This window comes from Tripterygium wilfordii, chromosome 17 (assembly GCF_013401445.1).
Source record: "Tripterygium wilfordii isolate XIE 37 chromosome 17, ASM1340144v1, whole genome shotgun sequence".
In the NCBI taxonomy this organism is placed as follows: Eukaryota; Viridiplantae; Streptophyta; class Magnoliopsida; order Celastrales; family Celastraceae; genus Tripterygium; species Tripterygium wilfordii.
In genome coordinates, this window is record NC_052248.1 from 5,317,848 (window position 1) to 5,389,142 (window position 71,295).

General features: G+C 37.3%; 6 protein-coding genes across 8 annotated transcripts; 3 read left to right on the forward strand and 3 right to left on the reverse strand.

Moving 5' to 3' along the window:
* Positions 1-5,557: 5,557 nt before the first annotated feature.
* Positions 5,558-8,871, forward strand: LOC119982638 (serine/arginine-rich splicing factor RS31-like). 2 transcript variants are annotated; one of them, XM_038826117.1, is made up of 6 exons: positions 5,558-5,697; positions 5,960-6,091; positions 7,602-7,714; positions 7,802-8,031; positions 8,148-8,399; positions 8,500-8,871. In XM_038826117.1, exons 2-6 carry the CDS (start codon positions 5,986-5,988, stop codon positions 8,528-8,530), a joined length of 732 nt encoding a protein of 243 aa, XP_038682045.1. In that variant the 5' UTR covers positions 5,558-5,697; positions 5,960-5,985; the 3' UTR covers positions 8,531-8,871. The 2 variants fall into 2 exon arrangements, with proteins under 2 accessions (XP_038682045.1, XP_038682046.1); XM_038826118.1 differs by lacking the exon at positions 5,558-5,697 and adding an exon at positions 7,031-7,473 and having other exon boundaries at positions 5,954-6,091.
* A 724-nt stretch (positions 8,872-9,595) lies between these two features.
* Positions 9,596-10,318, reverse strand: LOC119982640 (calcium-binding protein KIC). Its single transcript, XM_038826119.1, has one exon. The coding sequence runs from the start codon at positions 10,091-10,093 to the stop codon at positions 9,689-9,691; it is 405 nt and encodes a 134-aa protein (XP_038682047.1). The 5' UTR covers positions 10,094-10,318; the 3' UTR covers positions 9,596-9,688.
* Positions 10,319-21,619: 11,301 nt separating this feature from the next.
* LOC119982566 (endoglucanase 25-like) lies at positions 21,620-25,169 on the forward strand. Its single transcript, XM_038826022.1, has 6 exons — positions 21,620-22,129; positions 22,591-22,901; positions 22,982-23,443; positions 23,949-24,084; positions 24,181-24,353; positions 24,430-25,169. Exons 1-6 carry the CDS (start codon positions 21,754-21,756, stop codon positions 24,829-24,831), a joined length of 1,860 nt encoding a protein of 619 aa, XP_038681950.1. The 5' UTR covers positions 21,620-21,753; the 3' UTR covers positions 24,832-25,169.
* Positions 25,170-33,811: 8,642 nt separating this feature from the next.
* LOC119981694 (transmembrane protein 64-like) lies at positions 33,812-36,969 on the forward strand. 2 transcript variants are annotated; one of them, XM_038824784.1, is made up of 5 exons: positions 33,812-34,088; positions 34,788-35,059; positions 35,672-35,908; positions 36,001-36,218; positions 36,436-36,969. In XM_038824784.1, the coding sequence occupies exons 2-5, from the start codon at positions 34,811-34,813 to the stop codon at positions 36,662-36,664; spliced, it is 933 nt and encodes a 310-aa protein (XP_038680712.1). In that variant the 5' UTR covers positions 33,812-34,088; positions 34,788-34,810; the 3' UTR covers positions 36,665-36,969. The 2 variants fall into 2 exon arrangements, with proteins under 2 accessions (XP_038680712.1, XP_038680711.1); XM_038824783.1 differs by having other exon boundaries at positions 33,813-34,088; positions 34,791-35,059.
* Positions 36,970-47,532: 10,563 nt separating this feature from the next.
* Positions 47,533-49,184, reverse strand: LOC119981854. The gene is made up of 4 exons (XM_038824996.1): positions 49,010-49,184; positions 48,448-48,863; positions 47,764-48,267; positions 47,533-47,625 (listed from the first exon to the last, which is right to left on the reverse strand). The coding sequence occupies exons 1-4, from the start codon at positions 49,182-49,184 to the stop codon at positions 47,533-47,535; spliced, it is 1,188 nt and encodes a 395-aa protein (XP_038680924.1).
* A 4,820-nt stretch (positions 49,185-54,004) lies between these two features.
* On the reverse strand, positions 54,005-59,138 carry LOC119982031 (ferric reduction oxidase 7, chloroplastic-like). Its single transcript, XM_038825188.1, has 9 exons — positions 58,516-59,138; positions 58,343-58,436; positions 58,052-58,249; positions 56,960-57,194; positions 56,014-56,341; positions 55,654-55,930; positions 55,264-55,519; positions 54,746-55,181; positions 54,005-54,427 (listed from the first exon to the last, which is right to left on the reverse strand). The coding sequence occupies exons 1-9, from the start codon at positions 58,730-58,732 to the stop codon at positions 54,258-54,260; spliced, it is 2,211 nt and encodes a 736-aa protein (XP_038681116.1). The 5' UTR covers positions 58,733-59,138; the 3' UTR covers positions 54,005-54,257.
* Positions 59,139-71,295: the final 12,157 nt, after the last annotated feature.

Consider the following 71,295-nt stretch of genomic DNA (forward strand, 5'->3'; position numbering starts at 1 on the left):
TTTTCAGATTTGGAACATCCTTTGAAGCACAAAAATGAAGGTACACATGGAGTACAATTGCTAGAAGAAGATGAAGATGATGTCCATTTGGTGGAGAACTTAAGGGAGATGAATATCTCAAATGAAGAAACACCACCAAATGAAGAAAGTGAAGGTGAACCCGAGGGAAATGAAGAACAAAATGAAGCTGAAAATGCTATGAAACAACCGGGTGTTCACAAATACAAGGTGATGAAGTCTCATCCAAAAGAATTAATTATTGGAGACTTGCATCAAGGAAGGCAACTAAGAGCCAAAAGGGACTCTACGGTCAATTCTAATCCTTTAAACTCTTTTGTCATGCTTTCTTTAGTAGAGCCTAAAAATGTACGTGATGCTTTGCATGATGATGATTGGGTGTATGTCATGCAAGAGGAGTTAGAACAATTTGAGAGAAGTAAGGTTTGGACTCTTTGTCCTAAACCTAAAGACCACACCATTATAGGAACAAAATGGGTCTATAGGAATAAGATGGATGAAAATGGTAATGTAACTAGGAACAAAGCTAGATTGTGGCCCAAGGATATTGCCAAGAAGAGGGCATTGACTTTGATGAAACCTTTGCACCGGTTGCAAGGTTAGAGGCTATTAGATTATTGCTTGCATTTGCATGTTACAAAAATATCAAACTTTTTCAAATGGATGTGAAAAGTGCATTTTTAAATGGTGTGATAAATGAGGAAGTTTATGTTAAACAACCTCCCGGATTTGAAAGTAAGAAATTTCCAAACCATGTTTACAAACTAGACAAGGCTTTATATGGTTTAAAACAAGCTCCTAGAGCTTGATATGAAAGATTGTCTAAGTTCTTGCTTGAAAATGGTTTTCAATGTGGTAGTATTGATGATACTTTGTTTATTAAATACAAAGGTGTTGATATGCTAATTGTGCAAATATATGTTGATGATATTGTGTTTGGTGCTACATTAGAATCTATGTGTGAAGATTTTGTATTATGCATGAAGAATGAATTTGAAATGAGTATGATGGGTGAGTTGACTTACTTTCTAGGTTTACAAATTAAACAAACCTCACTTGGCACTCACATTAGTCAAACTAAGTATACAAATGAGATATTAAAAAGGTTTGGCATGGATATTTCTAAAGGTTCATCCATACCTATGGGAGTGGGAACCAAATTAGAACCCGACCTAGATGGTAATGATGTTGATCAAAATAGATATAGGTCAATGATTGGTAGTTTACTTTACTTGACCGCATCTAGGCCCGATATTATGTTTAGTGTTTGCATGTGTGCAAGATTTCAATCTAATCCTAAGCAAACACATCTCATGGCCATAAAGAAGATTCTTAGGTACTTAAAGGACACACCTTCCCTAGGGTTGTGGTATGATAAGAAATCTTCATTTGACTTGCATTCATTTGTAGATGCCGACTTTGCGGGTTGCAAAATAAATAGGAAAAGTACTAGTGGTACTTGTCAATACCTAGGAAATATGCTCATATCTTGGTTCTCTAAGAAGCAAACATGTGTTGCTTTGAGCACTACCGAAGCCGAATATATGGCTATTGGTAGTTGTACTTGCCAATTGCTTTGGATTAAACAACAAATGCTTGATTTTAATATGGAATTTTCAAACATTCCAATTCTTTGTGATAACATAAGTGCCATACATTTGTCTAAGAATCCTAGATATCATGGTAAAGCTAAGCATGTAGACATTAGACATCATTTCATTAGAGATCATGTTGCTAAAAAGAACATTGTGCTTGAACATGTAGAAGGGGAACATAATATTGCCGATTTGTTCACTAAGCCTTTAGCTAAGGATAGATTCATAAAACTAAGAAATGCATTGGGTTTGTGTGAAGCACCTTGAGTGCATATTACTTGAATGCATATCCTTGTTTGATTGATATCCCAAGTTTGAACTTGAATGCTTATTATATTTTCTTGGTGATATGTGCTTATAAGCTAAATATATAAATTGGTATGCATGATTGAAGGGGGAGTAACCTAGTGTCATTAGGAGGCCATGGGTCACTTAGTGTGATAGGCTCCAAATTGGGTCACTTAGGTTCTATTAGTTCAATTGGTGTGTTGCCATGACTATTTGTTGATGAGAACTAGTTTTGATATTATTTGAAGCATGTTTATGGTCTTAAATCACTTTTGTGATAAAATCTAAAAAATGCTTATAAATTTTTTTACAAAACTTGCATCAACCCCTTAGTTCTCCACTTTTTGAATTATTACAAAAAGGGGGAGAGACATGATGATAAATTGCATTAAAATCATTTGCCAAAATACATATATAGGCATAACTTAAGGGGGAGTGTATATGCCATGATTGGGAGAGAATAGATGTTAAAGTAAGGGGGAGCTAAGCTTACTTAACTAAAGTTGTATATGAGTTTCAAAATTGTTTTAAATTGATATCATTAAACTTTTTAATGCACTTTGAATTGATATTAAATTCAATTACAATCAAATAGACATTTATATCATGCATGTTTTGTAATCATCAAAAAGGGGGAGATTGTTGGACCTATGGTCCTATATGTCAAATTTTGATGATATTAAATCATTTATAAATGATAATGAAACATTAAAGCAATATTTGATTTATATGAATTGAATTTAAATGACTATATATTTTTGAGATAGTGCTGGAAATTAAGTTTTGAAAACAAACATATATGGACTAAGTTAGAGCATCAATTTTCCAATTATCATATCCTAACCAACTTAGGTCCAAATGACTTGAAATTTGAACCACATGCACATGAAGGTTTAATATATGTTCTAGGACTATAATCATGAGAAATTAAGTGCATCACATATATATTTGGTCATATGCTTAAATTCCGCCAAAACTAGGTTTTATCGTGTCCCATTCACACTTCACAGACTACCTCCAGATGGAGTTCTCAATCTATTGAGACCATGACATCAAATCGAATACCAATTACAAAGAGAGAATGAAATTGAATAGATCAAGAGAGAGTGAAGTGAAGTAGTGAATAGATCAATTCATACTCAAAAAATCAAGAAAGTAAGAAACCTACCTGTTGGTCTTGTTCGATGTAGAGGGCGAGGCCGAAAGGGGCTGTGGACTCAAGACTTAGAGGTAGTCGATGCTCGAGAGATGTGACAAGCGTTGCTGGGCCGACGGAGATGGTGGAACTCCGTGGAAAAGACGAATACCATAGACGGCTACGTCCAACGGCGCTGACTCTGTAGGATGAAGATGAACGACGAAGTAGTGAAGTGGTAAAAAGCTAGGGCTTCGAAAGGAAAGTTTTAATTGTTAAGACTTAAGTGATTCATTTTACTTTTTAGTTTTCATTATTCTAATTTGTAATAAGACTTAAGTTTTGTTTGTAATTTAACAGTAGATAATGCTATGCAATAAAATATATTACATAACAATGGTTTATATTTAGGGCTCACCATTTGGCCCGTGGGCCTAGGCCCGGCCCAACCCCTTGGGCGGGCCTGGGCTCCATTTTTTGGGCCCGGCCCGAAGCCAGACACCTCGGGCCAATTTTGGCCCGGTCCGAGCCCAAGCCCGACATTATCTCTTTTTATATGTATATAATATGTATATATTTACATATATATATATATATATATACATACACACACATACACAGACAGTGCACACTGTCTGTGTATTTGTATATATATACATACATATATATATGTAATATATATATATATACATACACACATATATATATATATATATATATATGCATATATATAATATATATTATATAATTTACATGTGTACATATATATATTATTGCAATGTATGTGTATATAACACATATATATTTCACACTCTATAAAATATTGTTCAATTGTATAAAAATTAAAGTACAATTATGGCATTAATCAATTGTAAGCAGGGATGACAATTTATATCCGTCCCGACCCGACCCGACCCGACCCATCCCGCGCGGATTTAATCTCCAAAACCCTAAAGGTCCTAAACTCTAAACCCCAAAACCCAAAACCTCTAAACCCTAAAAGCCCTAAACCCTTAACCCTAAAGACCCTAAACCCTAAATGCCCTAAACCCTAAAGATCTTAAATCCTAAACCCTAAACCTAAGTCCTAACCCTAAAGCCATAATATGACCATCTACTCATAAATGTTGATAAAATCTTAAGATCCTAAGATTTTATAAAATAAGTATAAAATTAAACTATTTAAAACTATAGATGTGTATAATATAAATTTAAAATCAATACTCATTAGGTAAAACTAAAATTATTTAATTGTGTTAAAAATATAACAGGTGGTATGTAAAGATAATAATTTAATTAGTTGACAAATATAACATGAAAGTAGCGTTGGCTTGTTGGTCAGTTTATTACTCTCTTATCTAAAAGTCCCAACTTCGAATCCTATGATAAACAATTTAATTTTATAATTTTAAAAGAGGATGAATAGTAACAGACCGTGGGAGCCCGGCCTGAGCCCGAAACCCGAACTTTATGGGCCCGAGGCCCGAAGAACTAAACCAGACCTGGGCCCGGCCCGGCCCGGCCCGATGCCGAGCCCTATTTATATTAAAACTTAAAGCTTAAAAGACATTAAATATTAAATATTAATATATATATATATATACCGGTCCGGTTCGATTAATTGGTGGTTACAAAAATTTCAACCACTGATCGGATTGACATAACACGATTAGGTTTGGTTTTTGAAACCGTTTGATCAAATTCGGTCAACCAACTGATCCAAACCGAATCGACCGTCCGATTATCAATTTTGGTCCGGTTTTTAGTTTCATTTGCACAGCCCTATTGAAAAGTGTAGATTTAAATAGATGGGGTACACCAATACCGCATATGATCACGCAGTCCATTACCAATTAACGGCTGTTATAGCGCCACGGTGATCCTTGAAGGCCGTCATCAAACGGTTAGAGCAATCACAATGGTTGTGATTTGCTTGGGCAAATATAATGTATTGAGAATTGTGTTTTGCTGATGTGGTTGTATTGGGGGACGTGTTTTGCTGATGTGGCTGAGAATGGAAAGAAAATGTCTCTTGGAGTTGTACAATGGTGTAAATTTGCTAGCTACGTTTTTGGTGCCAAATATACACAATACACATATATTGTACATACGTATATATACACACATTATGCATATCTATATATTGATATATAACACATGCATATATATATATATATATATATATATATATATATATATATATATATATATATATGTGTGTGTGTGTGTGTGTGTGTGTGTGTGTTATATTGTACATACATATATATATCTGTGTGTGTTTGAGCACCCCATGGAAGACGATCGTATACGATATTGGTTGAATAGACCTCAGTGGGCCCCATCTGACAGTTAGCAAACAAGCCATGGAACATCCATTCTCTCAAGCTTGGGCCAGTATCTTCGGGACAATAAAAGTGTGTCATTGTAGCTCATGTTTTTGCTTGGGTCAGCATTAGGGCTAATAGATTACACTTTTGGGCCAGCAAAATGGCCTCACTGCAGTTGCTCTTATTCAGGCCCTCTCCGTCTACAGGGATATGTCCTGGTAAATTTCAGGGTTTTGTTTGGCTATATAAATAAAGCAGACCACCCCTAAAAATTGACACACTTTTTTGGCTAGGGTTTTCTCTTCGACCGATTCGAACTGTAGAAGCTCTCCAGGTAATACCCCTTCTCTTCGTCGTCTGTGTAACGATGCTATGTATGGCGGTTTGTCAGTTGATTTTATCAGTACAACCATCAATAATCGTTTAACATCCGCGCAGCAGTTTTCTATTGAATCTCTTTGTCTTTCTCCGTAGCAGCAGTTTTCTTTCAGCTTGTTTGTTGGCGGAGTGAAATTAAATTTATAGCAGTTATTTCTTATGTCCCTTTTGAGCCGAACATAATCACAAGATTTGTGTGTTGGTTTACCCTCCTCAAGGTATTTTGTGGGAGAAAGCTGCAAGGATGAAGCCAATTTTTGTTGGGAACTTTGAGTATGAGACTCGCCAGTCTGAATTGGAACGGTTGTTCTCCAAGTATGGAAGGGTTGATCGCGTGGACATGAAATCTGGTAATTGTGAGCTTGTTTTTTTGGTTAAATCTGGTAATTGTCCGCGTGGGCACTGACTCATTATCAATGTAAATTTACATTATGGTTATTATGCAGTATGCTCATTTTTTTTCCTTATGTTTTGATGGGAGTTTGTTTTGTGCTTTTAGTGGTGTAAAGTTACCTGAATAATGTGCTGTAGTTGGAATTACGGTTTTTGAGTCCCTTAGAAATGCTGATTCCTACTTACCATCTCTCTAAGACAAAACCTGGCATCATCTCTTCTTAATATGTATGGTTTCAGACTTATCAAGGTTAAATTTGATTCTCAATAACGTCCTCTCGCATTTTTGGAAAATTTAAATGTATGCTCCTTGATTTGGAGAGTTACTATGTTTGTATCAGCTGTTACATTTTTCCAAGTCCTTTTGTTTCCTTTGTCGCATCTGTAATCTTTTGGGGCCGGTTTCTTTTGCTTATTTATCTGTAGCTTTCTAATGGAACCTCTAGTAAGTTTGCTTTGTTTTTGATACATCTTTAGCATGATTTTGTTTTTACTTTTTAGCCTTTTCTCCTTTTTTTCCTGACTAAATTGGCACTTACATTCTCTGATATTATTTTTTGGTTCAGCTGTTTTCTATGAATCACCTTTCCTTTTATTTGGGTACATGACTTGAATCATATGGCTTGAAGCCAAGCATATGCACTCAACGGGTTTAGGAGCACTTTTGAGTTTTTGTTGTAGCTTTTTTAATTTGGACACTGAAATTGTTCTGACATGGACGTTATGTTGAGAATTTTTTTTATAGCAACGCAAATTTCTTGTATATGAATTTTTTTTTTTATATTATAGTGTGACTCTATTAAATTACTTCATCCTAGAAGAAATTAAAGAAGGGATCTGAAAATGTGCAGTTTTACTGGAGAAAATCTCCGTATTGAGTTTTTGTTTTGACGCAGGAACTTATACTAATGGAAATTGAGCTTCTATTCCGGATTGCCATAATTCTCTCTGCAAAAAAACTTCCATGGGTTGGAAACTTCCCTGTTTGCTCTCCTTCCACTCACAGATGACATCTTCCTGCATTTTCTTCACGCCATCATCTGTCACTCACCCACCTCTCCGCCTAATGTTGCCATTTTACAAGAATGGTTATGGCAGGATGAGTCAATATATCATGCCATGCGTACCACAACTGATTATAGGGGGATCATTGAATCTATCATGTCATGCCTTCCATTACTGAACTCGTGCTGTCTGAATGGTGAAGCATGCTTATCAATGACATCTCAGACCTGAAACCTTGGATTTTAAATCTTTAGTAGGCCACCATCTTGATTTAGTTCATCATGCAAGGCCTCTACATCTATGTTCATCAGCCCATCACATCACCTATTTTCAGGTTTTGTATACTTTTAGTTATTGCCAGGGAAAATTACTTATCTGGCTGATGTATGGCTAGTTGGCTGGACTTGACTGTAATGCAATGCAATTTTTTTGCTTCTTCTGATATTTGTTATTTTGGTGCAGGCTTTGCTTTTGTCTACTTTGAGGATGAGCGTGATGCTGCTGATGCCATTCGTGGACTTGACAATATGCCATTTGGTCATGACAGGCGCAGGCTGTCAGTGGAGTGGGCCAGGGTGTGCTTTCAACTTTGCATCTGTTTCCTTAATGCTATCAGTATTTTTGTTATGAATAGTTTTGAGTGGAGGTTATTTGTTTGTTAGGGAGAACGTGGCCGACATCGTGATGGGTCAAGGTCAATGCCGAATCAGAGGCCTACAAAAACCTTGTTTGTGATCAACTTTGATCCAATTCGCACAAGGGTTGATGATATCGAAAGACACTTTGAAAAGTATGGAAGGCTTGCAAGTGTACGGATTAGGCGGAATTTCGCATTTGTTCAGTTTGAAACACAGGAAGATGCTACCAAAGCCCTTGAATGTACTCATATGACGTAAGTATCAACTGTCACCACTTTTACCCCTTGTATTCCTTTTGTTTCATTATTTGTTTTGGGGCCATGAGATTGCTCTTGTTCCTTGATGAACTGATAATGCTTTTCTTCTACAGCAAAATCTTGGATAGGGTCGTCTCCGTTGAGTATGCTCTGAGGGATGATGATGAAAGGGGAGATAGATATGATAGTCCTAGAAGAGGTGGCTATGCTAGGCGTGGGGATAGTCCTTATGGAAGATCCCCAAGTCCTGTAAATCGTAAGCGAAGAAGTCCTGATTATGGTCGAGCTCGCAGTCCTGTTTATGATCGGTATGATGGCCCAGCATATGACAGGCACAGGAGTCCTGATCATGGCAGATTCCGCAGGTAGATATTCCCACTTGAAGAGTGGTTTTGAAGTCCTTTCTTGTGAGCTTACTTCCTTATCATGGATCATCCGCTTACGTTTAAATCTCTCTGCCTGCAGCCGATCCCCAATTAGGAGATCAAGGACGTGAAGAGTCTTTTCTTGAAGGGAAAGGGGGAAGGCATTTAAACTCATACTTGCCCTAATTCGGTTTTCTGCTATAGATTTACATAGAAAGTAGAAAATGGTGCTCATGATCTTTAGGTTATTGTCGGTTTGTAATCAATAGATGCTTGTGGTCTGTATGTTGTGGCCATTGACTGTAGTCTTTTCATTTGGTTTCCTGCTTTAATGAAGCTAAAGCACTAGTACTGGGTCCTTTTGTTAGATTGTGCTGGTATATCTAGCCTGTAATCTGGCGGAGATTTCGGTTGAATGCTTTTTTTATTTCCCTATTGACTCTACGTAAGTTTCTGGCCTGCTGTATTTGGATCCTGTCCTTGTCAGGTTTTTCTTGTACTTCTGAAACCTTTCAGATGGTTGAAATGTTTGAGGTTCCCTTGAGCTAAAATATTGAAATGGTAGGAAAAATGCTTACCAACGGCGGTAATCTGGTGTTCTGAGACGGACTATCCAATAGAGTTATATTGCACATATTTGTTTAGGCAGCGACTGAAGGACTGGGCAAGGCAATGAGTTCAATATAAAGGCAACAGTAGCCCAGCGAAAGATGAAGTTTGCAAATTTGATCTTGCAATGGCATTTTTTTAATAGATCTAATGAATTCTTGTATGCACTATTTTAATTTTTCATTTCCCGTGTACAATCAGTCCTCAGTTTAGGGTCTTAACTCCAGTTGAAAGGTCATTTGGGTTTCTAATACTGTGATTTTCCTATCTGGACTGATGGACAGTCTCCACTTTCTTCAACACAGTTTCATGCTCTCAATCTGCTTGTGTGCAAAGTTCTCAAATCGCGCAAAGAGATTGAGATCAGATTTGGTATGGTGTTACATATGATTGAGTTGTTCACTTCTTTTTTGATGAGAAAACTCATTTTGCAGAAAATGATTTTTTACGTTGGCCGTTGAATTTTTTCCCAAAGCACAGGTGATTAGTTACCAGAGAGAGCCTAATAGAACAGTACCCTGTCTTCTTTCAAAAATTTTCTTCTTACCTTAAGGTAGTGATGATTATCAGATGATGGTGGCATGAATTAAATACTGAAAATCTGATGGTGCAAAGAATTAAGAAAATATAAAGGAGGTTGCCTTACAATACCATGAAAGATCGATGACAGAAAACAAAAGTTAACCATTAAATTTGGTTATCTCCTGATCAAGGGCCTTTTCCAGCCAAGACTCAGCATCTTGCATCATGGAAGGGCTAAGCCTGACCATGAGTACGCAGAATTCAGTCTGATTGAGCGCTCCATCTCCATCAAGATCTCCTTCTCTCACCATCGCCTCCGATTCCTCTTTCGACATCCCTTCCATCCCAAGAAGTGCGGAATTCCTCCTCAGACTCTCCGACGTGATCAAACCCTTGTCAGGATCCGCCAGAAGCTGAAACCCCCCACACAGTTCAGACACAAAAGCCTCCACATCAAGCTTCTCCGCCATCACCGGTAAGAAATCCTCGAACTGATCATCTGTGACCGGACCCTTACCACTTGTTGTTGTCGTCTTTGCTGCTCCTTTGTTCATGTTTTCCATTATTGTCTCGATGATTAAGAGAATGAGAAGTTGAATATGGTATATATAGACAGCTGAAAGTCAGGAACTCTTAGTAGTAAGCATATATAGAAAGCTTTTGTGGCCTACATATGATATGAAAGGAACATGTGAATGAGTGATGGTAGAGAAAGTAGTATATAGGGTGATTTTTTTTTTGAAATACCAAATAATAATGATCACAAAGTGATGGAACATATAATCTTAGAAAAGTTTCAAATAATAACCACTAGTTGCAGTCGCACTACACTTTGTAAGGGCCAAAAGAAGTCTTTCTATATATATTGATTATAGGAGAAGGGGATGGGGAGACTCGAACACATGATGTCATTTGAGTTATTCGTTGTTCTAAGAAATCTATAATTTTAGGATTTCGAACAACTTTGAATGTTCGAATCCTCCTACAGGCTTAAAAACAACTAATATTGAAATTAATAATATTCACAAAAATAAATATGATGAGAACAGAACATGTGAGGTGGGAGCAGATTTTTTTTGGCTCCAAATAAGAGGGGATTTCCTGGAAGGTTCGTAAGGAGGGGGAATAGGGGTGAGTGGTGAGTGGTGGGACATCAAATACGTACGCGATCTTCAACTGGGTTGTTTTGTTCTGAGTTTTGGGTTTCCAGGAAGGTTCCTACGCTCCCCTCATTTTGGTCTATTCTCTAGACCGAATCACAAAATGCCGTCTGCCCCTCCCTTATCTATAAAACAAATCAAATCAAAATCAAATCTTATTTTGTTTAGTTTATGAGAGACCACCCAACTCAGCAAAATTGGTGTGAACCAGGTGAGGTAGGGTTTCTAGGGTCAGTGACCCATTATCAGCTCCATTTTTCACGTGGTCACTTACCTACCTAACCCTGTATTGCAAGACTCCTTTTGTTTTAAGCAAAATCAAAATTTTATAATTTTTGGGTATTTTATTACAATGAATTTTCCTCTACATGATTTATGAGCGTGTGATTGGTTGGAGATGAGTTTTTCTAAATAGAGAGCTTCTAGTTCATGCTGAGGATATCACATCGGGGAGTAGAATTCCTGGCTTGTGGAATATAAGGAGGGGACGATCCTGCTAATGAGAAGCTGGCTTTTCAATAAGGACTTAGGCATCTGACTTTGACCCTAGCTGTGGGACCCTCTTGCGGGTGGATTTTCAATAGTTCATCCACACACTTGATATACGCAAAGCCTAGCAGCATATTATTATATTTCTAAATTTAGGGGATATATATATATATACATACATATCTTGCTTCTAATTTGAACCGTTTATGTGCTTGTCATTAAATGAGATATTATTCTTTTAAGAATGTTGTTTGAAAATCAGAGTATTGATTATTATGATGTACTCCCTCCGTCCCATTTTAATTGTCCTTTATTCTTTTTTAGGATGTCTCAAAATGCATGTCCATTTCAATTAATTAAAATTAATTTCATTCATTTTTCCCATCTTACCTTTATTTACCCTTAAATTGAAAAGCTGATGGAGGAGTCATTGACATCTTAATTGTCCTCTATAAATGAGGGTACAAATGTCAAATTGAAGGGAAGTAATGCAATTTCTTAAACTGTGTGTAAAATTGAAGGGGGCAATTAAAATGAGACGGAGGGAGTATTATTTTCTTTGAAATAAATATAAAAACAAGGTCTCATTCATATCCTGAGTCATTTCATAGCCATAGGAGAAAACCAGAAAGCAATTTGCACATAAAAGATTTTTATAAATGGTAGTTGCAACAACCTAACACACGTTTTATTAATACATATATGATATATGTAGTTCATCCAAGGTGCCTTCTGACTGAAATTGATGTTATTGTTGTAAATAAGATAACTTTCAATTTCAAGATTTAAAGCAATAGAACAAGAGAATAAGAGACAAGAAAGATAGATTGTTTATTGTTACAGTGTTTGCTAGTATCAATTACAAACTATTGTCATTTCTTTTCTTCATATGAGTCTCTTATATTTATGTTGTGGGACATCCATATGTGATCATTCGTTTTTGAATGATTTATGACACTCTCCCTAGAATGACCCCATACACGAAGAATGTGCCTCGTTAAAAACTTTTTAAAGAAAAACCCTGTAGGATAAAAACCTTAATGAAGGAAAAAGAGTACATCATTCTTGTATAGCAACTTGGTGATACCAGTGAGAAGATTGGCTCGTTAAAACCTTGCCAAGGAAAAATCGTGTAAGAAAAAAAATCATTGGTCGAAGGAAAAAGAGTTCATGTACGTTATTTTCCTGAAAAAAAAGGGTTCTACGTTTGTTCCAAACAAGCTTCTGTCGTTTATATTCAGATGACGTAGACAAATTCGACAGTTATCTTGATGACATGGATTTTTAATTATTTTATTATTATAGACATGACAAAGAATTGAACCAAAGCAGCCCTTATGGTTATAGTTTTAAATATGGAGCAAATGAACAATCAAAGTTCCACATATGGGGTCAAATAATGAAATAAACCCTTCAAATGTTCATGGTCCCAAAATATTGATAGAGAACCAAGGTTTTTAAAACCGGACTGGTCATCAAACCGGAAAAGTCTTCTGTTCACGGTTCAAAGGTTCAATCGGGGTTCAAACTGGGTTCGAACCGGTTTTAACGTAATGAATTATTTATATATATATTTATATTATATGCATATAATATATAAGAAAACTTCATAAAAATACAATATATTCAAATAAAGTACCATTTTAAACAAAGAAAATCTCATAGCCTAGTGGTTAAAGTCTTTTTTAATGCACAAAAGGTCATGAGTTCAAACCCTACAAATAACAAAATTTCAAAAATATTTTATTAACTTTAATAAATGACCGAACCGGTCAAAACCGGCCCGGTTCTGACCGAAGAACCGGCCGGTTCAACCGAAAATATCCCGGTTGGTTCTGGCACCTCAACCGGACCGGACAAGTGGCCGGTCACCGGTTGGACCGGTCCGACCGGTCGGTCCGGTTCGATTTTCAAAACCTTGTAGAGAACTTGCAAAAAAAAAAACAAAATTACCATTAAAAGAAAAAATGCAATTATGTAACAAATAAATTTTAATTAATTAATAAAACATATTGCCAATGCATTAGTGCATTGGGAATTTACAGCATAATCAACGTACGATTACACAATAGACTGGTGGTCAACTTAGTTTACAATTCTAACATTGAGGGAGATCACGTGGTGGATGTCCCAACGTTGATCATGGATTTGGTCCATTCTCAACCACGAAAGCCGTCGACACAGACCTGCATATAGTACAGATTTACAAAGATAACACGTTAGTATCCGAGATACTAGTCAAAGTCAATCAAAATATTGTTAAAATTAGTTACTTTGCTATTCAGTTTGCCTGGATTGTTTGTCCTATTGGATTGGTCGGTCCCTTACATATAACGTGATTGTCATTAAACTAACGGCTCACTTGCATTGTTGATGATTATTTTCCCTCAACAATATCAGAACCTTTTTTGTGACTACTTGAATGTTCATACGATAAGCAGAAGATAACAACTCATACATAAATACCCACAAGCACTAAACAATATTAGAAATTTGTTTTTGGAGATTTTGTGATCATTCAATAATATATGTTCTTAACTAATCTGTAATAATTTTTGTCTTAAAGATAATAATGATTAAAACACATGAATTTCCAAAACAAAAATAGTCTCAGTGTACGGGTTGGATCCTAGGTTATCAGACCGGATTTGGCCTGGCCCTATATTTTTTAAGAAATGAACAACCCGATGGATAACCTTATTTAGAATAGTTCAGTTAACACTTAACGGAGTCTCGGATCATTGAGTTACTGGGTTAAGAAAGAAGCCCAATAACAAATGGGTTTCACGTTTTCAGCCCAACAAAAAAGAAAAGAAAAGCCCAAAAAAAAGCATGTAAATATTGCAATGGTGTAAGCAAAACGGCAAAACCCGACTCTTATTGATATTTGAATTCAGTTTTTCTCTTCCCCTTTCTCTCTCTCTCTTCTTTGTAGTACCTTGGCCCCACGTGAATGTTTGCAGTAGTTAATAGCTTCATGCCACATCATTTCTACATGAACATGTTCCATGTCATCATATTTACAGATCATCATTGTTAAGTAAATATGCCATTTCAGCTTGATTTTGTCACCATATTTTGCTTGTAAAGTACTCAAAATGAGCTTCATGCTTAGCACATAGGTTAGTCAATAAGCACATAGGTTAGTCAATTTGAAAATGCAACTGAACATGTAAATATAAGCATGAAATTAAAGATTGATCATATAGAAATGTTTATATCAAAATTTAGTTCAATAAAAAATCATTTGATAAGCTAACAAGCGGTCGCAAATTTGACTAAGTGCACAAGGCACCGACTAGTGTCTTGGGTAATGTGTTTGTCAAAGTTAATGAAATTTGACTGTTAAGCATTAGGAACAGTACAAGAGACACATAAAATAATGTTCATGCCAAATTTTAGGTCAATCAAAACACAAATGATGAAATTAGACCTTAGACACAAAAGTAACGCAAACTAGATTTAGGGTTTTAAAAATTTTGTCGGTTTGAATTTCTTGTCCATATATTATAGAGCATATAAGCTTAATATGATAAATTAAAAGTGCATGTCAAACTTCAATTTAATCGGATTTGATTTGATATGTCACTTATGCACTTGAGCCGATTAGGGTTAGCGGGAACCATAATTTTAGCTGGTTATAGTGAATGATCTTGATCATTGCGCTCACTTCAAACTTCCCTAATATGGTATGAGATTTTTTTTTTGAAAGGGCATGAAGACCCTAAAACTTCATTGAATGGACAGATTGTAGGAAATACAATAGAGCATTGAGCAACTTCGTCCACAATTTGAAAAGCCACAAGACTTTTTCCATAGAAAAAACACAATATCACCCAAAACAAAGCCAACAACAAATGTACCCAACCATGAAAAATTCTAGGATGTTACTGGAGGTCATGATCCAGAGTCTTTTTCAAGAACGTTGTTAGCATCCCTGCGGACATGACACATAGACAACTCATCCAAAGAATGCAACATGTATATAACCTCTTGAATCACATTCCTCCAACTTTGATAAAATTTCAAACCTTATTGGACAGCTTTCACAGTTACACTTGAATCCCCTTCAAACTCAACCTACATATATCCTAAGGTAGATACAAACCGAACAACTTCTAGTAATGACTCAGCCTCTGCATCTGAAGGCTGTAGATCATTAGACCGAGACTTTATTGATGTTGTCAGAAACTAACCGGGTCATCTCTAACAAGACACCCAAATCCAATAATGAGATTAATATATACATACATACAGGAGCGGAATCAGGAATTAATGTTGGGGGAGACTACAAAAAATTGACGGGGGTCCGGAGGCAGAGGCCTCGGAAATTTTTTTTAGGCTATTTACAACATTACAAAACTATAGAGTTTGAACATGCGTCTATCATATTTTATTTTGACTTTAAAGATATTTATGCTAACGCTTATTAAAATCGACATGCTCATCAACCTGCATAATAATTTTTGAAGGTTCAACTAGTTAGTTCGAAAGATCAAGGGTTGAATCGCATATGTTTTAAAATTATTTAATTTAATTGTAAATAATAATAATAATAGTTTAATAAATCAAATACGTAATTATACACTCAAGTATATATGTATATAATTAAATTATATATATTTGTGCTCAAATACAACTTAGAATAAAATGCTCAAATACATGACAGGGCTTTTTTGTCTCGGTTCCACGAGTCAAACATACACAAACATCTTTAAGTGTACATATGCCAAGGTGGCATGCCACATGGGACTTGACATGACAATTTTTTGAATTTCAAAAAAAATTAGAACGTAGACTAAAAGAGGTGCCCCAACCTTGTAACTCTCACTTTCTCTCTCTCACTCTCTCTTCCATCTTTCACAAACCCATTTGAGAGTGCTGGGCAAGAAGATCATAGAAGTCGATACCCATTTCATTGGAGGGAAGACTGTATGAGCGGCGACGGTCAACCTATATTCCATTCCCGGAGGCGATTCGATCGGTTTCCGACCATAGAGGGTATAGAATCCATGGATATGTGTTTATGTAACGATTTTGTAGTTTTTAGATTTGTGTTTTCTGAGAAAAAGTGAGGGGACTCTACCCGATTATTTGTTGGAAAAAAGTTATCCAAATGACGTTGTAAGTAAAACTGGTGTTTGAAGATTGTTCGAAGTTGTGCAGATGATTAACAAGTAGTATATTAGTTGGTTTGTCTAGTTTGATGTGTTTTGTGCTGATAGTGTATGATGGTACAATAGAATTGTAAATGTTTGCAATAACACTGCTACTATTTACATTGAGGTTGGTGCTAATTACACTCTTTATTATACTTCTAACAATATGTCTATTGCATTATTTCAATTCTTAATTACACTTCATCTAATCTGGAAGATTACAAAATAACATTGAATAATTACACTATGATAATTTTTAATTATATTATTGTGATCATACTTACACAGTTCACAATATATTGCTCTAACGACACTACTGTTAGATGGTGATAAGGAAGCTGTGGAGAAACACTAGTGGAGGTTGGTAGTGGTCTTGAAGATTTATAAAGGTGAGACCTTTTAAAGCAAAGGAAGAGGGCGACTTCAACTATTGCTAAAGGTTACGAGGACGGCTTTAGCTACTGCGACCGCTGTTTGGGGTCTTCCATGTGTGTGGGTTTGTTTGTTTGTGATCTTCCATGTTGTGGCTTTGGTGTTTGGGGTCTTTCATGTTGTGGCTTTGTTTATCTTTGGTACTTGTGTTGTTTTTGCCTTAGAGTTGATATCCTCTTTCTCTGGATGTTCAAAGCTCTATTCGAAGCGAATAATTACATTATTCCAATGTATAATTACACATTGAAATTTTTTAATTACATTATTCAAATGTGTAATTACATTTGATAATTTGTAATTCCAAAACAATAGTGAATAGCATTATTCCAATGCATAATTACATGCACATTGATAATTTATAATTACATTATTGTGATTTAATTTCATAGTTCATAATATATTGTTCTAACGTCATAATTAAAAATTTTCTTTTCAAAATTATATAACAATCCATTGAATTATCAAAAAAACTGAGTTTAAAACATAAAAATATCAAGAAAACCAGTGTAGTGCTAACACTAAGTTTATTTAATTCATTACACTTCTAATAATGTCTATTAAAGTATATTAGTGCTAATTACACTCTTTATTATATTTCTAATAATATGTCTATTACATTATTTCAATTCGTATTACACTTTATCAAGTGTTTTCACAACAAACAATCATAAAAATATGTCAAATATAGTGTGAAGAGAAATTAAATCAGAGTTGAAGATAATTAGGAGAGAGACGAGAAACAAGAGAGAAAAAAGTAAATCAAATTTGAAGATAAGTTTGAAGAAAAGAAAGAGATGCAAATAAGTGTGAAAAGAAGCAGGAGAGAGATTGTGCATGGGTATGTTGCAGAGATGCCAGATGATGTTGGAGAGGGAATAAGAAAAATATAAGATAAAATCAGGAGAGAGAAGCGGGAGATGAAAAAGTAACAGGAGAGAGAAGCGAAAATCTTGATTTACTTTCACTCACCCTGATTTTTTCCCCCAAAATATGTAGTTGGATATCGGACATGGCTTCACACCTGGACTATGGATACTTATGGACACAAATTCTAGGGATGTTTAGTGTTTTCGTTTTTATCTTGTACTGTGGTCCCACACTTCAGAAAAGAAAGAGATGAAACTGATTTTTTTGTGTAGGAAGTTAAGTGGGCTTAGATCAACCACAATTATTCATTTTTTGTGCGGGCCTTTAAGTGCGCTTGTGCATTAACGGGTTGACATAAGATTCAGCATTTTTTAGTTTTAAAAGACTAGAAGAAAGAAATAACTAGCTATACATGAGTGTATAACCAGCTGTATAAGTGTATAATTTTGTTTACAAAAAGTTTGGGGGGACTACAACCTAGTGTAGTCCCCCTAGATCAGCCCCTGCATACATACATATATATACATATACATATACACATCAAGGCTCACATGCACAAAAACATATTTATTTTGTTTTACGAGCTGCGTAGATCAGCCATTAGATCACGGGAACGGCCTAGATCTAAATTTATTCTTTGACCCACTTTAACCAAGCAACCCGGATCCAACATACTACCCATCTTCCACCCATATTTATTGCGTAACACGAAGCTCCTCCTTCTTCTCGAAGATGGAAGAACCTCCAGGCCCGACAACCCAGTACAAGCTTCTCCATTTGGCGAACGTATTTGTACTCGATTCGAAGATAGAAGGAGAAGCTTGTACTTGGTTGTCGGGCCTGAAGGTTCTTTCGTCTTTGGGAAGAAGGAGGAGCTTCGTCGTCTACTACGCGAGAAATATGGGTGGAAGATGGGTAGTATGTTGGATCTGGGTTGCTTGGTTAAAGTGGGTCAAAGAATACATTCATATCTAGGCCGTTCCCGTGATCCAATGGCTGAGCTACGCAGCCCGTAAAACAAAAGAAATACTTGTTTGCGCATGTGAGCCTTGGTGTACATATACACACACATACACACATACATACATACATATATACATATATATATATGAGTGTATATGCCAAGTATTATGTCAATTGAATTCATTTGATATGGTTAGGGTAAGCCTAAAGTCATTTGACCTAATAATGCACATTTGATAGAGTGTAACAAACTTTAGCTTATAGTTCATGTACAATTTCTAACAAAGAGTATATAGTTCAACAAACTTGGGAGGGCAAACATCCGAGTCATTGATGATCCCCATAAGATTATAGGAACGTAGTAGTGGCAGAAAATGAGCCAATGCAAGATAATTGGTTTCATTAAGTTGGACATATACCAATTACATAATATTATGATATGTAATAGTTGTGCCAAAAGCAATTGCAATGTCATTAGTCTAGAGGATGAATTGGAATTCGCCATTGGATTGAGAAATGGCTGCATTGGCATATTGCTCTGATACCAAGTTAAACAAGTAAAAGACAAAGAGGGATGGTTTCAAGCCTTACCAATCCCTAAAACATGTTTCTCATCATATATGTTTTGTACAAACGGAGGTTAGAGATGAATCATGTGCAGGGGCATGTGTCATGTTTGAGGATGAAAATGAGAGTATTTTAGACAATAAAACCATATATTTTAACTTTTTATCATTTTTTGAATATTAGTTCAAACTACATGGAATTTATGGAATAACACTTCTAAGAGTGTCATTCTTAGTACAAAACTCTCCAAATGAGAGATTAATATTTAATTTTTCATAAATTTATATGATTTCTGATATAGAAAAGAAGAGAGAGACATATAGATGCTTATGTCGAAATATAGTCTTATTTGGGTCAATATAGAAATCAATAGAATTAAAAAAAAATACCTTAACCCTTACATTTAAATAATAAAAATATCATCTTAATTTCTACAATATTTAACTAAAAATATTTAATAACATCTTGGGTATGTCATGGCTTAACAACTAGTATATATTAAAAGAAACGAAAAGCTATAGCAAAAAAATACTAGTGGAGGTGGAGGGATACCTCCCTTAAACTGTCGGCAAGTCATTGGTTGATGGGCAATCTAGACATTTCCTAGGGATCCGTGGGAGCCATTCTTTCTTTTTTTTGGAAATATTAATTGAGAAATTTATTTTTCATTGGAATCGAACTTTGAACATACATATGTCTAAACCCTCGGACTTTCACACCACATTCTTGTCGTTAAAGTTCATTTTATATATTTTTTTATGTGAAATGCTAAAAAGATAATACTATCTTCAATCAAGGTTTTTTATTTTTATTTTTACATTGAAACAACCCTCCGACTTTCACACCACATAAATTTTTGAGTGTGTAATCAAATGTTTATTTTGTTACTATCATGTTGTTCAATAGACAAGAGTTAATAATATGCGTCATGTTTCAAGTAATTGGATTGACCTACGTTTTAATATTAATGTGACAATCAAATTTAGGTTTTTGACCCAAAATATCCCCATAAGGCATATATGATGATAGCCTAGTCGGTGAATTTCTCTGAGGCTAAATCGTATGTACTCAGAAGGTTCTAAGTTCGATTTCTACTATGAACAATACCTTTGTGTCATGCTTTGAGATTTAACTCAACTTACTCTTTCATCAAGTGAGAAACTTTTTTAACTTTTATGTGGCTATGAAAGTTCGAGTTTAGATCCACATTAAATGTTCAAAAGATAAATTTATATGGTGTCGTGTTCTTATTTAAAGAGAAAAAAAAAACAGACCTTTCAAAAAAAAAACAATAAAACTGTTTTTGCATAAATATAAACTTAATATTTTACTCTTGTAATACAAAAGGATCAACCGGGTGTTGTTATTGCACTCTACCATTACTTCCAACTAATTTTGTCTTTAGAATTTCATTTATGTCTTCAACTAATAAGCATTACAATCTCTATGAGTAATGAAATCTTAACAAAAATCTGTAACAGAACAATAAAATTATTTTTTTGATTATATTTAAGGTGTAGTTGTTGGGTTGTCAGGGTTAAAAGCAAAAGATTACCAACCGTTAGTTGGAAGGCCACGACCGTGGAAGGTTCCAACCGACTGAGGAGGGACCTTTGCATTATTGCACATGCCTTATATGATCGGTGCTTTTTTAAAAAATTCTGACAAAATCATAAATATGTATTATTTTACATAATCCATTCAACTATATATATTTTTTGTTTGAAATATAAACAAAATCAGTGTGATCGGGCATGATAATTTTAGACCGTCGAATCAAAACACTCTATATTTTCATTGAATTCTTTATATTAACTACTACATGTTCATAGTTTTTCTAGATTTTTCTAAAAATTTTTGATGCACAAATCCTTCTCGATTCCAATGGAACAAACGGACTCAAAGAAAGTGTTTCAAATTATAGAGTCTGCAATTTGTATCCAATAATTTGAGAGGCGCATCACATATTACATCACATCACAACATATTTTTTTTATTTTTTATTTTTTTGAAATTTGTTTAATTTTTTTTAATTCACAATTAGATATGAATCATAAATTTTAAGAAATTACAGAGTTCGCCAATAAATATGAATTATATGAATTGTAAACTCTATAAAAATCCGATTGTCTGAACCAATGAAACCCATAAACGGACATGCCAAAGTACCGTGTAAGTTGTATAACACAAATGTCTTTGAGAAGGAAAAGATGCAACCACAGCAAGGCGTGTTTGTAACAGTTGAAGATGATAAAGAAAGCACTAGACAGACTGTCTTTGTCGGGTAGTGGACTGGTCAGTGTCATCAACCTACTACAATTCTCGCAATTAACAAATATAAAAGAAAATAAAAGAATCCATTTGTATACTCCAACTCCGAGCCAACCCATATGAGAATCATTGACTGCTACTAAAGTCTTCGTTGATCCAGTTAATAATATAATCACAACCCATCAGCACCACCATTTCCACACACTCTCTGTTTAGCTCCTCCACCGACAAAACCCCCCCAAGGCTTTTGCAGAAGCAGAAAACAGAGAAAGTCACAATCTTGCGCATTTTTTGTGTAGAGGATTGAAAACAAGTATGTATGGGAGGGATCCTTGGGGGGGTGCGTTGGAGATAAACGCGGCGGATTCAGCCACCGATGATGACCGGAGCAGGAACCTTCAGGATCTTGATAGGGCTGCACTTTCTTCAAGGCCTCTGGATGAGACACAGCAGAGTTGGCTTTTGGGTCCTGGAGAGCAGAAGAAGAAGAAGTATGTGGATCTGGGTTGTATCATTGTTAGTCGCAAGATCTTTGTCTGGACTGTCGGGACTCTCCTCTTCTCTGCCTTCATTGCCGGATTTGTTACTCTTATTGTCAAGACTGTTCCTCGCCACCACCACTCTAAGGCTGCTCCTGACAACTACACTCTTGGACTCCAAAAGGCACTTATGTTCTTCAACGCCCAACGCTGTATGTACTTCTTCTTCTTCTTCCATTACTTCTTTGATCTCAGAAGGATCTTTAGAACAATGTGCACAAACACAATTCAATTGGATCTTAAGATCTATTCATCTGCACTGCACAGCATGTTGGATCACTATAGATAATTGGCCAAATTTAGAGATCCATGTCAAGGAACACTAGTTTGAGTTTTGATCTGTGAATTTCCAATGGTGCTACGTTTTCCTGCTGCTTGTTTCTTAGATTTGATATCCATAGATTTTAGATCAATGTGCACAAACCCAATTGAATTGATTTTGGATCAAAAACAGTAATTTGGGAATTGTTAACAAAGACAGTGGCTTTAAATTGGTGGGTGGATTTATGTCTCATTTTATTAATTTATATGCTCAAATATGTAAGATACCCATTTCCCTTTTAACAATTTTTTTAAAGATGTTGATTTGTGGTTTTCAATTGTGATGCTGCAGCGGGTAAACTCCCGAAGCATAACAATGTGTCATGGAGAGGTAATTCTTGCCTTAGAGATGGCAAGTCAGATCCATCGACCATGTTTAAAGACCTGTCTGGGGGATACTTCGATGCTGGGGATACCATCAAGTTCAATTTCCCTGGATCATTTGCCATGACCATGTTGAGCTGGAGTGTTATTGAGTACAGCGCCAAATATGAAGCTGCCGGTGAGCTCAACCATGTTAAGGAAATCATTAAGTGGGGCACTGATTACTTTCTCAGGTCCTTCAATAGCTCGGCTGATAGCATTGACAGGATAGCTGCTCAGGTATATGATCTGTTACTAATTATTCCCTCCATATGTAATCTGACCTTATCTCATCCACCTATTATAATTTGGATCCACAGGTTGGTGTAGGGGATACTTCCGGTGGAAGCACAACTCCTAATGATCATTACTGCTGGATGCGTCCTGAGGACATTGATTACCCACGACCAGTGACTGAATGCCACAGTTGCTCGGATCTCGCTGCAGAAATGGCAGCTGCGTTAGCTTCTGCATCCATTGTTTTCAAAGACAACAAAGTCTACTCCCAAAAACTTGTTCATGGTGCCAAAACACTGTTTAAGTTCTCGAGGGAACAGCGGGGCAGATATAGTGCAGGTGGTTCAGATGCTGCAACCTTTTATAATTCCTCTATGTATTGGGATGAGTTTATATGGGGTGGAGCTTGGCTTTATTATGCAACTGGAAACAATACTTACCTTTCGCTTGCTACTGCTCCTGGTCTTGCTAAGCATGCCGGTGCTTTCTGGGGAGGTCCTGACTATGGTATACTTAGCTGGGACAATAAGCTTGCTGGTGCTCAGGTTAGTTTCTAAATGGCATGTTTTGGTACATGGCTTTTTATTAATTTGTTAAACTATCTTTTGACTTATTATTTGGACAAGGTCGGGGTAAGATGGTGAACTTTACTTGGATGTTAGCATATGTTTACTTCACATTTCTTACATTTAAGCTGATGTTACTTTTCTTAAATCATGGTCCATCCTTTTGATGTTTTAATTTTGAGCTTGTCTTTTAACAGAATTTTGTGTTGGCATCTTGAGGCATCTAATTATTCATGCATGAACTCAGCACTACATATTGTTGAACTATGTTTTGGATATTTGAAAGATTCATCTTCCCATAGATAGATAGTGTTTCGTAGATACTGCCAGTATACGTATCTACCAGTAATCAAACTATTGTGTAGGTTTTTGCCTTCATCATACGCATATGAGGCTTACGAATTATATCATGCTGGGAATTGAAAATCTTTCTGATGATACTATCTCGGATCGTGTCTGATATAGATTTTTATTGTGACATCAGCTGCTTTTGAGTCGTTTGAGATTGTTCTTGAGCCCTGGGTATCCATATGAAGAAATGTTGAGGACATTTCACAATCAGACGAGCATAGTCATGTGTTCCTACCTACCAATTTTCTCCAGCTTTAATAGAACCAAAGGTAGAGTATATGTTTATGACTGTATTTTTTGTCCTTCAATATAGATCACTCAACTTTTAGGGTTTCATGGTTAACTTTATTGGGGAATTCTCTCAGGTGGTTTGATACAGTTAAATCATGGAAGGCCACAGCCTCTTCAGTATGTTGTCAATGCAGCCTTCTTAGCCACTTTATTCAGTGACTATCTTGAAGCTGCTGATACACCTGGGTGGTACTGTGGACCAACTTTCTATTCAACTGATGTGCTGCGTGAATTTGCCAAGACTCAGGTACGATGTGCAGCATTTGTTTTTATTTATGTTGATATGTAATGGCCGGTGACTAATTTTCTCTAAGTTTTGACAGATTGATTATATACTTGGCAAAAATCCTCGCAAAATGAGCTATGTTGTGGGCTTCGGTAATCATTACCCAAAGCATGTCCACCATAGAGGCGCATCCATCCCTAAGAATAAGATCAAATATAACTGCAAAGGAGGATGGAAATGGAGAGACTCTAAAAACCCCAACCCAAATACAATTGTGGGAGCAATGGTTGCTGGCCCAGACAAGCATGATGGTTTCCGCGATGTACGTACTAACTATAACTATACAGAGCCAACTCTTGCTGGCAATGCTGGGTTGGTGGCTGCTCTTGTCGCTCTGTCTGGTGAAAAGAGTACCAGGATTGACAAGAACACCATTTTCTCTGCTGTTCCTCCTATGTTTCCCACTCCACCACCACCTCCAGCTCCGTGGAAACCTTGACATGCAAAGGTTTTACATTATGTCAGTGTGACCTACTGTGAGATTTTTTTCTGCACTAATAGATTTTGGAACTCGAATCATGTCAAAGGTTAAAGCAATTCAGACATGACTTCAAAGGCAATTGGCCAAAGGAAGCCGCATTTGACGAAATTTATGAAGATGTAAAGCTGGAGCCAGGGTTGATAGTTTGTATCTGGAAATGTCTTTTTCTTTCCATTTTGTGATATACACAGTATGCCTATGATACCAATCTTGTATTCTTTGAACTACTTGACTGGAACAGTTAAAAAGGTAAAAAGCAATAAACTTCCATTGTCAAACAGACAGATTGCTTTCCATTTGGTTGAATATTTCTTCAATGTAGTTGATTCTAACCGTGTTCATTTGGAGATTGGTGTAAGTAATTCGAAGCCCATGAAGGCTTTGATGATCGTGGTGGATAATCCTCCCTATGTTTTGTCTTCCATGAGTGTATTTGTGTTGATGCATATGGCAAATTCACCATGAGGTTCGGGTTTCAAAGTTCAAACCACACCCACTCCTCCCGTTTCCCCAAAATATTTTACCACCAAAGTGATGTATATGGATCTTCATCTAGCAAGACTAGCATCCTATCTTATGTTTATGTTGAAACCATGGTGTTTCTGCAAATTTAGGTACGCTAAACTTGGGAGGAGGGTTTGCGATGGTTGGGAGGGACCGAGGGAAGGGTTGGGGAGTATAAAAATATGTAAATTTGTATGAGAATCCTCCCAACCCATTCCCTCCCAACCACCCCGAACCGTCCTCCTAAGAGCATTCACAACCATGCATTTTTGTTGTCCTATGGAGACATTTTGTTGTCCTATGGTGGGTCCCATATGATACACACATATTTCACACATTACTCATGCCCCAGCAAAAAACCACCATTGTGGTTGCTCTAATATGAAGCTTGCCTTGGTTGAAAATCCACCTAGGGCGGGATATAATATTTGAGTCAAAGTATGGCATTGTTGATCCTATGGCCTCCCTCACATGTTCTGAAAATTTTTGAGTGAAAAGAAGACAGAGGAATGTGAGACTTCCACTTCAAGTCATTCTCCATTGTGATCCAAAGAGGTCACCTTTATTTTCTCTTTTACTTCCTGGGAACTACGTTCTTTTCCTCAGGTCTATGTATTTTTATATGCTTATTCTTTACCAACCACACAACCATTCTTTCACATATTTGGTTTCCTAAATCTTTAAGATTTATCAAACCGGTCTCCTCAACCTTGTCAAAACATGGAGGAAGGCAGTAACTTCTTGGAGTCTATACCAACATGGATAGTTGCCATGGTCTCTTTGATCATTATTATCTTCTCTCTTTTTGCTAGCGTGGTATAAAATTGGGAAAGTAAAATTTGACACATAAATGAGTGATTTATCTTAGATCAATGAGAAGTTGGCGCATTATTTATTTATTAAACTAACAAATGATATGTGTGCCAGACAATTGTTACTTGGAATATCTTACATTCTCCCAATGGCGGATTTAGGAAATGAAATCACTGAGAGCATAAAAGTGGTGCGAGGGTTCGGGGACAGCGCTCTCGGAAATTATTTTTAGGGTTCTTTATGTAATTGATTTACGAATATAGACTACATACAGAAAAACACTGTAATAATAGTTCAAAACAATAAGAACATACATTGTAATTATCACAAATATTCTCTACGAGTTTCATATTTTGAAAACGCGATATTACAACATCATTAGTAATAGTTCGAAGCAACTCCTTTTAATTCAATGTAACTTACAAGACAATCATTCAAAAATTGATCACTTAGTCGGTTGTGCAAATATGTCTTGATAATATTTATTCCAGAAAAGCATCTTTCAACACTTGTTGTTTCTATAGGCAAAATCAATGCTAACTTTAGTAGTCCATACACCAAAGGATACGAAAGATACTTCCTTGTAGACGCTAGTAAATAAAGAATCCATGGCAACTTTTTAGAGTGTGTTTGGATTGAGGGATTTGGAGAGGAGGGAAGGGAAAGGAAGGGAAATAGAGTTTCCTTCCAATTCCCTTGTTTGGATAGTTTATTAAAAATTAAGGGGAGAGATTTGAGGGGATTTAGGAGGAAGATTTCATTAAATTTTTGTTAAAATTCTTTCTCTCCAAAATGGAGTCATTTGGAGTGAAGAGATTATTAATTAAGTCATTTATAAGTTAAATATCTATTTTACCCTTGTACATAATATTTTAACATAAAAATAAGGATAAATTAGTAAATTAACCAAATTTTCTTTCCTCCATTTTTTTTTTATCCAAACATGGGAGAGGGAAAAATAGTCTCCCTTCCCTTCTCTCCCCCTCCCCTCCCTTCTCTTCCCTTCCCCCCAAATCCCTCAATCCAAACACACTCTTAAAGACAAAGCTGAAGTCTCCATCACATGAACAACACCAATGAAACTCTCTTTAACAAGTCTATATTCATCAACAAACCATGAAACTACATCCATTTATTCTTTTCCAGACACGTCGTTAGATTCATCATCTAATATTGTAAAAAAATCATCCCTAAATTCTTCAATGATAGTTTGCACTATTTGATGTGCAAAACAATGAAAAATATTTTTTGAATCGAGCAACCATTTATTTATTGATTTCGTGGAGCATTTCGTAACACAACCTTACTAACAAGCTCATTCTATTCAGTAGTATACTTCATCAATTCAAAAAAATTTCCTCTATCAGTAGAGTCCTCATACTTATCATGGCCACGAAATGACAACCTTTGGCTCTGCAAAAATCTACAAGCATCAATATAAGTATTTACACGAATCTGATACTCATTTCTCAAAATTTCTTATTGCTTATAGAGCGTAGTTGCAATGGATAGCTCTTGTCTCATTATATCTTCACATTTCTTCACTAATATATGGTAAGTGCTATTGACTACATCAACGTGGGCAGCTAGTCTCTTTGTTTTATTCTAAGAAAAAAAATCCTTCTGTTACAAATGCCTCACTTCCACCTTGTTTTCCTAATCTCTAAACAAGTATCAACAGAGACAATATGCTTTGTCTTCTTTTATGCTATATCCTATATAATTTGCATATTGATCAAACCACTCATATTAAATTGACTTTTCTTGTTTGCAATTACTTTTTTTTGGAAAATCATGGCCACGAGGTTGACAAGGCCCCTTAATCAAATATACTCTCTCGATTTCATCAATTAAGTTTCGGTGATATTCAAAAAAAAATAATTTCTTTCCACAAAATCCGAAGGGAGGTCATTCAAATCAATGTCTTTTGAGAATTGAGATCGAAGAAGAATTGCCACTTGAACTTCCACTTCCACTTTCTTGTGTGAGTTTTCTTTTGAAAAATCAATCCTTTATATTTATCTAGTAAAAATAAATGACAAATTCTTTCATCAACAAAAATCTCATTCACAATTTAAATTAACCAAAAATTCCATTTAAAAACAAAATTATACCTCAATAAAAATTTATAAACTAAAATATATGTTGTTTGATGACAAAATAATACCTCTTACAGCTCTTTGTCTCCTCTCAAGCTGCCGAGCAATCTGGGACCATCAATGCATCAAGATTTTAACTCTGTCACATAAAAATTAGCCATACGGCGCACACCAACAAATTAACCATCAATGCACAAAACATTTGAGGGAATAGTCAAATATAGTAATCCAATATGGAAATATTCATACCTGTAGGCTGTAGTGTAGAAGACCATAAGGAATCAAGGAAAGGGACACTGAAGACTGGCAATCAAGAAGCAATAAATTAAGTAAAGGGGTTGAATCGACTAATATAGTGACATCGTCGTCATCAAAGACTCAAATCGCTGTATCGATTTCTCGAAATCACTTTAGAAGCTTATGGCTCTATTAACTATTAGGAGAGGGAGAGAGATGGATTGAGATATTTATAGATCGATGAGATTTGAAGGGGTTGGGCTTGACAACTTATTAGTGTTGGCTTGGGCTTGACAACTTATGAGTGTTAGTTAATGAGTTGGGTTAGAATTAGTTGACTAGGGGCCTAATTTTTTTTGATTGGGGGCCCTAGGGTCAATTTATCGTAAGCATCTAGTATTCTTCATGTAAAATTTTTTTTGATTGGGGACAGTGCCCCCAATGTTAAAGGGCTGGGTCTATCACTGTCCACTTGGCGCACGTGACATTACATTACATTACATCATGATTCATGTTCTTCATAATTGCACTTAAAATATTACCAAAATACTTCTTTATATTGATCACATCATTTGTCATAATTAAGTAAATAAACCGATAAGAGTCACAGTGGTTGTATGACATTTATCAACATATTCCATTCCATGTACTATAACATTAGCCATCCACCTAACATGACGTTTAAAACATTATCAGTCCAACAATAATGTCTTGTTAAAGACAAATACATAATCATGTTATCATTGTTTTATTCTTTCATGTATATTAATAGGAAACAATAAACTTCAGAAACATCATAAACATTAATTAGCTCAGAGTGTCAAATATAGAACCGTCATAAGATTTATGACATAATAACAATATTTAGGCTCAATAATACATATATATTCAACATGACCACTAAAGACTTTAAGCAGCAATCTTTTTGTTAAAGGATAAGCAAGCATAAGATTGGTGCTAATATGTTAAATTAATATGCTTGGAGTTTTGATTGTAGTGATGTTAAAATTACACAATCTATGATTATAATTATGATGTGTATGTGTAGATTATTTATGTTCATTATCTCATTAAGCCTTACACATGGTATCGAGGAGTGGGTTAAGGAATTCATGATCTCTCAATCCATTTATGAAACTCTAAGCTTTTATAATCTAGCATTAAATTTGTATTTTATGTGATGGATCTCAGATCCATCGTGCACGACCATGAGTGATTAAGTTCATATCATGAATTTATGGATCAGACTCCATTTTGGATCAAGAAATCCTAAAAATTATGACAAAATAATTCAAATACCCATCTAGACAATGGACTAACTATTCGAATGACACTACTCATTGTCCAGACAACACCATTAAAATGTACAATTAGTTTTGTTTGCATATCTAAAGATTGATGATTTGTTCTTATAATCAATAAATAGTACTTGTGCTTCATCTTGTTTCCTCTACGATCATAATTCAAGTTCTGGATTTCTCTAGTCATATTCTTTTTTCTTTTTTTTTTTTCAGATATGGTGTTCTTAGATCTCTTTGTTTTACCCCTCTCTAGTCTATTGGTTAGCTTGTGATTTTTTCTTGCTGGTACATCATGTCTTTTGAAAAGTTAGATTATTTTTGTGTTCATTTTATTGAAAAAAATTACTCTGCTTGGGAATTTCAGTTTCAATTGTTTGTTAAGGGGAAGAATTATGGGATCATATTTATGGAGTTATTCCGCTCCTAAAGACACAGACAAGTATGTGAAATGGGAAGTCCAAGATGTTCGGATAATGTCTTGAATCCAATGTTTTGTTAAGCCTCGTATTATTCTTAGTTTGAGGCCTTATAAATCTACCAAGGATTTGTTACATTCATCGATGATTATACCCGCTTCACTTGGGTTACTTTATTCGATCTAAGGGTGAAGTCTTCGTTGTTTATTAGACTTTCTTGCTCTGCTTGAACCTCAATTATAAATAAATATCAAAGTCTTATGATCAAATTTTGGGGAGAATACATGCTTAGAAAGTTTCAACAATTTCTTCAAAGCTAAAGGATCATCTCTCATCGTTCTTGTCCTTCCACTTCACAACAATGAAGTGGAAGAATCAACATTTACTTGATGTGGTAAGAACCTTGTTACTCAAATCCTAAGTTGCTCCTCATTTTTGGTGTGAAACTCTTTACATTACTATCCATTTGTCAATCAAATCTATTAGAATTTATGGAGTATGGTGTATGTGTGCTAGAAATGTAGGTTTATGTAATAGAGAGATAAATTTATGGCATATAATTAATGAGGATGGTTATAAGAGTGTATGTATCATGAATATAAGACATGCTTTGTTTCAATGAAACAAAACATAACAAGAAAATAGAATTTCCTTCTCTCCCTTACTAGTGTTTTTCCAACTTGATATCAGAGTATCATCTTACATCACTACCCTCACCATTAACTTCGTCCAATGATTCTGACCATCATCCCACCAACAGACTCTGGTAGTGGTGATTCACGTGCCGCCATGCTCAAAACCTCTATCGATGCATGCGTCACATGCACACTTTTAATAATAGCGCATGAAATGTGAGCTTATAGCCATTTTTAGGTGGGCATCTGTTGGTGCATAAATAAATTGAGAGATGTAATTAAAACTATATAAAATATCAAGGCGGATTCCAATGATTCTGACCATCGTCCCACCAACAGACTCTGGTAGTGGTGATTAACGTGCCTCCACACTCAATACCTCTATCAACGCATGCGTCACATGCACGCCTTTAATAATAGCTCATGAAATGTGTGAGCTTATAGCCATTTTTAGGTGGGCTTCTGTTGGTGCATAAATAAATTGAGAGATGTAATTGAAACTATATAAAATATCAAGGTGGATTAGTGTTAAATATTATTGGGCATCCACAATACTACGAAAGTAGGATGGTTTGGTGATGGCCATGTGAGTAGGAGGATATTTTGTTTTGAACTTAATTGGTGTATTCATTAGTTTACAATCACTCATATTAGTTTTCTTTTTGGCTTCCGCCTTTACTGACTTTACCATCAAGGGTGTCAAGGCTTTTCAATTGTCTTCTGCTTACGTCTCTTGCAGGTTGCTAGTGCCCTACCTCACTATTTCTCTCTATTGTTGTTCGAGCACCTACATCTATGCCATCGACTTGATGATATTCTTTGACAACTAAGTGAGCCTTGAGTCTGTCTAGAGAAATGGAGTTAAACTTTTGTTTGCAGGCTAAATGTTTGTTGAAATTTTGGGAGGCAATGTCCTCGTCAAATGCAATTAATTATTTTTGAATATTTATGGTTTATGGATCCAAAAATTGCGATGATCCGCACGTTAACTGCCGACATTGCTAATTAAGCGGTAAGCCTCTAAGAAATCCTACAAGAACAAGGGAGAAGGCGGCCCTTTGTTGTCCGGAGACACTCCAATGCTCAAGTCAGTACTCCACTAAGGGAATCAAAGTGAAAGTGAATAAGAGAGCAATGCGATGCGTGGTCCACTGTCCAAAGTAGGAGGGCTTCTTTGATATGAAAATAAGTTGAGGGGCTTAGTTGGTCCATTTTTGAAAGTACAGGGGCTAAATCATTACTTCTCCATTCTAAATAATATATATGTTCAACTATCAAATTTCAATACTTCTAAATAAAATAATGGGATTTTTCGTGCTATACCTATAATTACATTATTTTAAAAAACAATGAAATTTCATATAGAACACAGGATACAATGGATTGTGTAGTAGAATTAGTCAATTCCAATCGTTTCTCGATAATATATATGTTCAACTATCAATTTCAATGTCAAAAAAAATAGTGACATTTCTTGTGCTATACATGTAATTCCATTATTTTCAAAAAAAATGGTTATGTTTTTTTGGAATGTGAATTTAGTCTAAATTTTACTTTTTAAGGCTTAATTTCAATGTTTTAATACATTTCATTATTTTTTTTAAAACACAGTAATTCCAATATTTTCAAAAAACAATGTAATTAAGAATGGTTAGATAAAAAAAATATCGACAATAAATCTTGTTGGAAAGAGTTTTATGCACTGATTCTGAATATGTAATATTTTCTTGAAATTTAACATATATTTTGTGAGAAAATGTTTTGAAATCTCATTTAAAAAAAAAAAAGTGATGTTATTAGATGATGTCAGTGTATATGTGAAAATAATTGGACTAGTAATTTTGAAGTGATATTTTTGTCCAAAAAATCATCAATAATATACTTTTCATGTCACATACTCACTCAATATTGCCACATCAAATGAGGATGAGTTGGTATACCTAGTTACCTACCACTATGGCTAAGGAATACTCTCTCGTGATAAGGATCGTTACACTGGTCATCACTATCCATCTTTTTATGTGATGAAACAAGGGAAAAGAAAAATCCTTTTTGAGTATATGATAGAAGATAAAATCTCAAGCTCTTATAAAAAAAAACACTAAGGCTCTGTTTGGTAGAGCGGTTGTGTTGATTTTCAACGCTAACTGTTAAGTTGTGGAAAAAAAAACTGAGCTTAAAGCTCTAAAATAAGCTGTAAGGTGTTTAATGAACTGAAAGCTATTTGTAACTTATAAGCTATGGAATGAGTTAAGTAAAATATATTTAGTTGTATTATTATTAATTTATAAGTATAATTTATTATGTAAAAATTATAATTGCTTTAGGTAAACATTAAATATATAATATATTTAATATAAATATATATAATTTCTTATAGATAATTATAAATTAATAAATATAAAATATTATTAAGAATTTTGTATGTTATTGAGATTTAATTTATCTTATTAAGAATTTAATTTTATTATATAAATATGTTATTAATAATTTCATTTAATAGTACATTTTCTATGTTATTAAGAATTTAATTTATTTTATATAAATATTATTTAAACATAATACATATGAGTCCCATCATTTTTAAATAAAAAAGTAATTTTTAACATGTAGGATCCACGTGGATCCCACATTAAAAAAAAAAAAAAGAGTATGTCCAACTTGTTGAAAAACACTCTAAATTGGAGCTTTTTCAACTGGGGTGTTATTATCCTGTTTTGAGGGTGATAACGCGCAACGAAATGTGCTGTTTGGCACAGTGGTTACTAATTTGCCCAAATCTAAGAAAGAAAGACGCTTCATACAAAATTTTATTGTTTATTTTAATTTTAATTTGAAGTTAGAAAGTCTGTCAAATTCCATTTTTCAAATGTTGAAGGTAGGTCGAACGCGTACGTATCCTTGCTTTCCTTTATTTTTTAGTATATTTTACTTGAAGAAATTTCCACGAGCACTTTCCCTTCCTTTTCATTTGCCTTCAATGAATTTTTTTTATTTAAACTAAAAAGATTTTGAAAGAAATGAAGGGGCTGCCTGTAATCTGCTGCTGCTGTTGCTGCTGATACAGATTGTTGAAAAAAAATCTCAGCTCTGCTTATATTGGAAGCAAAGCGAGCAAGCAAAACCAATTTCAATTTCAAGTTTTTGACTTTACGCCAACCTCAAAAGACGCCTTTCTCCGACTCCTCCGGAACTCTAGATTCTTACGAGGTAAAGTTTTCATTTTGTCTGATGTTTGAACCCTAATCTTTAATAAGTTGTCAATGGTTGATGTTTGATCCAGTTCTATGTATATGATCGATTCGGGAAAATTATATGCAGTTTCCATCTTTTCTCAGTATCGAATTTAATTGAATTTGATTAAATTGATAGTACCCACTTGCCGCTTAACTTCCATAGACCGGATTTATGACCATGATTCGCGGATGAAATAAGTGTAATCCAGTTATCCAACTACCCCTTTTCGTGTAACTTTTTTATTTTATAGTTGGTCTTTCATTTCCTTGTGAGCAAGCTTTCGTTGAAAATTCATGTAATCCTGCTTATTCAACTACCTTTTATGTATTTATGCCTTCCAAATGTGTCTCTCTTTCATTCCTGATTGTGGTATTGCAAGCGACTGTAGCGTTTAGGGAAATTTGTGGGACCTAACCGTTTGTTGTTCAAATGATGTTGGACTTGTAAGGGTTTTGGTCTGATTGTTTTGAAATCATTGGTGGACCTGGATGTCAAATGCTTGAAGACTTGTAACTGTTTATATTTATCCCTCCTAACATCAAGCTAGTCTTAGTGCGTGTATCATACTAGTCATTGTGAAGGCAACTTGTTCCTCTGTGTATACTTCATTTACCAACTTTTTGTAGTTTCCTAACTTGGCGCTTATAATACACTTATGTCCACATTAAACAGCAGCCTTCAGTAGCTCATTACAGATGCTCCCGTCTGAGGAGTTGGGGAAAGAAGGTGCAAACTCTCAGCATTACTCTATTGAAGACAATGAGTATGTTAGATTGGTTATATCCAATGAACCAGGTGCGACTGAAGCTGATATGCTATCATCTCAGGCAAACACTAGGATTGACACTTCCATTTGGTGGCTCAGAGCCTTATTTCTTTCCATTGTTGTTATCATCTGTCTTCTCATACTCGTGAAATGGGGAGTGCCATTTGTTTTTGAGAAGGTACATTCTGCCGCTGGCCCTTTTTCTCCCTCGAAATCTGCAGCCCTCAAACTGTTTTAATTTGCTATTGTCTATATAAAGTTCGTTGTTGCTCTGATCATTAGCTTTTCCAAAATATCTCTGTAACTTGTTCACAATGTAGGGCTGATTTCTTGTGGATGGCTTTTGATTGTAAATTGCAGCTACTATTCTCCGAGGGTTTCTAGCTCGGGCAATTTCAATTTTAGAAACATCTCATTGGAAAGAGATTTTAGATTTTACATGATTCGAGCATCGATATAGGGGGGCTCTCGTTACGGCACCTTAGACTGACAAGATCATATCTATTCTCAATTTGTATGATAAAGACAAAAATAGATCCACAACATGTTATTATGTTGAAGCTTTTAATGTTTAATTTTAAACTAGTTGTGATTCCCTTTGTAATAATTTCAAGATTATTTCATGCGCGCTATAGATTATTTTAACCTTCGCTATAGCAAGCAAATTACTATATACATGGAGCATTTTTGCTGTGTAATACATTTAATCCCCAAGTCTTTTGAATTCATTTTAAGGTTAGGCTCCTCCATATCTTGACATAGTTCTTGATCTTTGTAAATCTCGCTGTAGGTTCTCCTCCCAATGATGCAATGGGAAGCTACTGCATTTGGTCGTCCAGTTCTTGCCCTTGTGCTTGTTGCTTCTCTTGCATTATTTCCTGTGTTCTTAATTCCTTCAGGGCCTTCCATGTGGTTGGCTGGAATGATCTTTGGATATGGTTTTGGGTTTCTTATAATTATGGTTGGAACAACTATCGGGATGGTCCTACCTTATTGGATTGGACTACTATTCCGTGATCGCATTCATGTAAGATTTTTAACTTGTGGAAAATTAGTGAATTGACTAATTTTTTTAGTTCTCTTTAACTCGCTCATATTTCTCTCCCTTTTGTTGTGAAGCAATGGTTACAAAAATGGCCGAAGAAAGCTGCTATACTTAGACTTGCTGCCGAGGGGAGCTGGTTCCATCAATTTCGAGTAGTTGCCATCTTTAGGGTTTCACCATTTCCTTACACTATTTTCAATTATGCAATAGTGGTAACAAGTATGAGATTGTGGCCCTACCTATGCGGTTCAGTTGCTGGCATGGTTCCAGAAGCTTTCATCTACATCTACAGGTCCGTTCACCAATTTTTTTTCCCTGTGATTATTTTGCTGCTGCTGAAGTTTTTATGGGTTTTTAGAATTTAGGAGAAAAGATAGATGGCTCTTATCTGTTCATCTTGTCCACGAGGAAAGTTTAATCATGTAGAAATTTCCCTTTCTCCCTGTGCTACTTGGGTGTCAAAAAATAAAGATCATGTCCTCTTTCTTGAGACTTTTGTTTTCATGCAGTGGAAGGTTGATAAGGACGTTTGCAGATGTGCACTATGGAAACCGTCACATGACTACGGTGGAGATTGTATACAACATTATATCCCTCATCGTTGCAGTCATCACCACAGTTGCCTTCACAGTTTATGCTAAAAGAGCGTTAAAGAAGCTTGAGAGGTCTGAGACCGGAAAAGAAGCCCGTGACTTTAACCATGGTAGTCTTGAGATGGAAAAGCTTCCACTTGAATGAGCAAAGCTTTCAGACTTCTCTTCCTTTTCACTATAACCGGTAGAATATTGGAGAACATGTTAGCTGTAAAAATCTTGACATATTATAGCGGTGTAGAGTCCTGAATCATTACTCTCTTTTTAGGTCCTTCCGCTCTTCTTTTTCATTTCCATAGATTTCCATGGTTACTGTCTGATGACTGTTACCATGGAACTAGAATACTGAGAAATAGATATGGTATATTTGATGTGATTATACAAGCGACCGGCTTCTTGTGAATATTCCGTGTGATTGTTTTATGGATACAACATTGTGGCTTTGCTGAATCTGGTTGGGACGTCAATGAAAGCAAATGAAATTGCGAAGAAAATTAACGTGTTGAATGATTTGAGTTTTCTACGACAAGAAGCTCAACCATCGATGCTGCTGTGCTTTCTTCAGTTGCGTGATTTGAGTTTTCAGTTTTTTTTTTCTCGTATCTGCTCGACGTATCAGTCATTCTCTTTGTCGAGTCAAGCCAGACATCCAACGCAGATTGAAGTTGCTCATCGAACATGCCTCTTTTGAGCTTGCGACCCATCTGTACTCGATTAGAATTGAGACCAGAAAAAGAAGTTTATGCAATGGAGATGTGACTGAGCTTGTGTACCTGGGAAACCAGAGCATACAAAGGCAGGTGCTGTAACTTCAGAGCACTTGAACAATCACTCCTCAAGTGAAGGCAAATGTACTGAGAACTAGCGGATTATACTAAAAGCAATGAATTAATTAACGAGAATATGGAGTCAGATCCATGATACAGAAATGGAATCCGTATGTACTCTATGGATCAATGAACAGGTTTAAATGATGTTAAAATGTGTATTGTCTTCAAATTAGTAGGACTTTATGCGGAATGAAGTGAATCGAATGAAGAACAATGGCAGGTCTATGAAACCAAAGCGTGTCTGAAGGCTCTAATACTGAATTTTCCTTTGTTGTAAAACAAGTCCTCGCAAACAATATGATAATAGAGCAACACAAAGAACAATCAAAGCAGTAAAGAGAAAAGAAGAAGAAGAAGAACACATGTTTACATGGTTCGGCCAAGAAAGCTTATGTCCACGGAGTCTACAGTTGTTTTCAATATAAGAATTTCAATAGTACATTCGGTTAGAGTTTGTACCCTTATATACCAACTACCTAGAGCTACCCTTATATACCAACTACCTAGAGCTTTTAATGTCAAGCTTAATATTTAAAATATTAACAAATAAATTGATACATTTTTTAACATATTACAAAATATAAATAAAATTCTTCATCATGCACTCCATAGTTCATCAACAAGCATATCTCGAAAATGAGACATATTTGCATTGTCTAGGATTTCAGAATTGTGATAATATGGTCTTAGAATTGTCTAGGAATTTGAACCCCCTAATTGTCGTTTGGTGTTGCATCACAATTTATGATACTAGTAGCATATATTATGACGCAAAATTTTGCACTAAACAAGCACTTCAACTGTAGATTCGAGTTTCTATAATTTGACACTCACTGTGTGGTTTGGCAATCTTCACAGACTCAAAACTTACCATCACTCAATAGGTTGGAGACAACGCCTGAGGCCGCAGCTGTTGGTGCAAATTTGCAAGTATACGAAATCACGCAAGTAATAAAGAGAGAGTAGAGTATCGTCCCACAGATATTTTGACAATTTAATTCAATATCAATCAAAGCTACAATTATGTTAAAATGGAGAAGCAGATTGGTTTAGATTTGGTTTGTTCTAAACTAAAGAAAGTATTAAAAAGTGATTAACAACTAAATTAAGCGAGTAAGCAATAACAAGATTGAACTCAAGAATGAAAAGTACTAGGGTACCTAATTTAGCCGTCCCTTATCCTATTCAACTCCCTCGGCTCCTTAATCCCTTAATTACTACCTCTTAATTGACAATTGGTCTCCCTATCCTTTCTAATGCTCCATTCATGGTTACACCGTAAGTGTCTCTATCTCTAACCCCTGTTATTCCTAACATTCGGGTTCAAGAGACAAAAACTCATTAAGATTTATGGATTAACCGTGTAGCGATTGCATAGGTCATGTTCCTATATTCCTATGATTCATACAACCTATGATGTCTATGGTAAGAGGCAAATCCTAGATATCTCCTTCCGGTCTTAGTCTAGGCAACAAATCAATTAGATGATGGCCAAACACCCAAAAGCATTAAGAATACCCATAGACAATCAATAAGAGATAGAAATCAAGAAATAAGGAAACCAAGTTTATTGAATCATCAAAGTTAGGTTACATTAAGACCCTAGCGAGAGAATCTAGTCACTCATGGAGTCAAGATACATCATCAAGCAATGAAAATCAATCATAAAAGCAAAGATAGAAAAGGAGAGAAGAAACCCCCTTGTGACCCCCCTTTTTCTCCAAGCTCCAATGGTAGCCTCCAAGAGAATGAATCAAAGCTCCAAGCACACCCCCAAAACCCTATTTTATGCCCTTTTATACTTCCCCAAACTCTTATGTCATTTCCCTAACAAGTTGGGGTCGTTTTGGCTAAAAAACGAGTGAATTCAAAACTTTTTCATGAAAATGCAAGTGCTGTGAATAGTAACTCCGATCGATCGTAAATAATTCCGATCGATCAGAAATGATTTTTGTCTTTACGAATTAAAGGGCATTCCGATCGATCAAAATTCCCTTCTGGAATAAAAATCTTCATTTTGCACTCTTTTCCTCCATTTCTTGCCTTGGCACCTACAATATGCAAATATAGCTTTCTTAGGCAATATCAACTCTTAATCAACTCAAAATAGGATGAACTTATGTGTAAAAGATGCATAAATGTATGTATATATCCAAAGATACTAACACTATGGGAAGCCTCTTCATGCTTGTTACAAGTTTCATTTGTAACTTTATATGGGTACTTGTATTTGATGCTGATACTCTCATTGTTTATTATGAACTCAACCGCAGTATCGATGAATCCACCCTCGCAAGCTATATTCACATCCTCGACATCACAGTTCACAAACTCTTCCTAGAAAGAGATACCAATTTTCTAATTTTTAGTTTAGTAATCTCTTCCACTACTGCGCTAGTCGAAAATGCCCAACAACTTCCAACATTTGAAAGAGAAAAAGATTAATTTCATTTGCCCATCCATTTATCCATATGTACCATTTTTCGCTCCATGCAGTACCCCAAAAGTTCCTAACCAGCCTGGTGATGTCTGAAACAGGTCTACCCTATTAGACGGATCAACCAAGTCAGACTGAATAGGAATAACTGATCTCTCCTTCTTTGGTACGTGGTCTCTTCCTTCCTTCCTGCACAAGAAGCGAACATAAGCTTTGGTAGGGCCCCGAGGGTTTACTTGGGGGGGACCTCTTCGACGCTAAAGTCAGTACAATACTAAACTTGGGAGGATGACTCGTTGCTTCGAGCGTTGCCTCTTGCTCAATAAGTATTTTAGAGTGCAGGAGTTAGATGGCTTACCTGAGGGCAGAGGTTCCCCTTTTATATGAGTTTGAAGGGTTTGAGTTGTAGTAGGAGTCAGACTCTCTCTCATTGGTTTTCCAGAGGGTTTCTCGGATGATAAATTCTATCCGTATCCCCCTCCAAAGGGGAGTAGGACTCTTCTGTAACTGAACCTTGTTTACCGAAGTAGCCCCTTCTGTTATGCACCGAGAGGGGCACTTCGGTTGAGCCGAAGTGCCTTATTCCTTGTTGTACCTAGGTGAATACTTTGGTTAAGAACCTAAGTATTCATCCATGGCCTTGCCGGCATGCTTTCCGCCACGTGGCCTTCTCCTATTTTGAGGGTCATTTTAGGAATATCAGTTGCCCCCCACACTTGTACCGAGACATCTTAATGATGAATTGGGTATGAGTGTAATAATGTTTATACGTCGGTTCATCTTTGCGGATGAGATCGAAGGATGCGAAGCGTCTCAACTTATGGACCGTTAGATCAGATCTTTCCCCCATGTAAATAGGTGGCCTGCGGTTCTCTTCGATTTTTACTCATCTTTTTTACTATAGAGAGCATTTAATCTGATTAACAGACCGAAGCCTTCCTTTTCCCAATCGAACATACTTCTTTCTAGTTCTCTCAATTTCCATAAGGTCAGTCTTTACTTCCTTTGCTCTTTTTATTTTTTTATTTTTTATGTTATGTCTTTAAGTTCCTCCACTTTATCTTCCTCTTCGGGGGACGCGTCTTCTTCCTCTACTTCGAGTGAACGGACTGCGTCTGACTCTGAAGTGAACATCATCGATTCTCCAACCCCCAGCCTTAACGAGGCTTCAGTACTTCGGTCAGCTTATCCCAAAATTAGTGATCCAAGTGAGCTTCCTCCCAATCAACAAGTGCGGGGGGGGGGGGGGGGGACGAGGTCGATTCCGAACCGACCTGTCTATCTGGCTCAGGATTGGATGATCATGGGGTGTCAAATATTAAAAGGGACTTCGATATTTCCTAGGCATGCCTCGTATCCCTTCAGACGAACACCCCTTCATCCAAAGGAAGGGGAATTTGCCATCTCGCTCCACTCTTTAAAATATGGTGCAAGGATTCCTTATCCTCCTGCACTGACCAATTTTTTCCGTATCTTCGGTATTTGTCCAACCCTTCTAACACCGAACTTTTGGTTCTTCCTTAATACCGTTATCAACCTTTGTGCCAAATACAAAGTACCCTTCAATTCTTTCATCATTCAACACGTTCTTAGACTAAGTCGGCACGATAGGGAGGCTGGGCTGTACTACTTTCAGTTTTGGCCTCCAATTGAAGCCCCTCACTACCAAGCTTCCATTAAGGATTGGAAGAAGGGTTAATTCTTCGTGAAGGCTCCAATTCATCCTAGGGAGAATCTCCCTTTTCGAACAACCTTCGGTATCCCTCATGTCTTCCCATTCAATAATCCCCTTGAACTTAGGCTGGAGACTGATAGAGACTTGCTAGATCGATTGAAGTCTTACCTTCCTCCCAATCCTGCGGTCCCTCTATCATTTAGTAGAGTTGATTCAGCTTACGCCTATTCTTTAATTATTCTCCAGAGAGGTGTGCTTCGGTTGGTCTATTTAGACTTAGAAAAATTCGCTCGTCTATGTTGCTTCTTTACTAATAAGTTCGGTCATCCTTTTTTTACAGATACGGCGAGCATGGAGGATTATGTCAACATGTTCAGCGCAGGGGCTTCTAAAGGCAAGAGGCATGGCATCGATAAAGGGAATAGGAGGAAACCTAACCCGAAGCGTTCTAGGAAAAGCAATACTGGGGAGACTTCGGCTGCGAATACTTCGCTTAATGCTCCTACAACAATCAGTACTTCGGTCAGAGTCACCTAGTTGAGCACTAATCGATCCCATACACCAGAGTTTTTGAACATGCCAATTCCAGTGACACAGCCCCCTCGAAGAATGAACATCGAAGACCTTACTGTTCATACTCCGAACTGGGAGGTTTTGGTAAGTGATTCAGCCAACAACCCGACGGTTGCTGGTAGGATGGTCGCGAAGGCCCCCACTCCTGTGGACTTTAGCCGCTATAAGGCGCTGTCTCTATCTGACAAAGTGTCTAGATATTTTTGTTACTTCAGTACGGTCTTTAGGACTTATAAAATTTTTGTGCAATTTAATATAAAGTAGTGAAGTATATCTTCTTAACTGTGTAGGTTGTTTCCGTTCTTGCCACCTTGCCTGGTGGTATTGCAAACTTAGCCCATAATGAGACCGTGGCAATTGAGTGAGCTGAAGCTACTGCAGTGGCTAAAGCCAAGGCAGAGACTGAGTTGGAGACCCTTCGATCAGAACTCATCGAAAGAACGGAAGCACTGAATGCAGCGAATGCCAAGGAGCTGAAGTATCGCAAAGAGAAATCACGGCTTGAAGTTGAGGTGGCAAGGCTTTCTCAGGTTTTGGAGGGTGAACGATCGAAGGCCATTGCCGAAGGTAAAGCTATTGGCGTTGAAACCTTCAAAGCTTTGGAGGAGTTCAAATTGACTCTTCGCCAAGAGGGTTACTTCGGTGGCCGAGGTGCCTTTAAGATGGCTCGAAGGGCTCTGATTGATGCAGGACAAGACCCCAGTATTCACGACAAGCTTTGCCCGATTTTGATTGGGAAGGATGGGTTAGAAAAATCTAAGGAGGAGATATATGCTGAACTTGCCAAAGCAGAGGAGCTAGTTCACCGCATCGAGGAGAAGGATGATTCTGAAGGTGATCTTGATGGTGAGGATGAACCTCCTCCGGTTGACCTTACCCTCATTACATCTGACGAAGATCCTCATCATACCGTCCACGCAGAAGTCGTTTCTCCCATCCAATTGACTGAGCAAGGTGGAGTTCGACCCTTCACTCCAGAAGAAGCTCCTCCTCCAGATCCTTCTGAACTTGTCCAGCCAGAAGCCAATCAACAAGAGATGCCAGAGACTGAGCTGAACCCTCCGTCCGAACTTATTTAGTTTAGTTTTTTCTTTTTGAACAATGTATGAACAAATTTGAACTATTTCAGAATGATATTTCCATACTTTGTTGATCTTTAATTCCGAATTAATTTGTGATTGAAGTGGGGACTTCTGCCCCAGGTTCGGTATTTTGCTCTTCAAACTTAGAAACTTTTGTGAATTTTTTTAGGGTTGAAGCGTACTTCAATACCGAAATATCCTTTTTGCCGAAGCGCCTTCCTTTTTGACCAAAGTGGACTTCCTTCTTTCTCTAAAGAATTGTGCAACCTCTTCGGTTGAAGCATCCGTTTTAGCTGAAGTGGCCTTTTTGGCCGAAGTACACTTCTTGACCGAAGTACACTTCTTGGCCGAAGTGGCCTTTTTGTAGACTTAGAGATTTTCTAAAGTGTTTTTTTTTTTACCAAAGGGGCCTGATTGGACTGATGTGACCTAATTTTGGGACTTAGAAGATTTTCTAAGAATTTAGGCCGAAGTAGTCTTATTGGATCGAAGGGTCTAAGTGGACCGAAGGGTCTATTTTTGAGACTTAGAAAAATTTTCTAACCTTTGGGCCGATGTGGCCTGATTGGACCGCAGGGTCTAAGTGGACCAAAGGGTCTATTTTTGAGACTTAGAAAATTTTTCTAAGCTTTGGGCCGATGTGGTCTGATTGGACCCGAAGGGTCTAAGTGGACCCAAGAGTCTATTTTTGAGACTTAGAAAATTTTTCTAAGCTTTGGGCCGATGTGGCCTGATTGGACCGAAGGGTCTAATGTGAAGATTTATGTGACAATTTCTGAACTGTTGTTTTATTAAGATAAAACAAAATAACAGCTCTTTAAAAAATTATTGTTCGTCTAGATAAAATATCTATGTAGATTATCAGCATTCCAAGGACACATCTTCTTCCCAAGGTTTTCTGGCTCTTCAATCCGGTAAGTCCCTTCCTTGAATGCCTCAATAACTTTGTAAGGTCCATCCCATATCTCCCCAGCTTTCCAGGGTGCTTTCCTGCTGCTTCCTTTTTCCTTAGGACAAGGTCCCCTAGGGTGAACCTTCTTTCTTTGACCCTTTGGTTATAATACCGGACAGTTCTCAGCTTATATGCAGTAGTTCTGACCCGAGCCTCTTCTCTAGCTTCCTCAACCAAGTCTAAATTATTAAGAAGTGCTTCATTATTCTCCTGGATATTGAAGTTATTGATTCTTGTGGTTGGGATTCCAATTTCTACAGGTATCACGGCTTCGAAACCAAATGCCAGGGAGAAGGGTGTTTTCCCGGTAGAAGTCTGTGCTGTGGTTCGGTAGGACCATAACACACTCGTTAATTCTTCAACCCATCTCCCTTTGGCAGTATCTAGCCTTGTCTTCAAACCTTGTAGGATCACTCGGTTTGTCACTTTGGCTTGCCCATTAGCTTATGGGTGGCTTACCAAAGTGACTCTGAGATCGACCCCCAAGTCTTCATATAGCTTTTTCATCTTTCCTCCGAAAAATTGTCTACCGTTATCAACAACAAGGGCCCTTGGTATCCCATATCTACAGACAATGGTTCTCCAGATAAAGTCTATTACCTTATTCTCAGAAATAGTTGCAAGTGGCTCCACTTCTACCCACTTAGTGAGTAGTCCACGGCTACTATCAGATATGTCCTTTGACCCGATGCTGGTGGGAATAGACCAAGAAGATCCATACCCCACTGAGCAAATGGACAAGGACTCTGAATAGGCACCATCTGACTAGGAGGAAGGTGGGGTACGTTGGAATGCCTTTGGCACTTATCACATTTTTGAACAAGTTTTTTGGCATCTGACACCATCATAGGCCAGTAGTAACCACAACGTAGCACATGGTAGCTCAATGTTCTTCCTCCTATATGACTTCCACAAATTCCTTCATGCACTTCCCTTAGGGCACAATCAGCTTCTCTAGGTGCCAAACATCGCAAGTATGGAAGTGTGAAAGACCTTCTGTATAACTCTCCATCGATCAAAGAATATCTGGCTGCCCTTTTCCGGAGACTCTTTGCCTCATTCTTATCTTCAGGAAGTTTCCCTTCAAGTAGGAATTCTTTGATCGGGTCCTTCCAGCTCGGTTCAGTTTCAACCTGATCAACTTCTAGTTCAGCCGAAATATTTGGTTGAGGAAGTGCTTCAATTCTAACCGAAGTAGGCCCTCCGGCTGAACAGGCTGAAGCTAATAGAGCAAGGACATATGCTTTTGCATTTTCTTCCCTAGGTATTTGATTGATCTCTACCTTGGGAATTTTGGCCAGCAATTGTTTTACCGCAGCTAAGTACTTGACCATGTTTGGGCCTCTCGCCTCATAGTCCCCCTTCATCTGTTCAGTCACTAGCTGAGAGTCACTAGCTGAGAGTCACTGTTGATCATTAAATTTTTGACTCAAGCTCGGCAGCCAATCTCAATCCAGCTAGTACTGCTTCATACTCTGCTTCATTATTGGAGGCTTGGAAGTGAAAGTGCAAAGCATGCTCTATGCATATGCCCCCCGGACCGAAGAGGAGTACTCCAACTCCACTACCTTCTGGATTGGAAGAACCATCAACAAAAAGGTTCCATTTTGGGTAGTCCTCTTCGGTTGGTGTTACTATGGTCGGTTGAAGACATTCAACAACAAAATCTGCTAAGGCTTGAACCTTAATTGCCTGTTTTGGTTTGTACTGAATGTCGAACTCACTCAACTCAATAGACCATTTTATCAATATTCCTGATGTATCCGGCTTCTGAAGTATGTTCTTCAATGGCTGATCAGCAAGAACTACTACAGTATGGGCTTGGAAGTAGGGCCTTAATTTTCGAGCAGCAGTAACCAAGGCTAAAGCAAACTTCTCCGCTTCAGTATAGCGAGTCTCAGCATCTATCATGACCTTACTGACATAATATACTGGCTTCTGGATTTTATCTTCTTCTCGGATAAGGACGACACTTATTGCATGATCTGTCGTAGCAAGGTATAAGTACAATACTTCTCTTTCTTTTGGACATGTTCGTAGGGAGGATGTCCGAGGTATTCCTTCGATTCCTCAAATGCCTTATGAAACTCTTCAGTCCATTGAAATTCCTTGGCCTTTTTCAAGGCCTGGAAGAAGGGTCTGCACCTATCTCCTGACCTAGCAAGGAATCTCCCAAGTGCTGCTGCTATTCCCATTAATCTCTGAACCTCCTTCAGAGACTTTGGAGGCTCTATTTGAAGTATGGCCCCTACCTTCTCTGGGTTCGCTTTGATTCCTCTACTGGTGACAAGGAAGCCAAGGAATTTTCTAGAGCTTACTCCAAATGCGCATTTATCTGGGTTCAACTTCATTTGAAATTTAGCCAAAGTGTTGAAGACTTTCTGAAGATCTGAAGGATGATCTTCAGCCCTTTTACTCTTCACAACCATGTCATCCACATAAGCTTCTACTGTTTTCCCTATCTGATCAGCAAAGATATGGTTTACCAACCTTTGATAAGTGGCACCAGCATTTTTAAGTCTGAAGGGCATAACTTTATAGCAATATGTCCCTTCTGGAGTTATGAATGAGGTACTCTCCTCATCTCTTGGGTTCATCTTGATTTGATGGTACCCTGAATAAGCATCCAAGAAGCTAAGGCGTTCCTGGCCTGAAGTTGCATCCACCAATTGATCAATTTTGGGAAGAGGATAACTGTCCTTAGGACAGGCCTCGTTTAGATCTGTGAAATCAACACACATACGCCACTTTCCATTTGCCTTCTTCACTATGACCACATTGGCCAACCAATCTGGGTACTGCACTTCTCGGATGAACCCAGCTTCAAGTAATTTCCCCATTTCTTCCTTGATAGCGATTTATCTCTTTGGGGCGAAGTTACGCTTCTTCTGCTTGACCGGTTTGGTTCCCGATATGATACTCAAACTGTGGGAGAAAACTTCTCTACTAATCCCCGGCATCTCATGCGCACTCCATGTGAAGTTTTTAATGTTAGAGAGGAGGAGCTTGGTTACCTCCCTAGCTAACTTTTTATTTAACTGAGACCCAAGGAACAGCTTCTTTTCAGTTCCTTCGTCCACGGTTATGGGAAGAAGCTCTTCAGCTGGTGTGGGCTTTAGTATCTTCTCTTCTTCCCGAACATCTAAGCTTCCAACTGATAGGGAGGTCTTCTTCTTGTCCTTCAAATCCGTATAGTACATCATTCGAGCTAACTTCTGATCCCCACTCACTTCTCCTACCACATTAGAAGTTGGAAACTTAATTTTGAGGTGGTAAGTAGAGACCACCACCCGAAATTTGTGCAATATTGGCCTGCCGATGATGGCGTTATAGGGGGATTGAAAATCTACCACAAGTAGATCGATCATATGCATAACCGTTCTTGGGTATGTTCCCAGAGTAACTGGTAAGGATATGACTCCCTTGGGAATTATGGATTCCCCGACGAATCCATATAAAGGAACCTAAAAGTTCTTCAATTTATCTTCTGAGATCTTCATCTCTTTGAAAGCATGATAGAATAAGATATCTACCGCACTACCATTATCCACCAGAACCTTTTTCACTGTGAAGTTTGCGATGACTGCTTCTACTACTAGGGCATCATCATGTGGGTCTTGGATACATTCAACATCTTTTTCTGAGAAAGTAATTTTTTCTTCATCCCTTCTCGGCTTCTTTCTTTCCTTACTTACTTCATTTATTAAAGAATAAGCCCTTCTTGCCGAGGAGCATTCTCCTCCTGCAACCAAACCTCCTACAATTACTCCAATTGTTCCAGTAGTCCCCCTTTGGTGACGAGGAGACCTATCCCTTCTTCTTTGTCTTCTTCGGTCGTCATCCCTATCGTCACCATCGGTTATTCTCCTCTTTTCTTCTCTATCTGAAGTGAACTGCTTTAGGTAGCCTCTCCTAATGAGACCTTCAATTTCATCCTTGAGATGCCTACATTCTTCTGTGTCATGGCCGTGATCCCTATGGAATAGACAATACTTATCCGAAGTATGCTTTTCGACTGGGGCCCTCATTTTCATAGGCCACTTCAGTATATCCCTGTTGCTTACTTCGAGAAGGATATTATGCAATGAATTATTAAGAGGAGTGTAGGAACTATACCTAGGGACTGGACCCTGGTCAGTCTTCCTGCTGGATTGATCATCCTTCCTCTTATCACTCCTTCCTTCTACTCTTCCTTGCTTCTTGCTTGGAGGGGGTAAGTCTTTCTCAGTCTTTCCCAAGGCGCTCGAGCCTTTTTTGGCAGGGGCCTAGGAAGAAGAGAACTGAGAAATTTTCATCTTGTCCTCTGACTGCATGAAGTTATCTCCTCTAGCATAGAGTTCTCCCATGCTCTTCGGGTGTTTCTTTGTCAATGAACATACATACGCTTCATCCCTTATCGTCCTTACCAGGGCTGAAATAGCTACTTCTACCTGGACATATGGGATTTCCAAACATGCTCTGTTGAACCTGGCCAGAAATGATCGAAGTGATTCTCTAGGCTCATGGTCAAGATTCATCAGGTCTAAACTAGTCTTTGCCGTCTTACGTGCGACGGAGAAGTGAAGCGCGAGTTTTTCGGACAAGTCCCCAAAACTAGTCACACTATGTCTTGGTAATCGATTGAAGCAAGTTCCTGCTGGCTCGAAAAGGGTTGATGGGAAGATCTTACACATTATGAGTGCATTTGCCCCCCGACACTCCATCATTGATTTGAAACCTTGGATATGGTCACAGGGGTCAGTCAACCCTTCATACTTCTCCAGTTTTGGAACAACAAGGTAGCGAGGCATTTCAGCTTCAAGTATTTCAGGAGCTAAGGGGGTTAACGTATTGTCCCACACTCCCTCCATTGGGGACACTCCTTGCAATGCTGCAATCTTCTTGTTCATCTCATCTAGGTGTCGGCCACATCTTCATTGTAGGTAGTTCCCCTTTTAGTACTTTCTCCAACAGTACCATCGGGGTTCACTCTCCGGGTTGTTTCCTTAGACCTACCGGAGTGTGAACTTCTTACTTTCTCATTGTTCTGGATTTCTTCGTTCTGTGGGGGAACTTCTTGCCGACCTACAGACTGATCAGCTTGTGACTGCTGGTTCATGATTAGTTCAGTCAACATTTGTACCTGCTAGGAAAGTTGTTGGAACTGTTCCTGAGTGCAGGGTACTTGGGACGGTCCAGATTGTAGGTTAGGCAGGTTCGTTCAGTCAGCAGCACCCCCATGGTGTTCTACTTCCTCATGATGGGGGTGATCACCCTGTCCCCGGTCGGGATCATTATGGTCAACAACTCGATGACTTGTTTCTGAAGTAGAAGCGACGTTCCTTCTCGATCTGACCATTGTGAGTTTCTTTAAGGAAGTGTACTTCTTTCCCACAGACGGCGCCAAACTGATGATGTCTGAAACAGGTCTACCCTATCAGACGGATCAGCCAAGTCAGACTGAGTAGGAATAACTGATCTCTCATTCTTCGGTACGTGGTCTCTTCCTTCCTTCCTGCATAAGAAGCGAACGTAAGCTTCGGTAGGGCCCCGAGGGTGTACTTGGGGGGACCTCTCCGACGCTCAAGTCAGTACAGTACTAAACTTGGGAGGATGGCTCGTTGCTTCGAGCGTTGCCTCTTGCTCAGTAAGTATTTTAGAGTACAGGAGTTAGATGGCTTACCTGAGGGCAGAGGTTCCCCTTCTATATGAGTTTGAAGTGTTTGAGTTATAGTAGGAGTCAGATTCTCTCTCATTGGTTTTCCAGAGGGTTTCTCGGATGATAAATTCCGTCCGTATCCCCCTCCAAGGGGGAGTACGACTCTTCTGTAACTGAATCTTGTTTACCGAAGTAGCCCCTTCTGTTATGCACCGAGAGGGGCACTTCAGTTGAGCCGAAGTGCCTTATTCCTTGTTGTACCGAGGTGAATACTTCGGTTAAGAACCTAAGTACACCCTTCGGTGCTACTTCATCCATGGCCTTGCCGGCATTCTTTCCGCCACGTGGCCTTCTCCTATTATGAGGGTCATTTTAGGAATATCACAGCCAATACATAGTATTATGACTAGCTACCCCATAATCAACTAGAGTAATAGTATGGTCTAAATTGGTGTCATAAGATCCCATATGTATGCCATATGAATAGAATTGTAAGGCATGATCCCGTATGTATGCCTTCAGCAGTGCCTCCTTGTTGTTAAATGGAACTTGTTCATATCCATTACATTGACATCATAAGAAGCCTCTTCCTGCTTGTTACAATTTCCATTGGCATCTTAACATAGGTACTTGGATTCGGTTGTGATGCTCTTGTTATTTACTATGACTCAAATGCAACCTCGATGAATGTACCCTTGCAAGTTGTATTCACACCCTCGACATCACAGTCCACAAACTCTCGCTCGAAAAGTGATACTAGTTTTACAATTTTCAATTTAGTAATCCCTTCCACAATTGCAATAGTCGCAAATGCCCAGCAACTTCATGCATTTCAAATGAGAAAACGATTAATTTCATGAGGCCATCCATTTACACATTTGTGTTGAATTTGTATTTCAAAATAAGTTCAAACGATTTTCACAATTTGATTTATATATTCATAATGATATCTCAGCTATGAATAAATGACATATATTGGGTATAAACAAAATGATATATTATTTGTTCTCTACAGAGTCACGTTTTCATACTTAAACGGTGTTGTTCTCACTAATCTTGGCGTATTTATTCTCTTAAGTCCACTATGCAAAGCCTTGAAGTCTTCATTGGTCTATCAGCAAAGACATTGAGGCTTAGCTTGTAAGGTTTATTCGGGTCAGTATTTCCACATTGTCTTTAAAGATATTGAATCACTTATCATTCTCCGCAGCATACCCATACTTGGCCATCCATTGTTCATACCTTTTAGACATTGAAAGCACTTCAAAGCTTCATTAAACTAGCATGTGAATCCCAGATTTCAAGAAAGGGAACTAAGAAGAAGTCATTAGTCTTGTAAGTTGAGTTAGTGTTATCCAGGTCGTGGTGACTTATACACAAACAAACACACATATATTCGATCATAGTCAATAATTATTATGCCGATTTCACTGATCATGAGCCTTTAACACTGATTAAAAACTAATAAAGTATTTTTTTTTGCAAATTGTGGCAAGCTTGTAGGTATAAAAAAAAGGGGCTTTGGAACATCATCAAGATTCAAGATGCTTTCCATAATAAAACTAATCAAGTTGGGACCCTTCAAAAGTTTCCACACACGGAGTTTTTCATGGGCTGAATTTCATTCGAGTTATTTACTTGACTTAATGAAATGTTAATTTGTTTGTGCCTGTCACGCGGGTGACCCGGGTTTGATCCCCGATAATGGCACTAAAAACTTGATCGTCACAAAAGTGTGTTTACTTACCCCTAGTGTAGGGTATCGACAAGTAATAAAATCGGTGAGTCCGATATCATATCCACAATGAAGCAATGTAAATTTGGTGGTAAATGAAATGCAAACAACTCGCTAACACTAATAAATACGATGAATATCAAAATCAACACAAGTAAGAAAGATGGTCGAATGACTCGGTAGCATAGCCAATTTGTAACCAAAACTAAGCAAGATTTGATTTGAAACAATCAATTAAAAACCTAATCTCTAATCCGTCCCGTTGGCTACTCGATTCTCATACTCAAGGCATTATTGCAATCACGCACAACCATACACAATGCATTGTGCGATACCATCAATCATGCATATGCAAAGGGAATTGGATGTAAGACTTCGATTCCTATATGGAGGTCATCAAGCCTCTTGGTCTATACGATGAACGCAAAGGGATAAACACCTAATTTTATGGATTAATGTTCCCCCTTGGACTTCAACTTAGCTAACACCCTAGTTTCACACTCAAAGACCAATAAATCATAACTCTCCCATTCACATTCCATAATTAATCCAAAACCCCATCATCAATATAATTAATAGCTATGCAATGGAAACCTTAATTAATTAAGGAAATCATGCATTGAGTTTTCACAATTGTCAATCAAACACATTTAAATTGAATCCCTAGACTAGACAATCCAAGAATAGAATCAAACATGTTATTCTCATACACCCAATCACACAACTATCACTAAATTAAAGGAGAGATCGAAGCTACGACTCTTAAAGCATACCTTGAGCAATCAAAACCTCGCACCTACCGTTCGGGACTAGAAAGTAAAAAATAAACTTAGCCACTCATCATGATGAAGATAAACATCAATTTTATAGAAGAAAAACCAATGTTTACAATCAAAATCACAAGAACTAAGCAAAATCTAGAGAGAGAAAAAGAGAAACTACAATGGAGGCTCAATGTTGTGTAATGGAATGAATGAGGCAAAACCCTTGGAATAGGGTTTTTGGCCTCATTTTATAAGTAAAAATACCTATCTACCCTTACAAAGTTGTCTCCCATTGGTTACAATCAAGATATACCCAAAAAGCCCTTAAAAATCTATTCGGAAAATTGCAACTCGTGACAAGGTGTCCGAACAGCCTATGGCGGGTGTCCAAACAAATTGTCTTTTGTCTTGTATTTTTGCATTGAAATTGAAGGGGAGTCTAGACAACCAAGGATGGTTTCCGAACACCTTTTGCTCTGTCCAAACAGCTCAGGGAGGGTGTCCAAACATATTTTTAATTGACTTCAAATTTCGCCCCTTGAAGTTGGATGGATGTCCAGACAACCCAAATAGGGTGTCCGGACACCTTTTCTTGTGACTTGGTATTTGGCTGTAGCTTTAGGATTTGACCTTTCTGCCCTTGAAGTCCAAATAAGGTGTTTGGACAACTAGTCTTCTATTTGCACTCCCACTACTCGAAAATGTATCCAATTTGGCTACTTTAATCCCATTTTCTGCAAAACCAATGAGAAATAACCATAGAGTAAAACTAATTAAATGAAACATAAATACATCATCTAATTACTATAACATCCTAATTAAAAGCCGTTAGGACCTCAAAATAGAGGTCCGATTAGCCGTGTCATGTTAGATTGGTTCAGTTGAGACCAAAGATTTACGAGTTGGAGGTAATTTTTAATTAGTCTCAATTAAAGTTACAAGACTCATTATAATACAAAAATCAAGTCTACAGCCCCCAATAATTCTTATTTCAAGACTCGTGAATATACCATCAACAACATTGTCCGCTTTGGGTTATCCGGTTTTCGAATGATACATAGGGCCCGCACGGCTTTGCCTTCCTAAGGAAATCACCTATCCCAATAGTACTCTAGCAGAAGCATGCTTAACTACTGAACGCGTTGTTGATGGTTAGTAATTGAAATTATGTTAACGTTCTCCTTATGTGTCCTCCCTTGAGTTGGAGATTCAAGATTTATCATCTCGAGAATTTGTGCTTAAAAAGTTGATTTATCTACAACAAACTTAGTGGTTTGACCTTAATGGTCCAGTTCAACAAACCGTGCACAACCCTAGTTTGTTTCTTATTTCCACTGTAAAAACCATGTGTGTGACTTTTACATTTTTATTGTGGATTCATATAAAATATAGCATGTTAACATGAAAACTGAAATAACTTTCAAATAGGCTTCCAGATCACAAATGATATAACCATTTAGTTTTACAACTACCATGCAAATTAGGGTAAAAAAAAAAAAAAACACTTTCAAGTCCGGGCAGCAACAACCATCCACAAATGGCTCCATTAGAATTAAAAGAAGATTACATCCTAAAGGACAATTATTAATTTTGTTTTATTCATAATCTTACCACAAGTGCTAATTTTGTTTTCTTCCTAAAAGAGGTCGGTAGTAAAGAAAACCATTGAAGAGGATTTGCTCTGCTTATTCTGCTCACAAACAGGCATACATTTACGTATTTGCGAATTGCGAGCCTCTGTGTATTTTCATATTTCATGCTAGATCATGAAGATGTTTTTATGCAGGAAAAAAAAATCGTAAACAACCCAAGGTGAGAGGCTGACTACAAGCCTCCTCCATAGTATGTACATTTCAAATTACTATATTTTGTTGTATTTCCATATATTTTTCTGAGATATAGGTCAAAGGTGCAGATTTAGTACAGATAAGGACCCGTAGTAGCGCACACTGTAGACTGGAACTATAGAAAGATTCGAGTCCCCTCCCACGCTAAAAGTATTACTAACATACAATATACACAGTCTGAAGAAGAAAATGGTAGTGCTGATGCCTACAGATCAAAGCTGTGGCTGTTGAAATGGAAGATTGGATCTGGGCTCTGTCTCCTCATATTATGTGACCTGATTTCCTTGGCAACACTTGACTGAAGAGTTGGAGGACCACACACCAGCACACCCACATCAACATTTCCCCATTGCTTGGACAATGATTCAAAAATTTCTGCAAATATTAGCATCTGTTAACATTGTGAAACTGAAGAAAACTCGAGACTTTGCTACTGTTATCTAAGATGTCAAATCTTATGAGTGTACTCGAGAGGCAATACGAAAGCAGTGTACCAGGGCCTGTTCTTATATGTCATTAGTTGCTACTCTTCTATCATGAACATTTTATCATGCGGAACTCTTTTTTTGATCTTTTTCCTACCAAATTCAGCAGTCCGTATGTAAACACATGATCAATGAAACACAAGAAATAATACTGATGATCTCTTTATGAGCACTATAAAGTAAAAAATAAGAATTGAGTAGTGCATACCTTTGAAGTCCGGTCTCAAACCATACTGAATAGCAGATGAACTTGTAGACTCGTTATGAGATATATCCTTCTTTACCACATCTTCATTAGACGGCAGCTGGTAACTTTTTACCCTATCATGCTTAGATTCTTCTTCTGTAGCAGTTATTCTTTCCCACATATGCCATAAACCAATTACAAGACCTCCGAAGATGACCATACCGAGAACCATGCAGAGTAGGAAAAGAAGACCTTTGTACCACCATGTCGATATCTTACGTGGGTTTATGTAAAGGATATCCAGCAAACCAAAAAGAACAACAAAGCCTAATGTAGATGCAATAACATACAGGCCGGACCATATCTTGTGCCCTGTACCAACCAAAACTGACATGCCACATCCATTGGACAAAGGAGAAATGGAACAACTTCTAATCTCAAGAACATTACCCTCTTCCTGCAGGGAACGCCAATTAACTTTAACATGTAGGGAAAAGAACACATCAAGTACTGTGCACTGAAATTATGAAGAAACCTACCAATGGAGGATTTGATTCTCGAGTGACGTAGATTTGAATATCAAGATTTACTTTTTCAGAGAAATATGGGCAGATTGATTCCATGTCAATGGTCGAAAGAAGAGGAAGCTCATCTGATTTCTTAACTGCCCAAACAACCACAATGTTTTTCGGTAGACAAGGTTCGCCTTCTCTAATACGGTGGAGAATATCACTCAAGATAGCAAGGAATGGTGAAATCCCAATGCCACCTGCTACTAATACAAGATTTTCATACCTGCAAGAAAAATGAAAATGGCCAGGTTCGATTCTCAAATGATTGAATTATTTAAATTGTTTGGCTGAATTTGAATTTCGAAACTGACAACAAACTTTATTTTTACTCTGTGTGATTTAAAGAGAGATCCATACATCAAATGGTATGTCAACTCGTGACCATAAGGCCCCTCGACAGAAGCGGTGATCTTGGGATGAGTTCGAAGAAGCAGCTCCTGAGGTTTTGCCTCATCAGAGGCATTGATAATATTTCCTCTAAGCTTTTCCGTCCACTTCCCAAGAACCTTTATGAGAATGGCCAGATGAGTTTTACCATCCAGCGGACTAGATGAAACACTGAAAGGATGCCACTGCAGCCACGATAGTTCCCGAATTTGAAGGAATACAAAACTAAGGGCATTGTACCGGAGATCTACAGAGTCAAAGAGGGAACAGTAACACATGTCGCACATAAGTTAACAAAAAAATCATAAATTTCTGAAGAGCTATCATTACTTTCAGGTTTGGAAAGAACCAACTCCACAGTTCCACAGGGAAGACATGAGGCTGAAATTATATCAACTGTCCTCCGTGATTGGCAGAATCTCAGAAACCGATCAAGCATGAAGAGAAATATTCCTCCAGCAGACATACTGAATATGAAGTCGCCAACGTGCAATGCAAAGAAGAGGACAAAGATAATATACAGTTGATGGGTGTAGAAGAACAACTCAAAATTCCACTGTCTGACACCGGGAAGTGATGTCACCCACATAAACAGACCGGCTAAAAGACTGATAACTCCTGCAAGATTGGCAATACCAATATCTTTCCACTCTAATATCTGCATGAAAAAAGTTAGAAAGGTCAGTGAGTAGACGCACCTCTCCAAGGGGTCTCAAATAAATTTTGCAGAATAGAGAAGAAAAGGATTCTATTTTTGTTTACTATTTTTCTGGCAATTCATACAATGAATTTATCAATCCTTACAGTGAACTTTTCAACTATAAAACCGAGGGATGAAATATAAATTTCATGATACCTAAAATACCATTGCAGAGAATAAGGGCTTCATTGATTGAACATGAGAGGCCTACCTAGTCATTTGATACACTAACATAAGTACACATCTATATTAAGGAGATCATGTATCTATGCAGATTTGTACATCAGAAAACAAGTAAAAATGGTTTTGTCAATTAAATACAAGCTCGGTAGTAAGGGCATCCTGTGTTTGTGACGGCAGAGAAGACAATTCATTTAATAAGCATACTTCAAATTGGGAAACTAACTATATGCAATGTCAGGCCTGGAAGGTTCGCAAACAAATAGGCAATCATATTCTGATTGTTATAGGCAAATCACATTTAAGTATATACATCAATGCTAAGAAGCGACTGGCTACAATGTATATGAACAAGAATCTATAATCAATGCAGTCCAAAATCATCATAAAACTCACCTCATGTAGTAGATTCCCCTCCATTGCCCATCCTATCACATAAAACAGCCCATGGAGAGTAAAAACCAGCATTGTCAGATGACCCAGCCATACATGATATCTTGTAGCATGTTCAAAAGGAATATTTATGAGGCGGAGAAGTACGGAACCCCTTGAAACTGGGAGAAACAAAAATGCCAGGCAAAATAGTCCCATTGCACCAAAGCGAAGTCCCGTGAGTTCCAACAACCAGATGCTGAAATATGATTAGGGAAACGGAGCCAATTTTAGAATATCTAATAAAAAAGAACAAGAAAATTTACCAGCTGATAGCTGTATGCACATTTGTCAATGAAATGAGTTACATATCATGCTTGCAGGTAGATTATTGAAGCTTCTGAAAGAAAAATATGAGACGTAAATTTTTCTGCAAAAATAGATTTAGATGTTTCTGCCTAACAGGCTAAGTAATGACTAAAGGAACCTGAATTAGTTTGTGATATATCCGTGGACAACTTGAGCAAAAAAATTTTCATTTGTTTATCGTTCTATCACTCAGCCTTGAGTGCTGAAGAATTGTCAAAAATTATTACATACCCTCCTGTAAGCAGATTCTAGTCCAAGGTATTTATCATTATTTTCATCAAATAAATGTAGTGGATGTATAAACAAACAGAGCATCATGCAGCATGCTAGGACTTGGAAAATTTATTACATAGATAGAAATTTATCTGATTGCGAGAACTGCAAAGGTAAAGAATCTAACAAAAATTCTATACTCAAGGAGCAAAAAGATTTACAGCATATCTAGAATTTGAAGTGCTTGAACTATGTAATCAATCTTCTTATTTGCAGGCCCAGTACATAGACTGAGCAAAGCAAAACATCTTGTTTGCCAATTTCATTATCCCAGCTCTTCAAAACAAGAACAGAAAACCTCGTAACTTACGGGGGTTATATTCATAATTTTTTGAGGGAAGGGAAATCAAACAAGCATAAGGAGTTGGCTACCTGTACTATATTTAAATTAATGAAATCTGGAGTAAGCAACTAATAGTCTAATTTATGGAGGGAATTCATGACAATTGCACTTAATAAATCAAAATACTGTACCTTCTCGATTTAGAAGTAAATTCATCTTCGGATATAAGACTCAGATTCCTCATTGTGTAAGCATAGACAGCCCAGATAATATACACAGCAAAGAGGAGGATCCCAATAATTTCAGCTGCAGAAACAACCCCAAATGGTCCATCTACCAGAACAGGAAATGTCCACAAGCGAACACTTGGACGTTTGGAAGCTTGTTTCCTTGCAAAAACATTAGATAAGATGTCCAGTCTAGTTCGAGACATAAACTGTACAAGGGATTATAAAGAACATGTCAAGGTAAAAATCACATACTCCTGGAAATTCTCCTCTCCTGAAATGATAAGGTGGATTATAGCAAGAAATGCTATAACAATAATTGGGCCACTGAATACCAGGAATATACTTCCTGCAGTTTTGCAGAATCAAATTGAGACCAAAAATTTGGTGATTAAGAGGCAACATAAGAAAGGTTTAGAGTAACAAACCTGTAAGCCCAAAAGCAGTACCAGTTGTTGCCTGAACATATTTCTGAAACAAATCACTCCCAAATTGTGTAGGATACAGAAAGATCAGGGTAACCCATGAAACAAACACTGCCCACATTACAATTTCGAGAACCCATTTGGCCAATAACACTAACAGGGGTTTCCTCTTCCCACCTTTACTGAAAAAAAGGGGTTCTTTAATTGAGTGGTCATCCATGGTAGCAAAGGCACTGATCTTATCTAGGAACTATGCAACAACCTTAATTTCCTATGTAGTCAGTTTCAGAGTCCAAAAGAGTCATATATATAGGGAAATGATCTGGCGTAAACCCAAATCCATGGTAAAGCAGAGAAAATCAAAATCATCAAAAATTTTGATTCACAAAAAAGAAAAAGAAAGTGAAAGGTGAAGCAGAGAAAATCTGGACCAGTTAAGCTACTATCTTATCTTATAGATGGGTTTCTTCCAAGAAAAAAAAAACAAAATTAGAGAATCATCATAGACTGTGTAACTGATCTTGTAAAATTGTGGAGAGGAGACCATGAGTCCTCGTCCACACAAAATTCATGTGTACGAGACTCAGGCAGTGTCACGATCAAGCACTAACCTTCTTTGACATCATGAAATATGAATCGTCCACGCACATACAAGGCTACGTTTACACACAGACAACCAAAGAGTAATGGAATGACGTGGAAAGTGCCAATTATTGTTAAGGGAAAATAATTCATAAAGAATGACATTTAATTTTTTAAGATTGATTATAATTCATAATATAAAATTGCACTCTATCTTTCAGTCACTTAATTATCACATCATTTCAGAGATCACATCATATAGTGGAATATTGGTAGTCAATAAAAACATTTAAAAATTTTTTAAAACAAACACACTCTTCTCTTCTAAAATGGGTCACCCGTATCAATGGTTTAAGGTACATACGAATTTGAAATCATTGTTGGCAAAGAATAAGCACTGGTTTCAATTCCTTTTTTTTTTTGGAACTTTCTAGTGCTATAATATCATCAAAAACTCTATATGTCCATAATTTTAGTGTACATATAGGTGACATCCCAACTAGATTGAAATAAAAAAATGAAAAAACTAAAATTAAAATCATACCAACTTTTCCCAACCTTTTCCCTTCTCTCTCCTCATAATTTTTTTTTGTCTTTTTCATATTTCTTTCATCACTCTATTTTTTTTTCTCTTTCTTCTCTCAGGTTCTTCTCTTTTTTCTTTCTATTTTGTGAGCTTCGTATAGAGTATTGTTCTTATTCGGTAGACCTTGTTCTATTTTTCGGCCACCCTGCATCAAATTTCATAGCAATGGCTGTGGAAGAAATTAGAGTTCGTGATTTTTGTGTCTTGTTCTTGTACACTGTTTGGTTGTCTTTTTTATTGTTTAATAAAAAATAATATTCTTTTGATTTGGAAAGAATTTGGTTCACCAATGACTTATTACATTGACAGTGTAATAAGCCCCTGCCAAGCTACTAAGCTTACTAACCTGTCATCATAGATTGTGTTATTGATGACAGCAAGTGGGGGTTGGGTTTTGCTCTTAGGGTCAGACGCTTCTTTTGACAATAGTGACCATCGGATTGATGGTCGGACGACGGAGATCCGTCATTGCCCGTGAAAAAGGGGGAGAGAATGTGGGTGAGAGAGAGGAGAGGGAGAAAGAGAGGAGAGAGAGAATTGAAATCTCAAGATAGATGAGAGTGATTTTAGGGATTTGAATTTTGAATTTTGACTTTGCCATGTGGATTTGCCTAAGTGGAATGTCACTTGGTTATGGACTATTATGGACACTAAAATTATGGATGTATAGTGAAACCGTATTAGCATAGAATAAGTATTAAGTTCCAATTCCGTTTCCTTTTTGTGGAATTTATGGAATGAGTATGGTAGAGTTATGGTGAATTAGTCTTTGAATGGGAATTAGGGTGCTAGCAAAGCCAAGCCCCGAGAGGGAACATTAATGCATAAGAACATGTGATCTACACGTAAGTTTTCATCGTAGATCAATGAATCAGATGGCCTCCATATTTGTATAGAAGTTTTCTTGTCCAATTTCCATTGCAGTTGTATGATTGTTTGATATCACACAATTCGTAGTGCATGATTGTGTGTGTTTGTAACAAAGGACTAGAGCAAAACACTGACGAATGTAATGAGGCTCGACAGTTAAGAGCAAAAGTAGTCACATACAGAATTTATCAAAGAAAACTATACAAAAGAACATACTCAGGTCCTTTGTTACAATGTGTATCCCCTCAAGAATTCGATTACATCCTTGCCGAGCTCCATATGCGTGAGTGCGGCAACAACTCAAGTGGAAGAAGCCTAATACACATGGCTCTATAGTAGGGTATTTCCACCTCACAATGAGGATGGATTCGACATTACGCTAAACTTTCTGATAAATGTTAGTGTTTTGCTAAGGTTCCACATCTCCCACAAGAAAAGCTCAATTCCATTGCATCACGCTGATTGTTCATGATATTTGGAATGGATATAGTTGGCCTGCTACTAATAGCACCAGACCAATGTATTTACATGCTAGCACTTACAGATTACTTCACCAAATGAAAAGAAATCAAAGCTTTCCACAAGGTCAAAGATATCGAAGTAAGGGAATTTGTATGGAAAAAAAAAATCATTTGTCGATTTGGAGCACCTAAAGACATCGTGTTCGACAATAGCATCAAACTCAACTTCTTGACACCACGTTAACCCCAAGAAAATAGGCAAGCCAAAGCATCCCATAGGACCCTCATCAATAATTTGAAGAAGCGACATGAGAAAGTCAAGAGAGCTTGGGCAGACATACTCCTGGGAGTATTATGGTCATATCGCACAATGACAAGAACTCCAAAGGGCGAAACCCCATTTTCGCTCACATACGATTCTGAAGTAGTCATTCTGGTAGAAGTTGGCTTGCTCTCAACCAGATACCAATGGGTAAACGAGCAAGCCAACTAGTAAGAACTAACGACCACTTGATACAATCGACAAACTCACAGAATGAGCACTCGGTTGGACAGCCGCATACCAATTAACGATAGCCTAGCAATATAATAAAAAACCACGCACTTGGACTTTCAAAGTTGGCAACTAGGTCTTCGGACGTGTATTCTAAAATACGAAAAACTTAACGCATAAAATTTATGTGAAAACTGGGAAGGCCCTTACCTCATTACCAAAGTGGTAAGCCAAAGGCCCTAGCTATAAGCTTCAAAGCAAAGATGGTCGCGACACGACGACAGTTGGAACACCACCCATTTAAAATTATATCATTCCTAAAAACCCTTATCGTCATATACTTTTTATCTAATTATCGTCTTTATTCTCAAATGCTATACTGACTAGAGCATCATAGGGTTTATGGGTATGCTATCAACCAGCGCTCAAATGTGCTTTAGGTGGGGGAACCTACCAGTCGAACACATGCCACTACACACATCTTGAAGTTTTTATAAAAAAGGGTGTAATTTGTAAACAGCAAGAGTAAGCAGCAACTAACGTAAACTTAAAGCTTAAGTTCAAGATTGATGCTTTTGTCTTGCATCAACTTTAAATTGGGGGACAAATAAAGGCATGGCAATCAAGTTTATCCAATATTCAAAAAATTTATGAAATTTGCCCGATATAGAAATTCCATTTTGAATAAATTATTTCGGATACAAAAGTTTGGTACCAAAAATGGAAGTAATACCTAAAAAAAGAATGATAGAGACAAAATGAAATGTATACTGCCGCTAGCTATTTTGCAATAGCCTTCAACAGTGCCTCTTCGTTGTTAAATGGAACTTATTTATATCTTATGCTACGAACATCATATGCAACCTATTCATGCTTGTTACAAGTTCCATTTGCAATTTTATATGGGCACTTATATTCAATGGTGAAGCCATTGTTGTTTCTTATGAACCCAAATGCAGCCTCCCTTCGCAAGTCGCATTCACAACCTCGACATCACAGTCCACCAACTCTTGCTTGGAAAGAAATAATTGCTTCCCAATTTTTAGTTTAGTAATCCCTTCCATTGCCGCAAAAATTGCAAATGCCCATCAACTTCCTACATTAGAAATGAGAAAACAATAAATATCACGTGGCCATCCAAGTATGCATTTGTGTTAAATTTGTATTTTAAAGTAAATTCAAACGATATTTTACAGTGTTGGTTTATATATTCACAATGATATCTTAGTTATGAATAAGTGACATATATAGGATAAAAAAATGATATATCATTTGTTCTATCCAGTCACGTGTTCATAATTAGTAAGTGAAAGGAATCGAACAACGATCAAGCAGCGGAAGAATAAAAATTTTCGATTCCTAATCCGAGGATCTGTTTAAAAACAACATTCGATTATGGGTTTAGAATAGTTACCCTTGTAGCGCGCCTTTCGTACTGTCGAAGCATACAACGAACACGAACTTTCTGATCATGCCTCTACGGTATCCACACGAACGATGCAATCTTCGTGTACGTCTCACGTCCACGAACGAAACTCACGAGCCCTCCGGTTGCTAGACCGAAACGAACCCGCCGTCTTCAAATCCGATTCAACACCTTGAATCAGTACAGTGAGCAAAATAGGTAAACACCTTTCGAAAGACTCTCAGCCTTTTTCTTAGAAAAACTCACGTATGACTTATCTGTTTTCACAAAACCTATATTCACCTTTTTATTTCTTTGTCGAATATATATATACAGTAATAATTGAAAACGGGATCCTCCACACTTCAATTATATCTTTTGTTAACATATTTATATATCTATATATATGTATATACACGTTCAAAACAAATATGGTTTTTCTATATATATCTATATATATAACGTGTATATATATATATATATATATATATCTTTATATATATAAAGAAAATGAGATAAAATAGAATTCCAAAAATGTTTGAGTCCTACTCAAATACTTCTCTTGGTTTCTAGAAATTTATCAATACCAAAGTCAAAATATCCTAGTCCAACTAGGACCGAAAAATGCTTACATTAAATATGAAATTCATCTCATGAATTTTACGTTCCGTATTGCTTATCATTCTTAGTGTGCGACCCTGTAGGTTCCTGTAATATTGGTAGTAATTATAAAATCCTATTTTAGAATTACAAGCAGTGAGTGATGTCTAGCAACATATCACTGCTACCCAAATTACGAGAAAATCAATGTTTCGACTCAACCTTTACCGCGACTAATGTTACCGTGTTGTAAATTCCTTTTATCCTCGATATCTTGATTGAACACGAGACATGGATATGTCACCCTCGTATAGCTCAATCAATGTTTCCTGATTCCCGAATAAGCTAATCGAAACAAATGACATTGATATCATTATATCAACTCATTTTAGCATGGCCATGCATTTATCAGCTCTATTCAATCAAGAGGCCTTAGATATCAATCTCGTGTTATGAGAAGGACAAATTCCATCTTGATCACTCATATCCCTCTACATAATTTATTATACACCTGATCACCACCTTTATAGTCACCTTGTTAAGGGCAACGTTTGACAGTGTCAAAATGAACAATTTCTTATGTCGGGAACAATGGTGATCTCAGGTCGAAGGACTACAAATTACCATTATCACTATGAAATTATTTATGACATCCATAACACGATCCATGTAATGATTTCATGGTGGGTCGATCCAGTACATAAATTCTCCAATTTATGTACCTACGTGTTGACTTAATATCATATATTAATCAAGCACATATTAGCCTCTATATATTATTGTCGTCCCTGTTAACAATAATATTTGGCTAATGACATTTAAGAATATACATTATATTCTAGGGACATTATTACAATAATTCATACTACACCGATATAAATAATTACAATAACAAAAATAACTTTTACTAATAAAATATTCATGATAATATAATGTGCTAAAGAATCATCATATGATTGACTTTAGTGCACACTCTCCAACAGTACATTGCAATGCTACACACGCCTTCCTTGGCGTCATCTCTTTTTATCCTTATTTACCTTCTTCGCCCTATGTATTATCCCAAGAGTTCTTAACCAGCCAATACTTAGTACCATCACTAACTATTCCATAATCAACTAGAGTAATAGTGTGGTCTAAGATGGTGCCATAAAATCGCGTATAATGCCACTTGAACATAATGGGAAGGCATGATCTATGGCGTCAATGTAGACTACCACTAGTTGGGTTGGTATAGCCTTCAACAGGGCCTCCTTGCTGTTAAATGGAACTTGTTCATATCCCATGATACTGAAATTATGGTAAGCCTCTGCCTGCCTACTTGGGAGTGCAGCTTCAATCTACTGTCACGTTTATTCATTGTGACAATTAGAGTGCTATTACTGTTGTCCACAATAATGATTTCCAAGAATCTACCGAACACATAGAGAATGATAGTCATTTTGTATGTCATCATCTAGCTTGTGCTATTTTTTGCTTACAATCTGTCAGTTCTGCTGCCCAAATAGATGATATCTTCACCAAAGTCCACCCCGCTAGACATTTTCATACGCTTGTCTTCAAACTCAATTTGACTTTTGTCAATCCACTCTGAGGTTGAGGGGATGTTACCATACACGTATTCGTAGATGCGAATGTAGTGTACAATCACTGGGGCCACGTGCCTCCTAGTGAAATAATGTAAAACTTATTATATATATTGAAAAAATGTAACAAGCCCACATAAAAAAAATATATCAGGGCTCCGATGAAATTAACCCAATGAAAAAACATACCAGACCCCATAAAAATTGTAACACGCTAGCCAAAAAAAATGCACCATTTTAGGCCCTATAAAAGTGTATCAGGCTTCATAGACCCATAAGAAAAATGCACCCTCTCGACTCTCCCTCTCCCTCTCCCTCTCCCTCTCCTTCTTCCTCTAAGATATGTTTGTGTATTACTAATGATGTCATATAGAGTGTTTTCAAAACATGAAAACTCATAGAGAACAAGTGTGATAAATAAATAAATATATAATATTTTACAGCTTGAAACTATTATTATTGATTATCTCCGTGCCATATAAATAACCTAAAAAAAATTTTCAAGGACGCTGCCCCTAGACCCCCGCTGCTTAATTGTGCCCGTAGTGATTTCGAATCCTGAATCTGTCATTGTGTATTTCTATAGCTATCAATTAGGGCAGCAACATATTAGGGTTTATGATTGTATATATACCTAGGTATCTTTCATGTACAAAGTCAAGAAAATATGTATGACACTCTTCTCACAATTTTCATTGTAAAAACCATTTGTGTGAGTTTTACATATAGCTTGAAATCATTGAGATTTTCTCATTTCCCAAAAAGAAGAATGGTGAGTTTTATTGTGGATTTTTGAAGCAAAGCAACATCATTCCAATCCTTGTAAACTATGGGTGCTTCCTTGATCGAAAGCGGGATATCATTGCCAAGCATTGTAAAGAACCTCATTAGCATGGATCTTCATTTTTCCAAAGTTTTTTTTATCTGTTAGGAGGTTTGTCCACATTATATTGGTGTCTGATAAACCCACTATCAAGCAACTGTATAAGAAGAGGGGCAAAAAGGGCAAGAAACATCAGGGAGGCATCAAGCAAGGACAAGTGGAGGGTTGAGATTTAAACATGTGTCACTGTTAGATTATATTAGTTTGATCATGTTTGTCATCTGGTGTTGGATATATCTGCCAGTAGGGTATTGGTAGTGAGCAGGTTTTGTGAGGTTATTTGTAAGGACGCACTAGCTGCTCAAAAGCTAACTTTTCCCTGTAATTTTTGTTTTCTAGTCTTTATCTTTCAATAATATATTCAGATATCCATTACTAAGATCTCCACTTGTTAATTTCCCTGAGTATTGAAGAGTGTGGTTAGATTAACCTTATCAATTGGTATCACAAGATTTCGATCCTGATATGGTGAGGTCTAGAATGGAAGGGAGAGCTGATGTCCTCGAGAAAGATATGACAAACCTGAAGGGCACGGTTGATAGCTTGTAGTTTGACATGCCACAGATGAAGAACTTCATGGCATAGATATGTGATTTCATTCAAGGAAGAATTGAGTCAGCCAAAAGGAATGAGAAAATGAATGGAGAACTCTCACGCAACTCGGAGAGTATAGGGGAGAAATGACAGCTGCTAGATTGGGAGTTTGCCCGTATAAAATTGGAGTTGCCGCTATTCTCCGATAATGACCCTATTGGATGGTTATTTTGGGCTGAACGATATTTCGCTGTTAATCAAGTCACTGAGGAGGACAAGGTTTATGCTGCTATTGTTTATTTGGAGGGGAAGACCCTCAGTTGGAACCAGTGGATAATGATTCATGCACAAATTTCATCTTGGCAATCCTTTAGATCTCGTTATTACGCCATTTTCGTAACTCTCAAGAAGGCTCCGGTCATGAAAGTTTGGTGGCCATCCGACAAGTCACTACGATGGCTAATTATAGAGAAAAGTTTGAACAAATTTCAGGTTCCGTACACGATGTGAGTGAAGAGATGCTAGCAGGAACTTTTCTCAATAGACTTTTTGAGGAAATACTGACCAAAATTAGGCTCAACCCACCAGCAACTCATCGGGCCTCATGGGATAAAGGAACACAACTTGGTAGGCACCATGCTCGTCAATAGCGTACACATACTTCATCATATTCACCCACGTTGGGAACCAATCGAGGAGGTGGCTACAAAAGTAGCCTAGGTTGTCCTCCTAAATCAATACAGCCTCAATCCAACTTTAAATCAAACTCGTGTGAGAAGATAGCAGCACTCAGCAACACACGCTGGGGGGAGGGTCGCTTACAACTATTCATCATCTATCAGAGAAAGAGGTACAATGTCGGAGAGAGAAAGGTATGTGTTTCCACTGTGACAAAAAGTATCATCCGGGTCATGTCTACAAAAATCGTCTGCTATAGGTCTTGATTGTGGCAGATGAGGAACAAGGGGAAAAGGAACCAGTAGTGATTGTTGAGGTAGGTAAAATCAAAGTAAATGTGAGAGATGAAAATTTGAAACTATCTATGAATTCTATTTGAGACTATCAACAACCAAAAGCACACTCAAGGTTAGGGCGACATTGGTAGGGCTTCCCATAATTTATATCCCCTAAGGTGGTGTCTCAATTGAATATTCATGTTTCTAACTCCAAAAATTTTGCAGTTTAAGTGGGCAATGGGGTCTACGTTAAAGGGGTGGGTATCTATCGCGGAGTTGCTGTGGTAGTTCAAAGAGTGACAATACAAGAAATTTTTCATGTCTTTGAATTAGGCAGCGTAGATATCGTACTCGGTATTTCTTGGTTGCGGATGCTAGGAGATATAAGTTTCAATTACCAGACATTAAGGATGCACTTCACTTTGAATGATAAAAGGGAGTTTGGCAGGGAGATCTAGCCCTATCAAAAACTATTATTTCACTCATAGTTACCAAGACTCGGTACACTTTAGGTCGTGGTACGGGTAAGGGAGCGGGGTACGCCACTTGATTAATTTATGGTACGTTAGGGGGTAGACTTAATTGGTACGCTAGTTGGGAACGTGGTATGATTTGAAGAGTTATTGGGGTCACTTCTAAATAGTGAATGAAATATAAAATTAAATATAACATATTTTACAAACTAAAGTACAAGAAAAAAAATTTAAATGCTTCTCTATTATTTTTTGAGAATGGGTAATAAATTTTAATGGGCTTTGTTATTTTTAGGTCAATTTTCTGGTCTTTAGTTGTGGCCTTTAATAAACACAAATTTAGGGTTTAGATACTCTTATTTCTTAGTCCCAACGCCGTGAAGACTCCTCACTGGTTTGGGTACTCTTCTTTGCCACACCTTCTCTGATTCTGTCGTGAAGCAATTGTTTCTCTCTTGTGCATTCTCTCTGGTTTGAGTACTCCTCTCCCACGCCTTCCTCTTCTCTCCGACGTCGTGAAGCATTCGACCAAGTATGATTTTTGGGTCTTTTCTGGTTTGGGAACTTTGTCAGTCCGTACATTACCTTCTACTTTTCTCTATTCTCACATCTCAATCGATTTTTGGGTCTTTCCATGGCAGAATTTTGGGACACTACTTTGGGCGTCCCAGGCCGCGGTCCCTAGCATCCCAGGTCGCTAGTGTACCCCATTCCGAGATGTTAGTCCCAAATTGGGATAGGATTGACCGTTCTCGCTAACTATGGTTTCACTCAAAACTCTGATTAAAACATTTCAGACTAGTGAGTTGGGTTTTATGGTAGAGTTTGGGAGTTGCCAATTGATTGAACAAGGCAAAGATACTCCATGTAACAAAAGGGGTATCATTAGAGGCGTCGGGTGCATTGCAGAAATTGCTTTAGGAATTCGAATCTATTTTTAGTCCTAGGGATCCTTCCACCCAATATCCTTCCATGCCGCCCACACTACCAGAAAACTGAGATCGAGAAGCTAGTTAAAGAAATGTTAGCTGTCGGTATCATCAAACCCAACATCAGCCCATATTCAAGTCTAGTGCTCCTATTGAGGAAGAAAGATGGAGGTTGGTGCATGTTTGTGGACTACCAAGCTCTCAACAAGCTCACTATTTCATATAAATTTCCCATCGCGATCATTGATAAACTATTGGATGAGTTACATGGAGCTAGCATTTTCTCTAAACTTGATTTAAAGTCGGGCTACCACCAAATTTGGGTAAAAGTTGAGGGCACAAACAAAATAGCATTTCGTACTCATGAATGGCACTAGGATTTCTTGGTTATGCCATTTGAGTTGACCAACGCACCATCAACCTTCCAATCCTTGATGAATGAGATTTTTAAGCCATATCTACGTCTCTTTATCTTGGTTTTTTTATGATATACTTGTTTTCAGCAGGGATTTCTCAACTTGTATACAACATTTGAGGACCACGTTCATCCTAAAACAACATTAGTTGGTGCTTGATAAAAAAAATGTGTTTTTGCCCAGCCACGCATGGAGTATTTGGGCTATGTAATCCCAGAGCGTGGAGTGGCAGCGGATCTCTCTAAACTTTGGTGTATGTATACTTGGCCTACTCCCAACAACGTCAAATCTCTATGGGGCTTCCTCAGGCTTACGAGCTACTATTGCCTATTTGTTTGAAACTACGGCAACCTAGCTGCCCTATTGATTGGATTGTTAATTTAAGGTTGCCATGACTTGTGTGATTGTTTTGGCCTTATCTGATTTCACCAAACTCTTTGTAGTGGAGACGGATGCATTGGGGAATAGAGTATGGGTTGTTTTGATGTAAGAAAGGCATCCTATAGCTTATTTCAACCAGCAATTACCTCGTGCCAAAGCAAAATCAGTTTAAAAGTAAGAGCTTATGGCTATTATTTTAGCCACACAAAAGTGGAGGCATTATTTATTGGGGAGGAAGTTTATAGTCAAGATCGATCAGAGTAGCTTATTGTTCCTTATGGACCAACGGTTGTTGTATTAGGGACAACAAAAGTGGATAACAAAGTTGATGGGGTATGACTTTGAAATATAGTATCGACCCGGGCTTGAAAACAAGGCTACGTATGCTTCGTTATCCCGAAAGAGTGTAGTAGACAAGGCTACTCAACCTTCCCCCAAAGTCAACCAGTTACAGCTGGAAGCTCTCTCTATTGTCTCTTGGGATACTTTCAATAACTTACAAAAAGAGGTGTTATAGGACCCTAAGCTAAAGGAGATTGTTCAATCTCTATTTCTATCCCCCCCTTGGACATCCTTCCTATTCTTTACATTGAGGTTGCCTATTTCAAGAAATTCCCCACGGATACCGAGTCTTCTCCAAGAGTTTCATGCAACTCCACAAAGTGGACACTCGGGCTATTTTCATACACTGAGGCGTGTTTCTCAAAATATTTTTTGGGCTAGTAGGTGCACGGATGTGAAGAATTATGTGGCCAAATGTGACGTGTGTTAAAGGAATAAGTATTCTACCATGAGTCCTCAAGACCTACTCCAGGCCTTACCTATACCATCAACATCTTGGGAGGAGTTGACTATGAATTTTGTTTGTAGGTTACCGAAAGTGAAAGGTTGGGACACTATTTCGGTGGTGGTGGTGGATCATCTCACCAAATGTGCTCACTTTCTCCTATTGGGACATCCTTATACAGCTAAAAATGTAGCAGTTGTCTTCACAAAGGAGGTGATTCGCTTACATGGCATTCCTAAGTCAATTGTATTCGATCGTGATAGAGTTTTTGTGAGCCAATTATGGGCATAGTTGTTCAAACTTGCTGGAACCACTTTAAAGATGTCGATGGCCAATTATCCTCAAATGGATTGGCTGTCAAAGGTAGGTAATCGATGTCTAGAAGACTATTTACGACGCAACAAGTCATCACCCAAAATGGTGGCCTAATTGGGTCTCTTAGGCCGAGTATTGATATAACTTTCATAGTTCAACTGAAATGTCCCTATTTCAAGCTCGCTATGGCCGACCCCTCCTATATTTTTGAAGTTCTCAGGTGAGGCATCATTGGTGGAAGATGTGAATATATTGTTGAGTGATCATGATACTATGTTGGATTATCTCAAGGAGCACTTAGCCCAGAATAGAATGAAGCAGCACGCTGATAAGAAATGCAGGGAGGTTAAATTTCTACCAAGTGATCGAGTATACTTAAAGTTGTAGCCTTACAAGTTTAAATCTATAGCTAGGAGGCCTTATAAAAAACTCAGTCCTCGATTTTATTGTCTCCATACAATTCTGGACAATATAGGAGAGGTGGCTTATTGTTTAGACTTGCCTCCTCATTCGGTTATCCATCCCA

Excerpts from the sequence above, each read along its gene's own strand:
- LOC119982638 (XM_038826117.1), top strand. The coding sequence starts at position 5,986 with ATGAAGCCAATTTTTGTTGGGAACTTTGAGTATGAGACTCGCCAGTCT. Across the intron at positions 6,092-7,601 it reads TCGCGTGGACATGAAATCTG|GCTTTGCTTTTGTCTACTTT; the intron begins GTAATTGTGAGC and ends ATTTTGGTGCAG. Across the intron at positions 8,400-8,499 it reads GATCATGGCAGATTCCGCAG|CCGATCCCCAATTAGGAGAT; the intron begins GTAGATATTCCC and ends CTCTGCCTGCAG.
- LOC119982640 (XM_038826119.1), bottom strand. The coding sequence starts at position 10,093 with ATGGAAAACATGAACAAAGGAGCAGCAAAGACGACAACAACAAGTGGT.
- LOC119982566 (XM_038826022.1), top strand. The coding sequence starts at position 21,754 with ATGTATGGGAGGGATCCTTGGGGGGGTGCGTTGGAGATAAACGCGGCG. Across the intron at positions 23,444-23,948 it reads ATAAGCTTGCTGGTGCTCAG|CTGCTTTTGAGTCGTTTGAG; the intron begins GTTAGTTTCTAA and ends TTGTGACATCAG. Across the intron at positions 24,354-24,429 it reads GTGAATTTGCCAAGACTCAG|ATTGATTATATACTTGGCAA; the intron begins GTACGATGTGCA and ends AAGTTTTGACAG.
- LOC119981694 (XM_038824784.1), top strand. The coding sequence starts at position 34,811 with ATGCTCCCGTCTGAGGAGTTGGGGAAAGAAGGTGCAAACTCTCAGCAT. Across the intron at positions 35,909-36,000 it reads TATTCCGTGATCGCATTCAT|CAATGGTTACAAAAATGGCC; the intron begins GTAAGATTTTTA and ends TTTGTTGTGAAG. Across the intron at positions 36,219-36,435 it reads GCTTTCATCTACATCTACAG|TGGAAGGTTGATAAGGACGT; the intron begins GTCCGTTCACCA and ends GTTTTCATGCAG.
- LOC119981854 (XM_038824996.1), bottom strand. The coding sequence starts at position 49,184 with ATGTTGACTGAACTAATCATGAACCAGCAGTCACAAGCTGATCAGTCT. Across the intron at positions 48,864-49,009 it reads CGATGGTACTGTTGGAGAAA|CTGAAATGCCTCGCTACCTT; the intron begins GTACTAAAAGGG and ends AAATACTTGAAG. Across the intron at positions 48,268-48,447 it reads CGATAAGGGATGAAGCGTAT|AAGCAAGGAAGAGTAGAAGG; the intron begins GTATGTTCATTG and ends CCTCCAAGCAAG.
- LOC119982031 (XM_038825188.1), bottom strand. The coding sequence starts at position 58,732 with ATGGATGACCACTCAATTAAAGAACCCCTTTTTTTCAGTAAAGGTGGG. Across the intron at positions 57,195-58,051 it reads TTTACTTCTAAATCGAGAAG|CATCTGGTTGTTGGAACTCA; the intron begins GTACAGTATTTT and ends ATCATATTTCAG. Across the intron at positions 56,342-56,959 it reads AGGGGAATCTACTACATGAG|ATATTAGAGTGGAAAGATAT; the intron begins GTGAGTTTTATG and ends TTTTTCATGCAG.